The 68462-nt window shown below is 55.7% G+C and overlaps 3 protein-coding genes across 6 annotated transcripts; 1 reads left to right on the top strand and 2 right to left on the bottom strand.

Moving 5' to 3' along the window:
• Positions 1–30977: 30977 nt before the first annotated feature.
• On the bottom strand, positions 30978–39344 carry CUNH9orf50 (chromosome unknown C9orf50 homolog). Its single transcript, XM_055309202.1, has 8 exons — positions 38825–39344; positions 38278–38368; positions 38060–38173; positions 34970–35133; positions 33257–33425; positions 32898–33069; positions 32503–32606; positions 30978–31311 (listed from the first exon to the last, which is right to left on the bottom strand). Exons 1-8 carry the CDS (start codon positions 39342–39344, stop codon positions 30978–30980), a joined length of 1668 nt encoding a protein of 555 aa, XP_055165177.1.
• Positions 39345–42783: 3439 nt separating this feature from the next.
• On the top strand, positions 42784–51700 carry NTMT1 (N-terminal Xaa-Pro-Lys N-methyltransferase 1). 4 transcript variants are annotated; one of them, XM_055332508.1, is made up of 4 exons: positions 42784–42928; positions 48404–48615; positions 49407–49659; positions 50788–51700. In XM_055332508.1, the coding sequence occupies exons 2-4, from the start codon at positions 48454–48456 to the stop codon at positions 51042–51044; spliced, it is 672 nt and encodes a 223-aa protein (XP_055188483.1). In that variant the 5' UTR covers positions 42784–42928; positions 48404–48453; the 3' UTR covers positions 51045–51700. The 4 variants fall into 4 exon arrangements, with proteins under 4 accessions (XP_055188483.1, XP_055188500.1, XP_055188474.1 ...); XM_055332499.1 differs by lacking the exon at positions 42784–42928 and adding an exon at positions 46143–46806; XM_055332525.1 differs by lacking the exon at positions 48404–48615.
• A 160-nt stretch (positions 51701–51860) lies between these two features.
• On the bottom strand, positions 51861–57455 carry ASB6 (ankyrin repeat and SOCS box containing 6). The gene is made up of 6 exons (XM_055332488.1): positions 57187–57455; positions 55531–55712; positions 54437–54543; positions 54222–54330; positions 53518–53604; positions 51861–53393 (listed from the first exon to the last, which is right to left on the bottom strand). Exons 1-6 carry the CDS (start codon positions 57297–57299, stop codon positions 52726–52728), a joined length of 1266 nt encoding a protein of 421 aa, XP_055188463.1. The 5' UTR covers positions 57300–57455; the 3' UTR covers positions 51861–52725.
• Between the last annotated feature and the right edge of the window lie 11007 nt (positions 57456–68462).

Below are 68462 nucleotides of genomic sequence, written 5' to 3'. Positions count from 1 at the left end.
TGCAGGCCTCCCTCAGCGCCTCCTCATCCTGTAGGCCACCAGGACTGCCTGAGGGAGGGCCAGGAGTTGGGGTTGTGGGTGGCAGGGTGGCCAGCCCATTGGAGGAAATCCCCAACCTAATGTTTCTATGAAAAGATAGCAAGGGTAGAGGTGGGCTCGGCCAGTGCCATCCCTGACAGATGGGAATGTTAGGGGTTGAGCTTGTATGGATGGGCTTGGGGGGCCCCAAGAGGCTGACAGCCCCTCCACAGCACATCACACCTGCTACATGTGGTCCAGCCACAGGAGACCTTCAGGTCCATCTGAGGCGTCCTCTGTGGTCTTACCCTCTCCAGTCAGCTTTGCCCACTTCACCAGGCTGAGTTGGGGGTCTCTTCTGTGCTCCCCCAGACCCCTGTGCTGCCTCTGCCACACAACACTGACCACTCTGGGCTGTCCTTGTCTCCACTGCTCTGTCCTTGCATCAGCTGGGACTCCAGCATTCTGCTCATTGACAGACACAGAGAGAGGAGCCAAAGAGAGGAAGGAAGGAAGGAAGGAAGGAAGGAAGGAAGGAAGGAAGGAAGGAAGGAAGGAAGGAAGGGAAGGGAGGGAGGGAGGGAGGGAGGGAGGGAGGGAGGGAGGGAGGAAGGGAGGAAGGAAGGAAGGAAGGAAGGAAGGAAGGAAGGAAGGAAGGAAGGAAGGAAAGGTAGATGGTTGGATGGATGGATGGATGGATGGATGGATGGATGGATGGATGAAGAGACCCTCCACTAACTGCTCATTCCCCATCCTTATAGGTCACGCCCACCCTCAGGGAGGAATGTCTTCCTCCCCAACCTTGTGCTGGTCATTAACTCTGTGCCTGGACTTTCCTGGTTAATGAATAATTAAGCTGGACAGGGTCTGACCTCAGGCTGACCTTGAGCCTCCTCTAAGGTCTTCCTGCAGTCTGGTTATGTGACCGCTTCAGAGTGACCCTGCTCTTCTTCCCTACTGGTGCATTCTGAATCCTGGGGAAGTGCCAGGCACAGAGAAGTCCTGGCCCCCACCCTGGGGTGCCCTGTCCCACCCATGAGGCCACCCCCTTCCAGGACACAGGGAGCAGGGACTCCTTTCCCTCCTCACTCTTTGCCAAAGTGCAGAAGGGCAGAACTGAGAACAGATACATGGGCCTTGAGCTGGGCTTCATCACTGATGCACTGAGTCCCCTGGGGTCCAGCTGTCCCCCACCCCCTACCACTAGGCCTCAGTTTCCCTGCCAGTCAAACAAGGAGGACAGGTTCAGCATGACTACAACACATTCCACGACGCTGCAGACACAAGTGGGTGTCATGACCGATCAAGATGAGACCTCAGAGACCACTTCTTTGTGTCTAGTGATGGCCTGAAATCACACAGCAAGTTGAGGCAAGGCTGGGAGGAGGGTAAAAGTCTCTTGAGCCACAGTCCTGGCCTCCCTCCCTATTTGTCCTTGTCCTGTATTCTATCCTATTCATCTATCCATTCATTCACTTATGCCTTCATTCAGCAGGTATGTTGGGCATGGCTCAGGAGGAGGGGCCAGGGTCTCACCCCCAGGGAGGCCAACCTAGGGGACACAGCCATGATCCAGGCAGCAATGATCCAGAGCAATTCATGCTAAGGGGTAGGTTTACAGAGAAGTGCCTTCTCCTACCTGAGAGGTGAGAGGGCATGCTGGAGCAGGTGTCATGGATGCTGAGGCCTAGAGGAAAAGTAGAAGAGAAGAGGGAGGAGCCCCTGGCAGGAGGATCAGCATGAGCAAAGGGTCCACAGAAAGAAGGTGGCCCCTTGGGAAAATACAAGCAGTTCAGTTTGGTTGGCTGTATCAAGACCTGATGAACCAGGGCACCTGGGTAGCTCAATTGTTTGGGCACCTACCTTCAGCTCAGGTCATGATCTCGGGGTCCTGGGATCAAGCCCCACATCAGGCTCCCTGATCAGTGGGAAGCCTGCTTTTCCCTCTCCCTCTGGCCCTTCTCTCTCTTATTCTCTCTCTCTCAAATAATAAAATAATATCTTAAAAAAAAACAAAAAACCTGATGAGCCATAGGCAAGAGTTTGAAATTAACCCAAAGACAATGAGGAACAAACAGGTTTGAAGCTGGGGCGGGGCATGGTCAGAGTGCGATCTAGAAAGATCACTCTGGCTATGCTGCATGGAAAAGGATTTTAATGGAGCAGAGACATAGCCCTAGGTGACTATGAGTGTCACCCTAGGCAGGAAGTAATGGGGTCTGAAGCCATGACAGGGAGAGGGAGGGACTGGGAGAGAAGTCAATAGATTCAAGAATGATTAAGAAATAGAATCACCAAACTTGGTTACTGATTTCCACTTTGGGCCAAGATGGAGTAAAAGAGGCCAGATTTGGGATCCCTGGGTGGCGCAGTGGTTTGGCCTTTGGCCCGGGGCGCGATCCTGGAGACCGGGGATCGAATCCCACGTCGGGCTCCCGGTGCATGGAGCCTGCTTCTCCCTCTGCCTCTGTCTCTGCCTCTCTCTCTCTCTCTCTCTGTGACTATCATAAATAAATTAAAAAAAAGAAAAAGAAAAACAATTTGTCATAAAAAAAAAAAGAGGCCAGATTTACTATCCCACTTGAAACAACCAAAAGTTTCAGAAGAAAAATACATAAATTAGTGGCTTTTGAGAAGGAACTATCTAAGAGGATGGGAGAACAGTGCCTAGTACTCACACAAAGGTGGGAATAATGCCTGGAAAACTCATAATTCACAGGTTAGGGGGTGGAACAATCAGGAGGGTCTTGCCTCAGAGGTGGAGAATTAGCCCCAGACTGAGCATTGCTAAAACCCGCCTAACAAATCATAAGGCAAGACCCAAAAGGATCAATTAGTTCCTAAGTAATTTAACTGCTTCTGAGAATAAAGCTCAAGAAGATTTATCAGAATACAAAAGATCCAAAAATCAGGATGTCAGGTATCCAATAGGAAATTACCAGACATCTTCTTCTCCAAGAGAATACCAAATAGTAGATGATACTGGTGCTGCAGGAGAGCCTGGAGGACCCAGGTGCCCCAGAATGGGGGGCCAGTGGCTTCCATGGAGGCTTCAGCAATGGCATCTGGGGCCAGAGTCAGGGCCATAGTCAGGGAGGCCACAGAGCTCTCAGGAGCAAGGCTGAGGACAAGGAGTAGATCCCTGACACCAAGCTGGGCCACCCTGGTAAAGGTCATGAAGATTAATTCCCTGGAGGAGATCTATCTCTTCTCTCTGCCCATCAGGGAATCTGCGATCATTGAATTTTTCCTGGGAGCACCCTCAAGGATGAAGTTTTGAAAATTATGCCTGTGCAAAAGCAGATCTGTGCTGGCCAGTGGACCAGGATCAAGGTATTTGTTGCCATCAGGAATTACAATGAACACATCAGTCTGGATGTTAAGAGCTCCAGGAAGGTAGCCACCGCCATCGGTGGGGCCATCACCCTGGCCAAGCCTTCTCCCATCCTATGCAGCAAGGCTACTGGGGAAACAAGATTGGCAAGCCCCACATTATTTCATGCAAGGTGACCAGGCTCTGTGGCTCTGTGCTGATGCTCCTCATCCCCAACACCAGGGACACTGGCATTGTCTCAGCCCCTCTGCCCAAGAAACTATTGATGATGCCTGATATTGACGATGGCTACACCTCAGCCACGGACTGCACTGCCACCCAGGGCGATTATGCCAAGGCCACATTTGATGCCATTCCTAAGATCTACAGCTGTCTCTCCCCAATACTGGAAAGTGACTGTGTTCGTCAAGTCTCCCTATAAGTGATTCACCGATCACCTAGTAAAGACCCATATCAAAGTCCCCATGCAGAGGACCCAGGCTCCAGCTGTGGTCACCACATGTTTTATACAAGAAAAATAAAGGGAATTAAAAGCCTGTGGCAGGAAGGTAGGAAGGAAGGAAGGAAGGAAGGAAGGAAGGAAGGAAGGAAGGAAGGAAGGAAGGAAAGGAGGGAGGGAGGGAGAAAGAAAGACATACAAAGATTCAGGGAAACTTGACCAATAAAGAAAAGAAATCAATCAACTAAAACTGACCCAGAACTGACACAGATGTTAGAGTTAGCAGAGAAGGATTCTTTTTTTTTTTTTAATGGAAAGTATTTGAATTTTTTTTAAAGATTTTATTTATTTATTCATGAGAGACACACAGAGAGAGAGGCAGAGACACAGGCAAAGGGAGAAGCAGGCTCCATACAGGGACCCCAACATGGGACTCAATCCTGGGACTCCAGGATCACATCCTAGGCCAAAGGCAGGTGCTAAACCACTGAGCCACCCGGGCTGCCCGCAGAGAAGGATTCTAAAACAGTTTTTCTAACTGCATTCTATATTTTCAAAATGTTTAGTAGAAACATGAAGACATAAAAAAAAGATCCAAATTGAACCTTGAAGAGTTGAAACTTACAATGTCTGAGATGAAAAAATACACGGAATGGGATTCCTGGCGGATTAGACAAGACAGAAGAAAAGATTAGTGAACTTGAAGACATAGCAGTACAAAACCAAAATGAAACAGGAAAAGAAAATGTTTTTTAATGGAAGGAGCACCAGTGAGCTGTAGGACATTTCCAAACAGCCTGATATATGGGTAACTGGAATCCCAAAGGAAGGGAGGAAGAGAACAGAAAACATATTAGAAGAAATAATGGCTGAAATTTCTCCAAACTTAATAAAACAAGTGTCCAAGAAGCTCAATTAACCCCAAGACACTTGATTGAGCAGATTGGCCGGTGATGGCAGGTAAGGAGGAAGAATCGAGCAAGGGTGATGTCCCAGCTTCCTGCCTGGGAGACCTTAGCGAGAGTACCACTGCTGAGGGGGAGGCCTGGGGGAGAGGTATGTGGGGTGGGGTTTGGATGGGAGGCCCTGTGTGGGCTGTGGGGACACAATGGCAGCAGACACAATGGGTCTGACATTAGGAAGGCAAAGAAGTGGAGATAGACGTCCAGGAGGCCATGGATGAGGCGGGGCACTGCCAGGGAGGGCTGAGGGTCAGAGGCAAGACCCCAGGACACACCCTCAGGTAATCAAGAAGCAAAGCCAAGAGAATTGGCAGGGCAGATGGGACACACAGAGAGGGCACAGGGAAACCAAAGGGGTACAAGAGGATCCAGTGAAGCAGTCACGATGACAGATTGGTCTAAGGTGGAAATGCCATCACTGAAAGGTGAAGTCTGCTGAGGTTGGCTTGGCTTCCTCCAGGTCCTGGGCTGACCCTAGGGCAGGACTGTCCCACTATACTGCACAGAAAGTGACAGACATGAGGAGTCCCAGGGAGGGGTGGGATCTGCAGGACAGAGAGGTCTGAAAGAGGGTGGCAAGCGTAAGGTACTTCTAGGAGAGAGAGGGCTAGCTGGGCAGGAGGTGGGGAAGACGGAGTTTCCAACTTCAGAGGTGCAGCCATGCAAACAGTGACCAGGTTGGGGTAGACCACAGTGCAGGGGCAGGCAGTGGTCCCCTGGAAAGACAGGCCAGAGAAAAGGAAAGGCCAGCATGCTGGCCAGGGGTCCTCATGGTGCCCTGGAGGGATACTCTGAGAAGGGAGAGGAGACTGCCTTGGGCCCTGAGAGATCTAGTCTTCTGAGATTGAGGAGTTGTACTCAGAGTGAGTAGGGACCCCAGGGACAGGGGTGTAGGAACCACAACGAGGTGAGGGAGCTGGGGCAGGCTGGGGGTGGTGTGCACAGGGAGCCCAGCTGTGGTGGGTGGAGGGGCATCACAGACTTAGGTTAGGAATCATGATGAGGGAAGGAGGGGGGAGATAGAGAGAGGGCACGCGCTGGTTTTCTGCACACAGGCTCCATTACTGCCGCCCAATGTGAGGAAGGTGATTTGTGCATCTTGCTTTTGCAGGCAGCTATGGCTACCTAGGAGGAGAGCCCCGGCCCAACCCCAGCCTGGGCCTTGAAGCCAGAGCTGCAGGATGGAGAGGAAGTTGAGACGAGCCAGGCCCACAGCCTGGCCACAGGAGCTTCCTGCCCTGAGCAGAAGCTGGAGTGCAGTTGTAAGAGGCCCAAGCAGGCAGCAGCTGGCCTCCGTAAGCTCAGAGGCTTCTGAGAACCTCACCTGGCAAGGTGCCTGGTGGGGGGGGGGTAGCCCTCAGCCTGTTCATCAAGGCCACCTGCTGTCTCCTGCCCCCCACCAGCCCTGGAGGCCATCTCCCTGGACCCCAGATGGGTGCAGAGGGCAGCTGCAGTCCTGGCTGACTTCTGCCTCCCTCTCCAGCATCCTCCACCAGGCAAGCAGCAGCCAAGCTCTGCCTTGCTCTCTCTGTCCTCTAGTGCTCTGCTGAAACATCAAAAAGCACCCACCTCCCCATGGCAGTGTCCTGTGCTGCCTAGTGAGTGTGGGATTACCTGAGTGTATGCTCGGGATGTGCGTGGAGGCAAACACAGACCCGGGCAAGAACATAAGCAGCCTCAGGAACGTGCAAGTACTGGGGAGCAGCTACCAGGGCCGACGTGCATGCGTGCAGAGGAATTATACACGTTTGCATGCCAGCACGGAGGGAATGAAACCCCAAAGGCGGGTATGATCACATGCATGCTTGTACATCGAGTAAGCCCGTGTGCGTACACTGTGCACCCAGCATGCAGATGTATACCATGTGCAGGCGCACAACCATTTCATACACATTCATGTAACTCCATGCATTCACAGAGATCTCCATTCCGTGTGCTTATAAGCATCCACAGAGAGGTTCACCCCCCCACACACAGATGTGCACTGAAAACCAAGTACAAACAGATACACACAGGCACATGTAAGGTGCACATACAAACATGCTCAAAGATGCACACACACACAAAGATGCACACATAGGCGCATATGTGTATATGGGTCGGAATGCAGTTATTCATGCATATACAGAGCTACTCACTCTTACACATATGTACATGCAGACTTAGCAATCTATGCACACATGCACAGTCATGCCCATGTACACATACACAGATGCACTTGCAGATATACACGGGTCTCCATATGTTCCTGCACACTTATGAAAGCCTTACTGAGGGCACTCCCGCACATTCCTACGGATAGACACAGATGTACATTTGCACGCCACCCTGAAAGCTTCATGAGGGCAGAATGGTCCCCTGGTTCACAGCTGCATCCGTGATGCCCGGCATGGGGCCTGGTGCACAAGCAGTTTGCTGGGTAGAACACCGGGAACAGCCTTGGCCATGGCTCAGAGGCAGGAGGCCAACTGTCTGAGGAGTGGCCAGGAGTCCCATGAGACTATGTGAGGCTAGGATGAGCCCGGGTGGCCAAGATTTCCTGAGGCCTGCTGGGGAGAGGGTGTTCAGGGCCAGGTCACCCATTCATTCCACCTTCCCCTGCCCTCCTTCCCCACTCACACACACCTGCTCATCCCTGTGTGTGGACTGATGGCAGGTGTAGTCAGATATTGGCAGGGGGGCAAAACAGGGCAGGAGGGAGCAAGGTCATAGAAAATATGTGGCTTTGAGGCCTGGTAGGCCAGTCTTGTTTCAAATCTTGGCTCTATCTTGGAGGGATCTGGCCAGGTTACTGGTTTCTTCTTTGCCTCTTCTTTCCTTCCATCCTTCCTTCCTTCCTTCTTTCCTTCCTTCCTTTCTTTCTTCCAATATTTTTTTTAAAGATTTTATTTATTTAATCATGAGAGACAGAGACACAGACAGAGGTAGAAGCAGGCTCCTCGCAGGAAGCCCGATGTAGGACTCGATCCCAGAACCAGGATCACGCCCTGAGACAAAGGCAGACACTCAACCACTGAGCCACCCAGGCGTCCCGTTTTGTTTTGTTTTTTAAGATTTTATTTATTGATTTGAGAAAAAGAGAAAGAGCAGGAGCAAGGGGAGGGGCAGAGGGAAAGGGAGAACCAGGCTCCCTGTTAAGCAGGGAGCCCCATATGGGGTTTCATCCTAGGACCCCTGGATCATGACCTGAGCGGAAGGCAGACTCTCAATGGCTTGAGTGACCCAAGTGCCCCTGTGCCTCAGTTTTCTTACCTGGGTAGCAGGAAGGCGGTTTTGATGCTTAGGTGTCATTGTCTTCTCTCGGTGCTCCCTCTAGCATGAGCAAATCTGTGGTCCTGGGACCCTGAGAACCTGCAGGGTGGGATCTTCAGACCTGGGGAAGGTGGCACTAGGGCCCTCAGCAGTACTCACAAAGCTGTGCTCCCTCTGGACCCACAGGCAGGTCATATGGTGAGGATTTGCTTCTCTTGGGAACTCACCGAAGCACACCCTAGGTGATCAGCTGAATGTTTACAAAGTGAACCCACTTGTATAACCAACATCCAAATCAAGAAATAAGCTATATTTCTCCACTCCCCAGAAGCCAGGGAGAGTTGGTATTTACATAAAGCAATCCCAGTCCCCACAGGCCAGCATGTCCATCTGGAGCTTTGTCTTCCCTTGTAGACAGCAAAGGGATACTCAGCTCTGCAGACCCCTTTGCCCCAGGCTACCCCACCCTCATCTCCTCACATTAGCCAGGGTCTGAGCAACCCACAAGGCTAAGAGGCAGGAAGATCTAGCCAGGCCCCACCCTCTGGCCCTGCCCCTCCTCTTCATCAGATCAGGGCTCCTGTGGCCAGCCAAGGGGCCTCCACCTCCCCTATCAGAGGGGAGATCTTGTTTCAGATCTTGAGCATATCTCTGGAGCCCCACTTTGGGAGCCAGGGAAGAGCCCCACTCCATGAGGCGGAGTGGAGAAGCAGGAAGGAGAACAGAGCCTGTGAGTTCTTATACTGCCCAGCTCCTTCCACTGAGCCACTTGATACCACCCAAGGTCCCACTTTAAGGAAATACTCCAACACAGGGCCGACCTGCTCCAAACCCCATAGCTCCTTCAGCAGTGGAGATCATTACTGTTATTTTACAGATGAGGAAACTGAGACTCAGAGAGACCAAGAACAGAACCAGGACTCCCATGCAGGATTTTTGAATGTCAGGCTTCCAGGTGAGGGACTGAGCTTGACCTTGGCATTCCCCTGCTCAAAGCCCTCCACTGGGGACAAACCTCCTTCCTAGATCCCTAGCCCTCCATGGCCTGACCCTGCCAACCTCACCTCTCCTCCCCTGTCCACAAGCACACTGGTCTTTTCCTGATGGACCGCCAAGTGCCTCTTGGACTCCAGGTATCTATATGTGGCTGTGTCATGACTTACTGAATACCAGCTTACCCTGAGAGAGCCGGGATTGGGGCTGTCTTGCTTTCAGCTGGGCGTGCTATGCCCAGCACAGTTCCCGGCACACAGTGGGTCCTCAATGGAGATGTGCTGGAGGGGTGGATGAGGCTGCAGCAGACAGGCAGGAAAGGGATGGCAGAGGCAAGGTGCATTAGCACAAAGCAGCCTTGGGGGCACAAGGTCTAACTCCTCTTTGCAGGAGGCCTGGGGAGGGACAAGGACTTGTCCAAGGTCACTAACTGGTGTGTGGAGGGTCAGGATGAAAACTCAGATCCTCTGCATCCTCCAGACAGTTCTGGGTGGGGAGGCCCTTCCCTCCTCATTTCCCTTCCCCCCTCTTTCCCTCCTCCCTAGAGGCTGCAGGGCCATGCTGCCCTAAGACAAGGGGCTGGGGGCCCCTAACCTGACCTTCCTTCCTCCTTCCCAGGCTCTGGGATATGTCAGCAGCCTACTGAGAAGACCCCCCTGCAGTCTCCGCTCAGAGAGCTGGCTTTGTAGAGTCTAGGGCCACTAGCTCACTGTGTGGCCATAGATGAGACCTCTCCCCTCTCTGAGCTTAGTTTTCTCATCTATAAAATGGGGATATGACGCCCCTCCTAGAGGCGTTGGGGAGACTCTGGTATGAGGACGAAATAAATCCCCAACAGGCTCCTGAGAAGCGGCAAGCGCAGGCACTTCTCCTGAACCTGCTCGAAGCGTCCTCTCAATAAGCAAGATGTGGGAACTACCCTGGTTTATAGATGAGGCTCGGAGAGGTCACGCACCTCCGCAGACCGCAGGGTCCCAAAGCCCGTCTCCTCCGGCCAGGGCAGGTTCCCACACTTGGCGCCTGCTGCCCTCTCTCCGCGGGAGCCACCCTGCCCCGCCCCTGGCGTCCGTCCTTCCTCGGGGCGGGCTGGCCGGCTCCCCCGAAGCAGGGCCGGCGGGGGGGGCGGGCAGTGGAAGGGGGCGCCTGTCCGCGCCTGCCGGCGTGGGTCGATACTGCGGCGGGATGAATGGGAGAGGAGAGCAGGGCGGCGGGGGGAGGAGGAGGGGGGAGGGGGCGGGGGAAGGAGGAGGGGGGAGGGGGCGGGGGGAGGGGGAGGGCGGCCCCCCGCCCGGCGGGCCCGGCCCGGGTGTGCAGCCGTCAGCGCCGAGCGCGGCCCCGCGGCCCCGCCGAGGGATCGATAACTAATTTCACCGCAGCAGCCGCCCCAGTTTTTTCCCGATAATTGTGCGCGGGCAGCTGCGAGCGAGGCCCCCAGCCCGGCGCGCGGCCCCCGCCCGCGCCCGATCAATTGACACCGCCACCGGGCGGCAGGAAAACTCATTTTTCTCTCCCTCCCCGGCTCCCGGTGGGCGCGGGCTAAGCTCCGCCTCGGGCCGGGGGCTGGGAGGAGCGGGACGAAGGGGAGTCGGGGAGGGTCCCGGGAGGGGGGCGCGGACCGGCTCCCCCGCCGACTCGGGTTTGGGAAGGAGGCTTCCAGCGAATCGGAGCAAGCCCGGGGTGGACGTGGGGGTGCCTCAGTTTCCCCAGTCAACGCGTAGGGGGGTGGCCAAAGGCGGGGGCGCAGTGACTCCGCCCCATCTCGGTATTCCCCGGCCACCCCTGGCGGCTCCGAGGAAGTGCTGAGCGCGCAGGCGCCGGGGTCCGGGCGCGAGGGTTCGAGTCCTGTGTCCAGCGCTCACCGCGGTGACCTTGGATTCGTCCTTCCCCTTGAGCCCTTCCTCTGTGAGCCTGTTTGCGCCTCTTCCCAGAGGGGCCCGACTGAGTCCTGGGCACACAGCTGTTGATCAGAGGCAGTGAGGCAGCGCACAAGAAGGCGCCCCGTACACCATGGCCCCCATTGGCTCCCATTAGCGAGCGAGTGGGAAGGAAATCGTCTTCGCTTGCTCACTGAGCACCTACTGTGCGCCGAGCCTGTTCTAGGCGTTGCGGACGGACAGAAATCGCTGCCCCTGCGGAACTGACGTTCTCAGAAGAGGATGAGGGGATGGCTGATAAATATAATAGATAAGTAAACAGTGAGAAGATGGGAAATGCCATGGAGAAAAATAGAGCAGGGCAAGTGGGACAGGGCTTCATCGGGAGAGAGGCCCCCTTGCAAAGCTCTGAGCTGCCAGCTCTGCTCTCAACGGGCTGGCTGCTCAAGGTCGCGGGAAACCTGCAGACTTGGCATTCTCAGAAGAAGGTGGTCAGGAGGAGGGAGAGAAAGAGGAGGGAGAAGGCAAGATATGGAGCGGGGTGGGGGGGGAAGAGGGCACAGTGCAGGCCAGAGGGGCCAGAGAGAAAGGGGGTGCAGACAGAGGGAGGAGATAAGACAGAGTTCTGATGGCCAAGGCGTCCTGGAGGGTCGGTGTCAGAAGGGACCTGTCCCAGCTGTGCCACCGAGGTGGGCTCCTGGGTCCTGTCTCCAGACCCTGGAGAAGGATAAGACGCTCCAGAACGGAGAGAAGAGACTCATGGACGGGAGGGAGTGGTGTGGGCGGCGGCCCATGGGCTGGGTCAGGGGATGCTGGGGAGCCTTGCCGGCCTCTGAGGCAAGCCAGAGCTTCACGGACTGTGTTGGTACAACTCCTACAACTTCAGGAGGAGTTGGAATGACTGGTTGGGGTTCGAGGAACCCCATCTGCTGACCAGATCCTTCCTGTGCGCAGGGCCCAGGCCCCACCGCCCGGCCCCGCGCCCCGCCCCGCCCCCAGGCCTTGGCCCCGCCCACGATCCGGCCCCGCCCTACCCCGACAAAGGCTGACTAGTTCCCAAAATCTGACGGAGAAGTCCTAAGGCTTTTTCCCCACAGCGGTCGGTGAGCCAGGCAGGGCTGGGGGCCCACGGCTACTGGAGGGAGGAGGAGTGGGGGGACATTCTAGGGCCGAGCAAACCTCAGGACTCTCCCCTGCTTCCGTTTTCTCATCTTGAACAAGGTCGGGTGGTGCTGAGGCTCGGAGGTTCTGTCAATCTTTCTTCCCTCCAAATTCCTGGCACGCCAAGCCGGCAAGGGGTTGAGAGCAGTGACTCCGCAGAATTGAAAGGGAGATTGCTAGCAAGCAGATGAGGCTAGTTTAGGAGGGGAGGGCAGGGCTGGCTGGCTGGGACTTGGAACAATGGGGGGGGGGCGGAGGTCCCGCCCACCTGCTTGTCCAACTGTCCGTCCCTCCACCACCAGACTTTCATAGTCATCCAGCACGTATTTAGTAAGTACCAACTCTATGTGAGGCACCATGGAGGGGAGTAGGCATAAGGTCCCTAACTGTCCCAGCCTCTCCCTTTCCCCATGACCTCCACATTTTCTCTTGGAGTGTGGACGTAGGAGCACTGGATTGGGAGTCAAGGCTGGACTCAGGCCCACCTGGTGACCTAGGCAGTCTCTTTGGCCTCTTTGTACCTTGGTGTTCTGGCACCCTGTTAGCTGGACCCACAGTCCAGAACCAAGCAGCGGACACAGGATTGCCCACTCTGTCCCAATGCTTCCCCCTCCCTCATAGGATTTGTGCTTCTCCCTGCAGCTTTAGGTTTGTCAGTTCAGAGGTCCTGGTTACCTGGGCTAGGGGAGGGAGACAGAAATGGGGAAGCCAGGAAGCCCCAAACAGCATGGTTCTCACTGAGCTCAGAGCTGTGACTATCATCTTGACCACTTTGGGATCTGTGTGCCAGAGATCAGCAGGCAAAGAAGGGAGTGACTGTTCAGGCCCGGGTAATCTACCCCAGATGCAGCAAACTGTCTGCATAAAGTCTTGTAGGACCTGCAGATAGCCAGCAGGAAGGGGGCATTAAAGGCCTGGACCCCATGGAAGACAGGGACAGAGCTGAGTGCTGCAAGGGGCAGACTGTATGAACATCTCTGAACATCTCTTGCACACAACTTGAAACCCTTAATCCAGGCCAGCTGTGGTGACGGCCCCTGCCCGACTTTGGCCAGCTTGAGGCAGCCACAGCCCGATGATGATGCTTCAGGCTGAAAACTGCATCTCGCTTTCTGCCCTGGGGCTTTTTGGATGTCCCTTGTGGGTACCTGTCCCTGCCCCAGGAACCCACTCAGGACCCACACAGGGCCAGATACAGTACCCTATAGGCCAACCCTTGATCCAGGGTGGAGATGGAACCATGGAGTAAAAGCCTCCCCCTTTCTTCTTCAGGCAGATGGTCCTGAGACATACTTCATAAAGAATCTCAGACAATCCCAGGGGACTGGCCACCCAGACCTCCATAATAATGAGCTCAATAATGTATGTTTATATCTACTCTTTCCTGTTTCACTACCCATCTCCTCATCCCTCACTCTTGCTCCTGGGAATATGCTTGCAAACAAACTCCCAGGCCCTTCCTTTAGCCTGCTTTCAGGGAACCCAGACCAAAACAGGGATTATGGACTAAAGCATGTCCCCCCGGAATCCATATGGTGAAGTCTTAACCCCCAGACCTCGGAATGTGACTCTATTTGGACACAAAGTCTTTAAAGAGGTAATTAAGGTTCAGTGAGGTCATTAGGATGGGCCCCAATCCAATATGACTGGTGTCCTTAAAGAGGAGGAAATAGGACATAGACACACACAGAGGAAGGACCATGTGAAGACACTGGGCACAGGTGACTGTCTACAGGCCAAGGAGAGAGGCTTCAAAAGAAACCAAACTGGCCCACACCTTGATCTTGTACTTCCAGCCTCCAGACCCCCCAAAAATAAATTTCTGTTGTTTGAGCCCTACCTCCACCCACAGTGTGTGCTACCGTGTTACAGCTGCCCTGCCAGACATATGTTCTGTTATCACCCCAATTTTATAGCCAAAGAAACTAAGGCTTCAAAAGGCAAAGGACTCACCCAGGGTCACAGAGCTAGTAAGTAGAGAGCCCGAAGTCAAACTGGGATCTTTGGGCGACAGAGTGCCAGCCCTTGACACTAAGGAACCAAGTGAGACCATCTGGTTCAAAAATCCTCCTCACTTCTGGCAGGTTTGAGAAGCCCCTCCTTCCTTCCTGGCCCTCCTCCTGCACCCCCTAGACATGCCCGCTTGGATTGCACTGCTCTTGCAGAGGCTCCTGGAGCTCCCCGCCTCTGGGCCTCTGGTTTCACTGCTGCTGCAGAGCTGAGCTATTCCAGCTCATCCCTTTCCTCCCCTCCTCTGACGGCTCTTCCTCACCAGCCAGCTCGCTCACAGCACACACACACACACACACACACACACACACACACACACACTCAGTTCTCACCTCCCTTTGGCAGCCACTCTGAGGCTCTCTCTACCGCCTTCACTAATGCCTGCTGCAGACTAGCTGCAGAGCAGCTTTGGGGGTACCCCCCTGAAGACCACACTCTGCTCCTCCCCGTGCCCCTGTTGCCTGTGAGCCCCCTCCTGCCTGAGCAGCACGCCAGGAAAATGTGCACAGATGGTCTCATTGACTCTCACTCCCCTGTAGCAGGGACTGGTACCATCTTCATTTCATACACTAGGACTTGAGGCCCAGAGAAGGGCAGGGCTCTGCCTCAGGATACACAGCAGAGAGTGGTAGGGCTGGAATTTATCCTGGCCAAACTCAGAGAATGGAATTTATTCCAAAATGTCATGGCTTACATGGGACCTTCCCTGAGAGCAGATTGTAATTGGGGGCAGAGGGCAGGGACCCAGCAGAGCAGCCAGAGGTCACCCCCCCTACCTCCCGCGCCTGCCACTTGCCCCTTTGGAGCATTCTTATTCCTCGAAGGACAAGTATGAACCTCCACCCAGTCCACAATCATTCCTGTGTGGCCACCTGCCCCTCAGGCAAAAGGGTGCCCTACACAGACCCTCAAAGACTCCTGCTCTAGGCAGAGGGATTACTGGCCATGACCAACCTTCTGTGAGCACCTCCTCCGTGCCATGGTCTTTGTTGTGTTGTAGCAATAGAAAGGGGAACCAAGCCAGGCCTGACCCCCCCCAACCCAGAGCTTGGTCTAGTGGAGAAAACACACCCAATTATCCCACTAGCAACTATAACTTTCTGACTCGGGGCATCTGGGTGGCTCAGTCCATTAAGTGGCTGACTTCAGCTCAGGTCATGATCACCTGGGAGTGAGTCCCACATTGCTGCCTGCTTGGTGGGGAGTCTGCTTCTTCCTCCCCCTCTGCTCATACTTGCTCTTGCTCCCTCTCAAAATATATTATATATTTATATATATAAAAATTTCTGACTCAACAATGCTGGGAGGGACGAAGTCAGTCTGTGAAGGGAGTAGCAGATCTGGAGAATGAGTAACAGTTAGTCAGAAGAAGAGGGAAGGAACAGCATGTGCAAAGGGCCTGTACAGGGAGGGTCAGAGAAGAGGAGAAGGCCTGTGCCCTGGAGCTCTGGAGGCTTCTGGAAGGTGTTAAAAGGGCTCCCCAGGGCTGGGCCAGGCAAGGTCCAGTGAGCCATCTTAAAGGGTCTCATCTTTATTCAGCAGAGATTTGTGTTTTGGAGACCCTTGCCCCAGCTCTGTGTGATGGAGAAGAGGGTCAAAGCACAGAAGCAGGTAGAAAAGAGAGAGGTTGGCTTGTGTCCAGGTGAAAGAGGCCTTGGGAAAATGACAGCTGGCATGAATATTAAAAAAAAAAAGAAGAAGAAGAAGAAGAAAGAAAGAAAAAAAGACCAGGACTCAGCAACAGAGGTGACACAAACAGCCAGTCTTGATTTCAAAGTGGGAGTGATCTTGGAGATTGCCAGTTTATGAACACACAGTTTTAGACATGAGGAAATGGAGGCCCAGAGAGGAGCTGTCTTGCCTCCATGTGACTCTGCTGGTTCATTCATTTGACATTTACTGAGCACCTACTGGGTGCCAGGCACTGTGCTAGAGGCTGGGGACAGCACATAGGTGAGCAAGACAGATCTGTCCTGTTGTGCCAGTGCCACACCAGCCAATCCTGTGCGGTCCTGAGGGCTGGAGGGGGAGAGAGAGGGGGAGGGAGAGACAGAGAAATGATAATGATGATGACAAAATTTTACTTACCAAGCATTTTCCATTGCCAGACATTGTGTCAAGCCTTCTGTAAACATGATCTCATTAATTGCTACATTGCTACAAACAAGTGCTGTTGGGCCATTGTACAGATGACAGGATCAAGGGTCAGAGAGGTGGAGTGACCTACCTCACCAGTGAGGGCCAGGCCAGGCCCTCACCCCACCTTCCCACAGAGCCTGCCTTGTCAGGCCCTCTGGCCAGACCAGGTCCTCCTGGGGCCCCAGACCTGAGGCTGCTGGGGGCGGGGGAGGGTGTGGGGGATGGTGGTGCACAGAGGGGCATCCAGAAGTGCCTTCCCCTGGGGACACTGGAGGTTCCTGCCCCTTCCCCGTTCAGTGGAGGGGCCCAGGCTGGCTGGAGGTCAGAGGGAGGTCAGGAAGGAAGCAAGGAGAATGTGTCAGCGCTGAAGCTGCAGCCTGCAGGTCCCCCTTCCCGCTCACTCAGCTCTCCTCCCCCTCCAACAACAAGCAACCTCAGTAAGTCCACTCAGCCCAGGGGAGATGGGACCAGGGTAGGGAGCCGTACACTCTGGTCACCCCCTGCTCCAGCCCTCTCCAAGGCACAGTCTGGGCCAAATCACTGTCCCTCCTCCTCCATCAGTAACAGCAGGAACACTGGTGCTGCCTACCCCTCCCAGGTCGGGCAAGCATGCATGTGCACACATATGTGGTTGCAGCCTCCCTGCTCACTCATCCAGACATGCACACTCCTTCATTCACTCAATAAAGCTTTGAGTACCTGCTCTGGGCTGGACCCTGTGCTGGGTACTGGTGACAGGGGTGGACGCAGCATTCTGGGTTCCTGCTATCAGATGCCTGTGTGCTCAGAGGGAAGAAGGATGCTCATGAGCCATTATTGTACAAGGCCAGTACTGGGACCAGAAGAGGACACAGGAGGGAGGGACCAGGGAGGGAAACGGGAGAGACATTCACCCCAGGAGGGGTGACAGTCAGGGAAGGCTACTTGAAGGAGGTGATAACTTTCTAAGACCCAAAGACTGGAGAGGAGCTAGTCAATAAGATGGAGAAAGGAAATGTGAACCAGACAGAAGGAAGAGCGTGATAGAAGGCCTGGACTCCCTTGGGACCATGCCCACTTGAGGAATGGAGAGGAGGTGGTCAGGGTTGGTTCTTGGGGGAGCAAACTGGGAAGTTGGGGGTAAGGCTTAGGGGCTGCATGGGACACATGGGTGGCTCAGTGGTTGAGCGTCTGCCTTCGGCTCAGGTTGTGATCCTGGGGTCCTGGGATTGAGTCCCACATCAGGCTCCCTGCATGGAGCCTGCTTCTCCCTCTGCCTGTGTCTCTGCTTCTCTCTCTGTGTCTCTCATGAATAAATAAATAAAATCTTTTTTAAAAAAGGCTTAGGGGCTGCAGGAGTTCCAAAGCCAGGAACTAGACTGGGCTGGGTCTTATAGGCCATGTGAAGATTTGAACTTCTCCCTTGGGAAGTGAGGCCAGGGAGCAGGGGAGTGATAGGTCAAAGGTGAATTTCAGAATGCTCATCCAGGCTATGTATACACCTGCTCACTCTTGTACCAGTCTTCACATGTGTACCTGTTCACAAGTACCGGCACAGCCAGACACACACAGGGATCCACCTGTGTGCCCGACCCTGCGCAGAGCTCTTCACACACACAGCCCCCTGTCAGGGCCTACAGCTAGGTTGTGTCTAGTGTCTGCATTTTACGGAGGAGGACACCAAGGCTCGAGGGTTGGAGAGGTGGAGAGTTTGCCCAGAGAGACACATGATGGCTCAGCAAAGCAGAGACTCCATGCCTGGATAACTGGCTTCCAGCCTGTGCTTGTGACCACCGGGCAGAGAGCAACCCAGAGAGAAGCAGCAGTTCTGCTTTGGAAGGACAGGCTGGAGTTCCTCCTGCTTGCCTTGTAGGCTTTGCCCCAAGGTCCAGCCCGTCAAACAGCTGGGGTGTGTTTCCTGGGGAAACTAGAGATGGAAAGTCCCAGATAGGCACCCTGGGATGACTAGGCTGTTCATGAAGCTCCCATTCCTGCCCCTTGGCCCTATAATCGTTTATACAGCAGGGTTACTCATATTATTTCTTTTCTTTCTGGAACTCTGAGCTGGCTAAGACCTGGCTAAGCTGGAGAAGATGTGGTACAGCCACTCTGTATCAGTTTCCCATTACTGCTGTAACAAATGACCACAAATGTAGTGGCTTTTTCTTTTTTTTTTTTTTTTTAAGATTTTATTTATTTGTTCATGAGAGACACACAGAGAGAGGCGGAGGCATAGGTAGAGAGAAAAGCAGGTTCTCTGCAGGGAGCCCGATGTGGGACTTGATCCCAGGACCCCAGGATCATGACCTGAGCCGAAGGCAGATGGTCAACTGCTGAGCCACCCAGGTGCCCCTGTAGTGACTTAACACACAAATTTGTTCTCTTTCAGCCTGGAGGTCTTATGTCCCAAATTCAAGGTGTTTAAGGGCTGTGTTCCTTTTGTGGACTCTAGAAGAGAATCTGTTTCCTTGTCTTTTCTAGCTTCTTGAGGCTCCCCACAGTCCTCAGCTTGTGGCTCCTTCCTCCTTCTCCAAAGCCAGCAAGAAAGAATCTTCCAACTTCTCTCTCTCTGACTCCAACCTTCCTGTATCTCTTTTATCAGGACCCTTCCTCACTACTCCTTTTAAGACCTGCTGCTGGATCTTGTTAATGCTTAATAAAGAAGCACATTTATTACGACATCATGAATGTGATCTTAAAAAATCCTGATAGCTGTATTTCAAGTTAATTGGCTTCCTGTGTAATCAATCCTATGTATTTGTTATGCTTTTACAAACAAGGCAAGGTATGAAAGTGTCACCAAATGCTCCAGTCATCAGTGGCACGGAAAAAGTCACAGACATTCGCGCTGCCCAGGAAAGGCTTGGGATCTTGGATATGTGGCCAAGAAGCTGGGCTGGGAGACTTTGGGGGTATCTGTCTGGAGACTGGAGGATGGGTGACTTCAAAAGCTCCAGGAGGAGGTGGCCTCTCTGAGTCCCTTTGGATCAGGTCAGGCTCAGTCCTGGAGGCCACAGCCCAGGCCCTGAGGCAGGGACAGGAGGAGGAACTCAGATGAGGGGGGCACCCAGTCCATTGATGGGGCACACAGAGACGAGAGCAAATTCCGTCGGGTTAGTTATTCCTTCTACAGCAAATCCATGCAAGCAAGCACTGCAGAGATGCAGAGAAATATCAGTGCTAGAGCCAGACGGCCTTAGGTTCAAATCGCAGGTTTGCTACTTGTCAGCTGGGGGGCCAGGGCAGCTAATCTGGCCAATACTACCTTTCAGTTTCCCTACCATGAAGTGTGGTGAGGATTAAATGAATGACTTCAAAGAACAATACTAAATACACATCTGTCTGCTGTGACCCACTGCAATGATGATGGCGATGACCATTCTGACCTCTATTGTCACAAGCCAGGAGGTGGGCACTGGGCTGCCCTGGCTGCCAGAGCTCTTTACTCCTCTTCTATAAGAGGAGTGTATTCTGAAGAAAGGGTGTTCTAGGCCAGTGGGCAGAGTGGGGCCTCCTGGGCTGGATTCTGTGGATTCTCAGGTCCTGCAAAGTCCTGTTCCACCTACCCAGCCCCCAGGTGCTCCCCCACCCCCGCCTGTGTCCCTCTCCCTCCCACAGAGCCTTCCTCTCTGTCCCCCTGACACAATCCAGCCCTCTCAACGTGCCCCTGCCCCTCTCACCACTCACCCTCCCCACCCTAGCCTTGGCTTTAGAAAGCCTAGCCACTTTCTCCAGAAACCTTCCCTGCTGTCTGTGGCTGGGTTCGAGATTTTTCTCTGAGCTTCCTGTAGTTCTATCATCGTGGCCTGTATTTTTTTTTTTAATTTTTATTTATTTATGATAGTCACAAACAGAGAGAGAGAGAGAGAGGCTGAGACACAGGCAGAGGGAGAAGCAGGCTCCATGCACCGGGAGCCCGACGTGGGATTCGATCCTGGGTCTCCAGGACCGTGCCCTGGGCCAAAGTCAGGCGCCAAACCGCTGCGCCACCCAGGGATCCCACGTGGCCTGTATTTATGGGCCTGTTTATCCCATTCAATGATGAATCCATCCTTGCACAAGCTGGCACATAGTAGGTGTGCAGCAAACATTTGTTAAAGGTGGGAAGGAAGGAGGGGGTTAGTCCAGCCCTTCAGGAACCATGAGACAACAGGCTGAGGAGCTTGACGGGGGTGGGGAGTGGGGGTCAGCTCTCAGCCTGCGGCCCCCCAAGGGCAGCCAGCCCTCTGTTCCCTCTCTGTCTGCCTGCTGATCCCCGGGGACAACAGAATGGGGTGGAGTGGGGGCAGCGGGAGTGGTGGTAGGGGGTTGTAGACAGAATATCCAACACCCTGGGGAGGAGAAGGCTGAGCTCTGAGGTCTCTAGAAAAGCTGGAGCAGGTGGGGAGGGGAGGCTGAAGCTCATATCTGGCTTTGCCCACCCAGGCAGCAGCTCCTGCAGGCAGCACATTCATCCCTGCATCACTGCCACCCTCTACCCCCCTCCTCCTCCCGGGGAGGCACTAGAGGCCCCTTTCACGGCCGCCCTTGGGTCTGTGTGCACGTACAGCCAGTTATGCGGGCTGTGTGTAGAAAACCTAGTTCCTGAGCCATTGCAATTTACTTGAGATTCCTGCCAATTTGCTCCTGTGTCTCACTTAGGGAAGCCTCCCCACCACCCAAGGATGGTGCTTGGGCCGGCTCACGCTCCCAGGCACCTTGGTTGAACAGAGTCCTAGGGTGGAGTGTAGCCTAGGGGTAGGAAAGGAAAGGCTCTTTCCTGAGCCCTGGCACTGCACTGGGAGAGGTCGCCTGGATCACCAGACTGGGCACAGGGTTGAGCAAGCAGCTGCGGAGCATCATGGGATTCTGGGGCAGGGAATCCAGAGGCCGGGGCTTTCTGGGGGCTGTCAGTGGCTGATCTCAAGAGCGGAGACAGCAGCTGGAGCGCTGTGCAGAGAGGGCAGGGCTCTGGCTGGAGATAGGGGAAGGGCTCCCCAGCTTGGTATTCTGAGGCTCTGGGGAGCCAGGAGCCTGTGATGTCCTCGAGGAGCCTAAATTCTTGCTGCCGCCACCCTCACACTGGCTTGTCCCAAAGGCTTATTATTATCACGATTGGTATTGTCCTTCCCCCCCCCAACATCTACCCACCCAGGTCCAGGCAGGCTGCTGCAAGGGTGCCCTCCTGGAACTCTGGGGCTAGGAGTCTGCAGGTTGCGGATGACCAGAGTCTGTGCCCCTATGATCAATCCGGGGAGGGGGGGGGGGCAGCAGGCAGGAACAGTGGAGTGCAGAGGCCACAGAAACAAGTGCATCCTGGCCACGGAGCCTACCTCTGGCTCCAATTTCCTGGCTGTGTGACCCCGGGGCAAGTCAAGTCAAGCCCTTGAAGGGCTTCTCTGGTCGCTGAGGCCGTGGAGCCGGGGAGGGGATGGGGGGTGGTTTCTGGGAAAGCCCACAAGAAGAGTGAAAGCCCAGACCCTAAGGCATATGGCCAAAGACCGGAAGGGTGTTTCTGGCAGGAGGAACATTAAATGCCAGGGCCCGGGATGGGGCAATACCTGGGAACCAGTTATTCTGTCCGCGGCCCAGGGTTCTGGGTGTTAGCGAGGCACTGGGTGGCGGAGGCAGGGCACCCACGGGCAGGGCCTTGAACGCCGAGGACAGCGCGCCCTCTCGCTCCTTGGGCGGGGCCTGCCCCCACCGGCGCCCCCCACCTCTGTGCCCCCCCAGCCCGCCTCCTCTCCGTCTCCTTCGGGCGGGCCCGGGGAAGGCTATGGACGGCCGCGGCGCCCTTTCAAGTCCGCCTCCCCGAGGCTCCCGAGCCGGCCGGGCGCGGGGGCCGCTGCGCGGACATCAAAGCCCGGCGCCCCCAGCCAGATCCGGTTGCGGAAGGGGCGGGCGAGCCGGGAGGGAGGCAGGTTTCGGCGGATTCCCCTTTCATCCCCTGGCTCGGCGGGCGCGCACCTCCGGGGGCCCCGCACGTCCCTGCTGGGCAAGTCCGAGCAGGGCCGCGAGCCGCGCCGCGGGGCCGGGCGGGGCCGGGCGGGGCCGGGGGGGGGCGGGGGGCCTCGGGCGGGTCCCTGCCGGGCTCCGAGCCTCGGGCACCCTCCCGGGCCCGGGAAGCCTAGGAGCGGGTGGGGGCCGGGGCGGAGGGGCGGGGAGACGCCTTCTGGGGAGGGGCCCTCCGGGAGGCGCGGGAAGTCTGGACCGCTGACACCAGGCGGGGACCGGGGACTGGCGGGGGTGCACCTGCGCCTTGCTCCGCCCAGGCCGCGGGAGGGCGGCCGCAGAGCCCCCTGCAGGATCCCACCCTGCCCGCCTCTGCGCCTCTGGCCTCGGCTCCCTAGCGGGCCTCGCTTGTCCTTCCTCAGGCTTGAGACTCCTCTCTTCTTGCGAAATGGCTCTGCCTTCTGATGTCACAACAGTAAGAATGACAGGGGCCACCCATTGTCCCCGCTGTTCCCAGTGTGGTTGACTCAGGACTTCTTTTCTCAGCTGCACACCCTGGGGCTCAGGGAGGGGACTTGACTTGCCCCGGGGTCACACAGCCAGGAAATTGGAGCCAGAGGTAGGCTCCGTGGCCAGGATGCACTTGTTTCTGTGGCCTCTGCACTCCACTGTTCCTGCCTGCTGCCCCCCCCCCCCCAGATTGATCACAACACAGGCATGGAGTAGGTGTGAGGCCGGGCTGGGAACAATGACAGCAGACACTGATTTGGCAGCACCCCAAGAGGAAGGTGTATCTATCACCCCCATTTTACAGACGGGAAAGCTGAGACACCAGGAGGTCACACAGCCAGCTAAGGAGCAGGGCCAGGTGTTGACCTAGTTTTTGGCTCCAGGGACTTGAGGCTTGGCCACCGCTGAGGGAGGATGAGACAAGCAGAGCCCCCAGAGCACTTACTGTCTGTCAGCCCCAGGCCAGGAATCAGCTGAGTCAGGCCATGAACCTCAGCTGGGTGTGTGTGTGTGTGGGGGTGCTGCTCTATGCCGGCTATTCAGCAGAGGGACTCAGACACAGGGAAGTGAAGCATGGGCCACAGCGGCCAGGAAATGACAGTCAGGCTTTGTACATGGCCTGTCTGGCTCCTGCCTTGATAGTTGTGGTGGCGAGAGGGGCACTAGCACCGCCACCCTACTCCCACCCCCACCGGCCACGCCGTTCAGTTGTGGAGCCCTTGAAGGGCTTCTCTGGGCAGGGCCTTGTCTGCCAAGAGAGGGCAATTTTAATGGGCCTCCCCAGGATGCCAGGTGCACTCAGGCTGGTGGGATGGGACCGGTGCCCGGGTATCAGGCAGATGCCACCCCAACCCAGAGATTTAAAATTCCTCCCTGGAAAATCAGATAATCAAGGAAGTCAAATACCGTGAAATGAGTGTGATCCTTGCCAGAAACCCAGAGGGAGCATCAGAAAATCATCACATGGCAAGTGCAGGCGTGTGACCCACCTCCTTGTTTTACGGGCAGGGAAACTGAGGCACAAGACACAGCAGCATCTATCGAGGGCCTCCTTTGTGGCCAGCTGTGTGTTGGAACCTATTCAGTGCCTGCGCTCCCTGAGCTCGGAGATGTGCTGAGAATGGTTCCTTATGTGCTAGTAATGTTACCATTATTCAATTCTGATCCAGGAAGGCTTCCCTGAGGAGGACACATCCATGCTGAGACCTGATCTTAAGTAGGAGTCAGTGAAGCTAGTGAGAAACACAGTTCAGGCAGAGGGGAAGGCATGTGCAAAGGCCCTGGGGCGTGAAGGAGTTTGGCTCAGGAGAATAAAGAGGCTGGAAGCCTGTTGCAAGAGTGAGGGGGAGAGGCACAAGCATGGAGAAGCCAGGGAGGAGGCAGAGGGGGCAGGACCCTGGGGGCTTGGAGGAGCCTGCCTAGGCCAAGTCAGTGCTGGATGGAGGGAGAGGAGGCAAGCAGTGGGAGTCAAAGCTGACAACTAGGAATCCAGCCCACAGTGACCAACTTCAGGAGAACCCTGGCTGGGAGCAGGAGAGAGGAGGGAGCTGTCTCTAGTCCTGTTTTAAATCCTGCTCTGTTGAGCTCCTGAAAGAAAAAGGGAGATCAAAAGGTAAAATTTGCAAGTTAGATTTACCCTCAATTCTATTAAAGCACCGAAAGCTGTTGAAAAATAGTATTAGGGTCTTAATTCCACAAATGTTGGAAATCCCAGCCTGGAAGGCCCTGTCCTCCGCATGGGAGGAAGGAGGATGGGGCAACTGCCTGGCCTGTGGGCTTAGCTAATGTGGGCCAACAGGAAGCTGCCGAGGAGAATCCATGGCTACCCAGACTGGGTTTGGGCTTCTCAGAAGGGTGCTGTATACACAGTTGGGCTGTTTGGACCATAGGATGCCCAACTGCCGATGAGTGGGGTGGGGTGGGGGCAAGTCTTATCTTTGTCCCTGGGTGGGGAAGGGGGAAGGAGGGAGAGGGAGGAAGAGGGACAGAGAGGAAGGAGAGAGAAGGAAGGGAAGGAGAGGCCCATGCTGGGTAGCAGTCATTGCCATGATGCGTCTGCTCTTGGGACCCACACTGTCCCTTCCTTCCCTGGTGGAACAGCATCTCCACCGAGGGGGGGTGGCCTGTGCTGGCCCCAGGCCCTCATCTGATTCTCATAGAGGTCTGGACCCCAGTCACCCTGCTCAGCCAGACACCAAGCCTGGGCACCTAACCTGGGACTCTGCACCCCGGTCTCTCTCGGGGCCTCACCCACAGATGTCCGGCACCGTGTGTGTTTGTGTGTGTGTGTGTGTGTGTGTGTGTGTGTGTGTGTGAGCACGCATCTGCAGATGTTAGGTTAGGAGTCCAGACTGGACCAGACTGGCTGGGCCTAAATCCTGGCTCAGCCACTTGTGAGCTGTGTGACCTTGGGTGAGTGACCCAACCTCTCTCTGTGCCCCAATTATGTGGAGGTAATGAGTTAATCTGAGAAACCCCATAGCATAGCCCTTGAAATAGAGTACGTGCTCTACGTTAGCTACTAAAAGGCTGACAATAAGATTCCTTCGGGAAAAAGCTCTAAACTGAAGGGAGGGGGTCTCAGAAGGTTCTAGAAGTTCCTGAATTAACTACAAAGCTTTGTGTGCAGGTATATTTTTTCAGAATCGAGAAGGTCCTTAGCTGTCATCACAAAGTCTCATGACCCCCTCAAAAGCTGAGCACCCTTGAGGCAGCATTGACAGCCTCCCCCGTGCCAGGAGGGTCCATTTTCACGCAACATTTGAGGGGCTGCCTGTTGCCTGTCAGCCCGGGCAGGTGGGTCTTCAGCTGTCCTGCAGACCCCCATTGGCACCCACACATGGGGAGCCATGTGTACACAGGGACACTGAGCCCCTAACTCCAGGGGAATTATTTTTAAGGCTGAGAAAACACTGCACATTGTACCCAAACCAGCTCCTTTCTCCAGGATGGGGAGGCTCAAAAACAGACTTCAAAGGCAAGCTTTGAATAAACAAAACACAATAAAAATAACTCTTGGAACCCAAATGCTGAATCACAGCCCCAGGCACACTAAGCCAGTGATGCCAGTCCTCCCTGACGACAGGGACAGGCCCTCGTGCTGGGGCCTAGGAGGCCAGGCATCCTCATTTGCCTTACCTCCCAGCAGGCCATCCTGCCCAGCCTCACCCTCCAGGCCTTGCTGGAACTCCCACCAGCTCTATTCTGGTCGCTCTGTCGGGTTACAAGGGTCCTTTGCCCAATTCTTACCTGCTGAAGTGAGGGGCTTCCCTGTCTGGCATCAGGGAGGCTGTGAGTATATGGTACCTGGCAGTGCCGCCCTGGGGAGCAGGAACCTGCTCCTAGGAAGCAGTGTGGCTTTAAGGATTCTGATCTGGGTTGGGCTGTGTGACCCCAAGATGGTCTCAGAGCCTCCTAGAAATGGGAATGACACAGCACCCCCTTCATGGCAATCCTTGCAATGAGGACAGGAGAGTAGCTGTGGGGGAGGCCTGGGTGTATGGCCAAGGCCAGCTCCCAAGCATGGGTGACCAGAACACCCACACTTACTGTGTGACACTCGGTCCCACTCTCTCCATCTATAAAATTGAATGATCTTGAAAGACCCTTCTATGAGATCTCGGATTGTGAAGTGCGAGCATATTAGGTGTTAAATAGTAGATGCCTGGGTGGCTCAGTGGTTGAGTGTCTGCCTTTGGCTCAGGGCATGATCCCGGGGTCCCGGGATCGAGTCCCACATCAGGCTCACTGCATGGAGCCTGCTTCTCCCTCTGTCCGTGTCTCTGCCTCTCTCTCTCTGTCTCTCACGAATAAATTAATAAAATCTTTTTTAAAGTTTAAAAAATAAAATAAACTAGCATGTACCATACAGAATGAACATACAGTTGATTTTACAGAATAAATATATGAGCATGTTGGGGCGCCTGGGTGGCAGAGTCAGTTGGGTGTCAGACTCTTGGTTTTGGCTCAGGTTGTAATCTCTGGGGGATCAGGAGATCGAGCCCCCCATCAGGCTCCATCCTCAGCGTGAAGTCTGCTTGGGATTCCTTCTCTCGCCCTCTGCCCCTCTCTACCCTCGATTGTGCCCTCTCTCTCAACCAAATAAATAAATCTTTTAAAATATAGGCATGTCTGTACTTCCTTATATGTGCACAGAATACCTCTGGAAGGTGCCCAGGAAATGGGGTTACCAAGTGGGAGGGACCATGGCCGGGGGGGGGGGGGCTGGGAGGGGCTTGGGGCTTGTGTCTGCCAATGCCGTGCCACACATGGACATTATCTAGTACAGACATGCAGGTGGATTTTTTTTTAAGTCCTTTAGGAGGTTTGATGGTCCCGACTCCTGCCTGATGCTGACCCAACTCCCAGGAGCTGCTCTGGGGGATCCAGGGACCCATGACAGGGATTTGGGGTGATGGCAAAGCCCATTCTTTGGTGTCATCTCCTGGGATCTGCTCCCCTGTCCTCAGTCTGGTCTCTTGTCTCTTGGCCCAGCCAGCTGGAACTCCTCACAAGCCTTCAAACAAGCCAGGCAGGGCCTTGCCTTCAGGCCAGTCCACCTGCAAGTGTCTCCAACCCCCTTCTCCCAGGCGGTCTGTGGGCCCCCCGTACACCATTTGTGCAGATTAGTATCTGTGTCCAGGACCAGCCACACAATTTGCCAGGGCCCAGAGCAAAATGAAAACACAAGGCCCCTTGTTTAAAATTGATTGAGAATTGGGCACCTGGGTGTCTCAGTCCGTTGAGCATCTGTCTTCTGCTCAGGTCCCCAGATGGAGTCCTGCATTGCGCTCCCCACTTAGGGGGGGTGTCTGCTTCTCCCCCTGGCCCTCCCCCCTCTTGTATTCTCTCTCTCTCTAAAATAAATAAAGTCTTTTAAAAATTTGAGAATTTCAAGAGGACACTAGAAGACCGATAAACCTGGCGTATTCTCCTGCAGGGGCCATACCTCTGTGAAGCCAGCCCCATCTGTATCTCCCTCACCAAGACATGGGCTCCCTATTCAGAGAACTCAGGACAGAGTCTGGTACACAGTAGATGCTCAATTAATGTGTCCTGTGAAAGAAGGAAGGAAGGAGCAGTAGAGCAGTAGAGCAGAGGAATGGCAAAGTTTGCCAGCCACGGCCAGCCTGTGTACATTGGCTACAGCCCTGCCCTCTTGGCTGGAGGAAACCTGAGCCAGCTTCCAGGAGGAGGAAAGCTCAGCCTCAGAGGAGGCATCTGCCCCTGTGCTCCCGGCACACCTGCCTGTGCTTGCCCCCATCACAGCACTTACCACTGGTTTCTTCTCTGGGGCTTAGCTGTGTGACCCTGGGAAAGTGACTTACCCTCTGTGCCCTGGTTTCTTTATAGGGCATATTGGGCTAGGGGTGGTGCCTCCTTCATCACAGAGTTGTGCCCTCCTTCGTGGAGAAGTCAGTTCTAAAACTGGCAGTCTTTAGACCCCATCTGCACATGGCACCGGCTCAGTCATGTCCATTGTTACTCCTCGGTGATTCCTGGCTGCACTCTAAGCTCCTGTGGACTCCTGCTCGCCCTGGTTAATATTACAGAAAGCCTGTGGCTGGTGGAAGTCACCTGTGAGCCGACCTGGGGAGGCATCCTCCCCTGGGGGACACAGACTGGGTCCTCAGGGTGCCTACAAAGTACCTGAGCCAGCAGGTTCCTGTAGAAGATTCTTTGGGGGGTTTGCTGGCTCTGCAGCCAGGCGAACTGGAAGTCTGCCCAGAGCCCAGTGGGGGGCTCCCTGGGCACTTGGGAGTGTCACCGCAGTCCCCAGAGCTGCCAGGTGCAGACAATAAACCAAGGAAACCCTGGTGGGTGAGTCATTAGTGGTCCCCTGTGCCTCGTGATGGGAGATGGCAGGCAAGCTGCTCCTGGTTGCTGCTCTTGGGGTCCAAGTGCCACCGTTCAGGAGGGTTCCAGAGCCCAACCTGGTGGGATTTGACTGGTGGGTCAAATCCCTGCTTCTGGGTTGGACTCTGCCTGGCACCCAAAACTGGTTCCCATGGGTCCCAGTGGCACAATGACCACCAGCGGCTGACCACCAGTCGCCCCTGCTTCCTGAGGCAGTTTATAGGGGACGCTGAGGCTTACACGGGGCTGCCTGGAGGTGGCAGCGTGCACTGTCTCCGTGGAGGCCTCTGAAGGCCTTCAACAGGGTCCCCTGGAAGATGCACACCATCTGTCACTTAGGACATATTTAGAAGAGAATGACAAAGGGACCCAAAGAGGCAGAAATGTTGGGGAGGGGGATTTAGATAATGGCAGACAAAGGCAGAGCAGTGGGCAGCCCCTCTGGGCTGGGGGACGCCGGCCTTTCCCTCTGTCCAGGCAACAGCCCTCCTGAGCCCCTGGCCCCAGCCCCCTGCCCGTGTTGGGAACTGTGGCACCAGCCTGGCTGCAGAGACTGTGGCAGTCACCCCCCCCCATCCTGGCTTCTGTCCTCTGTCCAGGTCTCATCATGCCCCCACCTCATGGCCCTGGAGAGTCCCAGTGTCCACCCCCTGCCCTGCGCAGTGGCTCAGGTCCCCCACTCTGTGCCCCCAAATCCCCAGGCCTCCCACCCTTGCACTTGCCATTCCATCTTGGAATCACCCATTTGAGTCCACATCCTACACCAGACCCTAGACTGTGACCTCCTGAGAGCAGAGTCAGTCATGCGGGTGCCTGCTGTGTGCCCAGGGCCCAGCATGTGTGTGGCACACGGTAGGTGCTCAACAAACTGCACAATGAAAGTGGGAGTCCACGGGGCAGCTCGTGTCCCCAGAGCTCCACCTGCAGTTCCCATCTTCAGTGGCTCCCCATGGCTACAGAGCCCCTATCTGGGTGCCCCCAGCACTGCCTTTCCTGCTCCATTACCTTGGGAAATCTTGAGGTTCCCTGCCTCTGTTGGGGGGGGCTGGGGGGGCTGGGGAGGCTGGGAGGGGGCTTGGGCTCTTGCATTGCACTTAGGCTTATCTTGTCTTCACATCCTCCCCAAATTCCATCTGCTCTGAACAAATCTCTCTCTTCCCCTGACCTTGTTGGCCCTGGTGCTCCTTGTGCTCCAGTATAGATACCCAGGAAGGGACGGTCCTCCAGATCACCCCATTTTGGGGTTTGAGGAGAGGGAGCCCACATGGCAAGGCTTTCAGCGGTTGACACGGGGAGTTGCATGTTGGGGTCAGTCTCCTGGCCAACACTTAGTCTGTGTGACCTTGGCCAAGAGCTTAGCCTCTCTGGGCCTTGGTTCTCCTCCCCCACCCCCACAAGGAATGGTTGTACTAAGAGTAGCTCTAGAGAAGAGCTGGAGGCTGGGCGCTGGGGTAGGACAGCTGAGGGCCTCGCCTCAGCTCCAGCTCCCACGCCTGTGCCAGCCAGAGCAGGACCCCCTAACCTCTCTGGGCCTTGGAGTCCTTATCAGCAAATGGTGCTCAGGAGACGCTCTCACAGGGTGGAGGGCTCCAACCAGGGAGGGAGGGAGCATTCAGGGGAAAGGAGCAGTGATTTTCCTGCCTCTCCATCACTGCCTTCTGCCCTGGGCAGAGTCATTCCTCCCAGTCTGCCACCCACCAGCTAGACCCAGGCCCCACCCGGCCTGACACAGGTCTGCACACGGCCCAGGACAGGGTCACTGGTGCGGGGATGGCATGGGACCTGGGGGAGTGATTATTCCAGGTGAGATGGCAGACCGGAACTGGGAGGACTGGGATGAGTGGGGGCAGGGATACAATTCCCACGCTGCACCCTCCTACGGGTGGGTCCGGGGTGACAGAACAGAAGCCACCACGGCCGGCCGCTTTCTGGGTCCTTCCAGACACGAGGCTGCCTGGATCCCAGGTGGCCAGCCCTGAGTGGAAGTGTCCCAGTGAAGAGGACCCTACTGTGCCCCCAGGACCCTGGGTGCCGTGAGGGAGGGGCCAGAGAACCTGGGGGTCCCCATCCCCGTGCAGCCCCCCACGTGCTCCCTTCACGTTCAATGTCGCCCAGAGGCAGGTGGGACCCAAGCAAGGAGCAGCCGCGAACGTGGGGCCGGGTCGCTGGGAGGGAAGGCCTGTGTGTGCGCCTGCGGGGTCTCCGCGGGCTGTGCCTGGGGGGGGCCGGGGTCCCCGTCTGTGCGCGCTGTGAGGGGCGGGATGGGAGGCTCGAGGCCCTCTGGACACAGAGTCCCGTCGTCGGGGGGAGGAGGGCGAGGGGAGAGGGGAGGAGAGCAGGCCGGTCGGAGAGGAAAGCAGAAGCCCGAGCGCACCGCGGGGACGGGGTCAGGAAGGGCACCGGGGCCGCAGGGAGGCGGGGCGGGGCGGGGCGGGCCCGGGGTGCGGGGCGCGACAGGGCGCCCCTCCCCGCCCCGGACGCCGCGGGGGCAGGTCCCGGCGCCCCCGCCCCCGGGAGCTCTACGCGGGCCTCGACTTGCAGCCTCGTCGCCCGCAGCGCCGCTGCAAGCCTAGCACTTTTTGGCTCAATAGCAACAAAAAGCAGTGAGAGAAGGGGGGACCAGGCCAGCGGCGAACCCGGGGCAGGTGGAAGGCGGCGCGGCGCGGGCCCGCGGCGGGAGGGGGGCGCGGGCGGGAGACGCGAGCGCGGCGCGAGGGGAAAAGTTTCCGACCCGGAGCCGGAGGCTGCGAAGTTTCGGCCGCGCCGGGCGGCGCCAAAGCCAGGCCAACACTGCCCCCGCGTGGGCGCGGCGCGGCCCTGCAGCGGGCAGCCGGGCGAGGGCCCACCGCGGCCCTTGGGGAGAAACTGAGGCTCGGAGACGGGGGGCGGGGGGGGGGGAGGTGGGCGGCGCAAGGTCACGGGGGAGGGGGCGCGGCAGAATCAGGCCTCCTCTGAGACCCGCAAGCCCTCCGAGAAGTGGAAATCCTAGGGCGGGGTGGGGGTGTCGTGAAAGCCCAGGAAGGAGGGTGGAAGGGCGTCATCCCAGGCAGGGAAGCCTCATCCAGTGCCCAGGGAAGGGGAGTTGAAGCGTTGCCCCCATCCCATCCCCCGCAGGGTTTCTCCAAACTGCCTAGATCTGTGACCTTTCTTCTGCAGGCAGGGCACCCCTGCCTGTGAGTTGCATGCAAATCCTCCCCATCCACTACCCTCCTGGCCCTAAAATCCCCACCGCCGGCCCCAGCCCAGCACCCCGCTACCTATCCTTTCTGCGGGGCGCCTGGGTGTGGATTCCGTGGCCGTTTCCTCACTGGCCAGGAGGTGGCGATAAAGACCTGGATCTTGGGCTTGGCGAGAGGTTGCGCCCGGCTGCTTGGACAGAGGGGAGGACACGAGGCTTCAACTTTGCCTGGGAGGTCTGTGCAGCGGTCAGATCAACCCACCTGGTCCTTTGCCACCACTCGATGTGATTTTGAACACTGCCCATGCCTCCTCCCCCCACCACTAGGAAAGCAACATCTGGTCCCCACCCACCCAGGATGCTTGCCCTCCAGGGACCAGATGGTGTGAACCTGGCCTGGGGAATGCAATGCAGAAGACAAAGGTTTGTCCACTCCTTTGGAGTCTGGACACCCTCATCCCATGGTGGAGGTCAGCAAGTGGCCTTTGGTTCCAGTCAAAGATGGAAGCTGGCGGGGCCTCAGGGCAGGTGTCTGTTTCAGGTGTGGGTTGATCTGGGTTGACAGAGGCTTGGTCCCAGGTTTGAAGTGTGTGTAGAAGGCTTCTTGCCTTCCAGAAGAGGCGTTCACCTGGAACAAAACCTGGCCCCATGAGGATGCCTTGCCCCCACCCCTCAGCCTCATCTCAGCCATGACTTTGTCCTCTCCTTCTCCTAGGTCCAGGAGCCTTGGAGCCCAGCAACTTGAAGGGTGAGACATAGCAGGTCCCAGCCACTTGAAATGCATGTTTATTTGTGGGGCAAGAGAGGCCTCTCCTCACCCCCTGGCCCATGTCCACACATGGGCTGGAGCTCCAGTAGCCATTCACCCAGGAGCCTGCTGTGACTTCGTGGAGGGCAGGAGCAGCCGGTAGCCCTTAGGGCGGCCTTGCTTCAGGACTGTGTGCAGCACCAAGCTGGGCAGGAAGGATTCCTAGAGAGACAAGGAGGACTGACTGGACGCTCCAGGGGCCTCTGGGCAGGAGATCCCAGGGGGATTCTATACCCCCAGTCCAAAGGGGCAGGCACTGGAGTCAGCCCCACCGTACAGATGAGGAAACAAATGCAAAAAGCCCCCAGCACCTGCAAGTATGGAGCTGGGAATCTGAACCCAGCTCAGCTCGAGACCCCAGCCCTTAGCCACATGCAGGGAGGCTTCACTCGGTACCCCAGCCACCCCCTGGGCAGGAGTGCTCTGGGTGGTTGGCTGCCAGCAGGTGCTCACCAGCTTCTGGCTCCAGGAGCAGGGCGATTTGCCCACTGGCTCCAGAATGTGGTCGGTGTCCAGCAAGGTTTTGAGGTCACCTTGCTGGCTCTGTGTGCTGGCGCTGGGGATGAAGGGCAGGCTGTTCATGAAGGCATCCTCAGATAGGTGACTCTGTGGCTCCTGGGTGGGCCTGGGGAGGGTGGGGACAGGAGCCTGTGAGTTGCATGGACTCTGAGTTCCAGGTCCACCCATGGCTGGCAGGGCCCTCAAGGGCCCCGACCCTTAGCCTGCCCGCCACTGGGTGGGGTAGTCGACAGGGTGAGGAGAGGGCGCCCTGGCAATGCGTAGGAGTCCTGTCCCCTTCCCCAAAGCCTCACAGGCCGGGGCACTCCCAGCAGAACAACGAGATGCTGGCCATGGCCTCCTCCTGGGCCCTGGGGCTTAGGGCTTTGGGCAAACTCTCCAGCCATCTCCCGACACTCCCGGACACCCGTTCTGATGTCGATGATCGGGTGGCTATCCCATTCTCGATGTTGCTCTGCCGGACTGGAGGAGAGAGGGCTCCAGTGAGATCTCTACCTGGCGGGGCTCTGGCACCCCCACTCTCCCCTCCTCCCTCTCTGGCAGGCAAGGCTGGGCAGAACCCTGTCTCCATGGCAACCCGAGGCTCCCCAGTGCCTTCTGGCTGCCTCCAGAGAAGGCTCAGGTTTTAAAACTATCTTGCGTGACTGTTTCTGCCTTTATGACCCAAACTGTGCCCCCCCCACACCATACCCCCTCCTGCTGCAGCCCCAGATGGGCCTTCTTTCCCATAATGGGAAGGCCAGTCATGCCACCGTGGAAATCCAGAGACAATGCCTAGCCTCCTGCAGGGGTGGAAGGGCTGAAAGTCTTTCTTGCCCAATAGCTGCCCTTCTGGCTGGTCAGGGACCCCAAATTCCCCAATGGCTGCCTCGGGATGGAAAGGGCTGGGAAGCAGTCAGCTGGGCCCCGCTCTGGTGGCCACGGTGGACAAAGAAGCTTCTCCTGTGTCAGCCAACTGCCATTGGCCTGAAACTTTCTCCAGTGTTTGTCTGGGGGCACTCTGGCTTCTCTTCTCGGCCGCCGTGTCACCTGCTCTCTGGGCTTTGGCTTCCCCATTAAACAAGAAGTTAGACAAAACTGCAGCTTTTATTTCCAACTTCCTATGACCTTAAGGGGCCTGGGTAGGGTCCCTCCTGAGTCAGTGAAGGTCCTGGATTTTAGGGCTTTACCCACAGCTAGGCTTTGGAGCAGCCGTTTCCTGAAACTGCACACAGGAGGTGGTCAATAAATAGATGGAAGCTCTTGGAGGCCCTGGGGCTGCTATATCCTGAGAAGTGAAGAGGCCGGGCTGATGGAGAAAGGGGTGGGAGGAGGATTGGTAAAGGTTATACCAGAGCAAGGACATGGATTCTTCCCATCTGCCTCTTGACACCCATTTCAGAAAACACTGAAAACTGTGCCAAAGCAGACACCATCACATCCATCCCCAAAGAGCTGAGAGCAAACTTCTATTCCCAAACCCAGGTCTGGTGGTTCCTAGCTTCTTTGCTGGACGGGGTAGTACCAGCCTTCCCCAGAGAGAAGGTTGGATCTTCTAGACCTTTCTGGGCAACTCCTCAGCCAGCCATGCCTTCATGGATATGGGCAGAAGGTGCTTTAAGTGCCTTTGCCACCTTCTTCAGCCCCTGTAAGCCATGGAAGGGGCCAGACAGGGGTCGGGAGGCCATGGGTGCCACCTGTTCCAAGGTGGGCAGATATGGCACTTCCTGAGAACCCCTGGCAGCAAGAAGTCCTGCAGTGGTGGCCAAGTCTGGGTAGCCATTGTTCCCTGCACTGTGGCTGCTGCTCTCTGGTGCCACCCATATTCAGACACTTCTGCAGGACCTCGGACACTCTACTCGGTCTTCGAGGTCCTCCTGACACTCTCTGGAGAAGCCTTCTCCGCAGCATCAGTGGATTCCTGGCCTTTGCAGGCTGGCCCTTACTCCCAGGGCCACAGCATCTGCTCTCTGGGCTCCAAGCTGGAACTTTCTGGAGTCCTGGCGCTCCACATCCTGTCTGCCTACCTGCACAGTTGCGCTCCCAGTAGCGGAGTGCTGTGTCCTGCAGGGTTTCATCAGCAAATCGCACTCGGAAGGGGCAAAACCGCCTGCACCGCCCTGAGCCTTCCCCTGAGGAGCTGTGGGTGAGCACAGTCTTGAGCTTAGGAGCCTGTATATTGTGGGACCTGCTGGGAGAGGTGAGAAGGGCAAGGGAGGGCCAGGGTCGGAGCCCCCAGCCCCACATTCCACCCCAACAGCACACATCCACTCATCCAGAGCTCGCTGTGTATCCTGACAACCACAATACCTGGCCTTTTCAGGGAACGCTTTGCCTGCCAAGGAGGTGGATCAGGCCTGCCACATGCATCAGCCCACCAAACCCACACAACTCTGGGAAGTATGATTATTTTCCCCATTTTGCAGATGAGCAAACTGTGGCACAGAGATGTTTTACAACTTGCCCAAGGTCATGCAGCTCGTAAAAGGCAGAGCCAAGATTTTTTGTTATTTTTGAGCCAAGATCTGAATCTTAGTTCCAGAGCCGGCATGCTTATATATCAAGCAATTCAGCAGAGAGAAGAAAGAGAGGAAGTTGAGAGTCAAGTCATCCTGGGTTTCCAGCCCAACTCTTTGAAGCATCAGTTTCTTTATCTGTAAAATGGGGCTCATCATTGTGCCCACCACATGGGGTGGTGAGATGAAACGGATGGCAAAGCACTCCACCTGGATGTGTGGTGCCCAGAGTAATCATTTCTAACTTCCAATTGCTCTTTTTTTTTTTTTTAAGATTTTACTTTATTTATTCATGAGAGACACAGAGAAAGAGTCAGAGACATAGGCAGAGGGAGAAGCAGGATCCCTGCAGGGAACCCGATGCGGGACTCGATCCCAGGACCTCGGGATCGCGACCTGAGCCGAAGGCAGACGCTCAACCACTGAGCCACCCAGGTGCCCCTCAAACTGTTCTTATAATCATTAGTCTCAGTTATGCCCTTTCCCAGGCACATGAGCTTGGGCAGATCACAATCAGGTCTCCATTTTGCAGTTTTCCTCTTTAAATTATGTATTATATATTGTAGAGCAATATAATAATAGCCTCCTTCTAAGAGTTTAGAAAGTATCAAATAACTTATGGGAGGCGTCTAGTATAAGGCCTGGCATGGGGCCTGCACTCAATAAAGGGCATTCTGTTGTTGTTACATTTATTAATTTTAGCCTCAAGGGCAAGCCTGCAGGAGGGCCTGCTTGATCCATCTGTGGCTCTGTTATTCAGAAATGTCACGTTCCACCTTAAGGACACACATATTGATGTATCTGCATCCATTTATCTGACTACTTCTTTTTTTTTAATCTTTTTTTTATTTATTTATGATAGTCACACACAGAGAGAGAGAGAGAAAGAGAGAGAGGCAGAGACACAGGCAGAGGGAGAAGCAGGCTCCATGCACCGGGAGCCCGACATGGGATTCGATCCCGGGTCTCCAGGATCGTGCCCTGGGCCAAAGGCAGGTGCTAAACTGCTGCACCACCCAGGGATCCCCCTGACTACTTCTTTATGTCTGTGTGGACACGTAAAGGATGCTTTCATCAGCCCACTAAAGAGCCAGGCAGACAGGAGATGGCTACAGGCGTTGGGACCTACTTAGTGATCCGATAGTTGCCTGCTTATCAAGGCCCAGTCTGTGCTGGCCTCAGGGCCAGACCCAGGTGCATCCTGGCTTTGCCCAGAGGACTGAAGTCTCAGCTTCTCCTGTCAAAGGCTTCTGGAGCCCATTCCAGGGCACCCCGGTATACCAGAGAATCTCACACACCATGAAGTGCTCAAGTATTAGCTCTTAAATGTGAAACACTGTGATTGTGTCCATCCCTGCTGTTTGTCATATTTGAGATAATGAGTTCCATACGTGTACTTATTATGTCTTATGAGAAGTAGTGTGTTTCTTTGGGGTGATTGATTTAAAGTTCCTGGGTTGGCAAATGTGTTTCACTTCTGGCACCTATTCTGATCCACTGGTAGCATCTGCCTGGAACACTGTGTCAGGAAGGGTTTGAGGCCCAGTGGGGGAAAAATGCTGAGGTCAAATAATACTGTCAGCCATGGGTCCAGAAGGAGAAGGGATGGCATGTATGTAGTGCATTTACTTTCCTTGCTCTTTAAACTCATGGGCAATGCTCTTCACCTTTCACCTCTGTTTAAGCCTGTTTATGCTGGAGGAGTTTTTTTTTTTTTCTACATTCTTTTCCTCCATTAGAGCTATGGCATCGATATCCAGGTAAGCTATACTGCCCAGGCTCTTCTACCTCCATTCCTTATCTTATTTCCCCCAACATTTGACACGTAGCAAAACCTAATAAAAGCTAGAGGAAGAAATGGACGAATTGATGGTGGGATGGGTAAAAGGATGGAAGATTGGGTGGGTGGATGGATGGATGGACTCATGAATGAGTTAATGAAAAGGTCTGAATAGGACTGGATGTTAGAGGGATGGGTAGATGTATGGATAAGTGGATGAATGCTTCTGTATATGGGTATGTGGACTCGTAGATGGCTTCATGACAAGATTATAGATGGACAGTACCCTGGATTTACAAGTGCATGGAAGGATTTGTAGGTGACTAATCATTGGATTCAGGGATGGATAGAACCATAGAGTTTGTGGATAGAAAGATGACTGGCTAGATGGATGAATGGATGGATAGATGGATGGCTGGGTGCGTGGGTGGAGAGAGATTCATGGATGCATTGTATAACACCTGGTTCGCAGAGAAGCTTATGCAAAGATGGATAGGTGAATGGGAGCAGGAATATCTGAATGGATTCATGGATGGATTATGAATATGTTGGTAGAAGACCTGATGAATAAATGGGTGGATGGATTCATAGATGTTGATGGATAATCCTTGGATAGGTTGGGAGGAGACCGACTCTGGGATAGATCTCTGGGTGGATTCATGGACGGATTATGGATTTGGCAGAAGACCTGATTCGTGGATGGACACACAGATGGATGTATAGGTGGACAGATAGGTAAATTCATGGGCGAAAGACAATAGGAAAGAAAAGAAGGAATGCTCCTTTTCCCCACCCCCTACCGCCAGGCTCCTGTAACTCACTGGTTGCCTTTCTTGAGGGTGAATTGTGAATGATCTTTCCTCAGGGTCCCTGGGACAGGTATCTGATGGAGCAAAATCTTCTTAAGACTATCCTGGAAGTACGATGACTGGCCCCTTGAAGATAAACAAGCCACACCTGGCATGAGTGGTCAGGGTCTTCCCCACCTTCGGATCATTGTCAGCAACCCTGTCCCCATCAGCAGGTAATGGATACTTACCTCAGGTCTGGAAGGAAAGAACAGTGGGGACACTGGGGAGAATTGTGGCAGTGCTCTGACACACTCCTTTTGGGTCGTGATGCTGAGGATGCTAGCCAGGAGGAGGTGGAGATAGCCATGAGCCTTTGCTTGGGGACGGTCCTTACGAGGCTCTCCCTAGTTATATGGCCTTGGGCCTCGGTTTCCTCAACTGTACAAAAGGGGCAATGGGGGACACCTGGGTAGCTCAGCGGTTGAGTGTCTGCCTTTGGCTCAGGGCGTGATCCCGGGATCCGGGATCGAGTCCCACATCGGGCTCCTTGCATGGAGCCTGCTTCTCCCTCTGCCGGTGTCTCTGCCTCTCTCTCACTGTCTCTCATGAATAAATACATAAAATCTTAAAAAAAAAAAAGGGGGGGGAGCAATGGGAGACCCGCCCTCCAGGGGTGGTCGGCAGGACTTCGGCGGGCCGACTCCGCTAGCAGTAGTAGCTCCATTCGCTCCGTTAATGACTCCGCCCCGCCCCCGCCCCCGCCCCGCCCCGGGGCGGACCCGGGCGGGGCCTCACCCGGCGGCGGCCCTGCGCGCTCTGCCCGCCGCTGGTGCAGGAACTCGCCGAACCTGCCGGGGAGGAGCTCCCCTAGGAGACCGCGCAGCGAATCCCGGGCCTCCCGGGCCGCGCCCCGCCAGGGATCCTCGCTCTCCCCCGGCCTGGCGCGCGGGGGCGCGGGTTCCCGGGGCGCCCTGGCCAGGAGCAGGGGCGGCAGCAGGAGTGACCTCAGCGTTGTCCGGTTCTGCGCCGCCCGCTGGGCCACGGTGGGCAGGGCTGGCAGGCGCGGCGAGGGGCTCCTGACGCCCACGCCCATCTCTGGGTACGAGGACCCGCTCGGCCACCACCCGCCGCCGCCGCCGCCGCCGCCTACCCCCGAGGCCCTCCAGCTGTCGGGGCCCCCCGCGCCCGAGACCTCGCGGAGCTGCGGCAGGGGCAGGCTGGGCAGCCTCGGGCCTCCCCTTCCGCGAGCGCCGTCGCCGGGGAGCCCCGTGAACGCCATCTGCTGGGCCCCGGGGTTGGGGAGACGCCTGGGCATTGTCTGGCCCTGCGCTCAGCTCTGGGCATCCTCACGCCAGGGGGGGCGGGGGGTGCCGTGTGAAGTGCAGAGGAGGGCATAGGCCAGCCCCCAAGCCATAGTGCCCGGGGTGGGGAGGGACTTGTGGTTAGGGGGTAACGCCACTGTCTCTCTTCTGGCCGCGAGTGGCTTCAGGCCAGAGCTTGCCCAGCCTCTGTTTCCTCACCTGCAAAATGGTCACGTCAGAGTACATGCCTTTCTGAGTTGCTGTGACGTTTAGGTGAGTGAGCACGTGTAAATGGCATGGAATAGTGCCAGGCACTTTGTGCATGCTCAGCAAAAGCCAGCTGCTACAATTGTTGTTATAATTACTTTAAAACTGTTATTATTTAGGATTTCGTCTCAGTTCCACTACTTATTAGCTTTGCAACCTTGGACAAGCCAATTGATTCACTTCTCTCATGCCTTTATCTGTAGAATGGGGATAACAGAGCACCTGCCCCTCTGTGACTAAGCACACTGGAGTGTTCAAGGTCCACTTGCTATTATGTGGAATTAGCTATTATGCTAATTAGCACTCCACCGGGAATTAGGAAACCTGGAACCAGGTTTGAAAGGAGACACCTGCCTACCAGTTGCCCAGTCCTGCTGGAGCCTTAGGGCCCTTTGGGCGGAGAGCTTGTTGAGAGCACAGATGCCCCAGATTCTGATTCAATAGGTTTGGAGCCAAGATACATATTTTTTCTTTAAGATTTTATTTTTAAGTAATCTCTACCTCCAATGTGGGGCTCGAACTCACAACCCAGAGATCAAGAGTCACAAGCTCTACTGGCTGAGCCAGCCAGGCGCTCCAAGACATATATTTTTAACAAACTTGCCCTTTGGGAGACAGAGTCCTACACTTGCTCCCAGCTTTTGACACGGGGGTGGGGGAGGGGTGGGGGGTGGCGTCTTAGAGCCTGCTCCCTCCCTACCACACTCCTCCCAGATTGTTATCTCTGAGCTGGCTCCTGGTGTCACACTCACCTTAGTGGGGCTTCTAGTGGGTCCAGAGAAGGTCCTTTGAGTTTAGAGCCCCCTAATTGGTGGGCTGGTCCTTGGGAGATCCCATCTTCCCAGCCTGGTCTCTCTGCTGCACCCTCCCTGCTGCCTCAAGGGCCTGTTCAGGGTCATTGTGATCTGCCCCTCACCCAAGGCCATGTGAGGAAAGCTTTTGGGCCTGAAGACAGAAGGTGGGGCTTTGTGCTCAGGAAGCCAAGGCTATATTCACAAGGGGGTTGGTGGAACTCCTGACCAGGGCAGCCAGGCCCAAGCCAGGGGCAGAGGGCTCAGGGTTCCACTTCCCTCTCTGGATCTGGGAGGCCCAGGTGGGTCAAGTTTGAGCTGGGCAGCTCTGGAAGTACAACTTCCACCAGAAGCCTGGGCAGTAAGAATATAGTAGGCCTGGAAATGAAGAGAACCAATTTCAGATCCAGGCTCTGCTTCTGTTTGCTGTGTAATGCTGGAAAGTCTGTCTGTTCTCAGGGTAAAACAGACTGTTGGGCCCCATCTGTGACTCTTGACTAGGAAGGGCAGGGGAGAAGCTTATTCTGTGAAACATGAGTGGGGGAGAAGGATTGTTTGGACCAGCAATTTCACTGGCATGATATCATTTTACAATTTTGTAAGTCTGCCTGGAGGAGGCATCATAGTTGATGTATTTCCATTTTCTGCAAATACTCAATGGGATGGAAGGGCATACTTCCTCAGGAAATTGGAATATTGAGTGGGGAAGGTGAACATTTTTTATATTTATTCTAAGAGCACGTGAGTTTTTAGAAAATGGATGAGGAGCACCTCACTAACTAGATGATTTCTAAGGAGCCCTCTAGCTCTTGGCATGCTGCAAACATTTCTTGACCAACTACTGTGTGCAAGGCTTGGGAATTCAGGCTCCAATTCAGGTTGGAGCTGTCCAGATCTGGAAAGGCCTCAGAGACCAGGTGTAGGGAAGGGACTTTCTCATCCATTGACAGGGAAAAAAAAAAAGGTGGGGGTGGATTTTTAGGCACCCCTAAAAGAGCCGGGCTCAGAGCTGCCCCCAAAGGAAGATTATAGATGCACCTAGCATTTGAGATTGCTTAGGATTTATCCCCTTCCCTTTAACATATGGAAAATGAAGCTTAGGACAGGGGCCCAGGTCAGGGAAACCAAGTCTGACCTGGAGTACTCTGGAGAGGATGCCATATAATATATACATAAACGGATTTGGAGGACTCCACAGCAGTCAGCAGCTCCCCCTCCTGTAGCTTTCACTTCGTTAAACACTTTTTAAAAAAAGATTTTATTTATTTATTTGTGAGAGAGTGAATGTGTGTGAGAAAAAGCATGAACAGGGGGAAGGGGAAGAGGGAGAAGCAGACTCCCTACTAAGCAGGAAGCAGGAAGCCGGATGTGGGACTCAATCCTAGGACCCTGGTATTATGACCTGAGCAAAGGCAGACGGTTAACCGACTAAACCACCCAGGTGTGCGAGCAAACACACTTTTAAAGAACCTCCTGTGTGCAAAGCCCAGAGGAAGGCACTGTAAATCTAAGACCAGAGCATCAGTTTAGGAAAAATGAACTAATGATAAATACTATTTACTGAGAGCCCCCTGCAGGCACAGGGCTGAAGGTGGGACCTGGGCTATCCTACACATTGAACACTGTCAGAGAGGAGATTGAGGCTTGGAGAGGTTCACAAGGCCTACCCACCTGCAAACTCACATTCCATCAAGATTGTTTCAGGGACCCCTCCAAAATTTCTATATATGGGAGGAGCCTATGGGAGGTCAGGTTTTTTGGAATGGAAACTTCAAGATCTAGTTCTGTTTATTTGGGGTAACAGCCTCTTGGCACTGTCAAGGATATCTTCCTTTCTTTCTCTGTTCTTTCCTTTCTTCCTTTGATCTGTATGTTTTTATTTTTTTTTTTAAGATTTTATTTATTTATTCATGAGAGACAGGCAGAGACACAGGCAGAGGGAGAAGCAGGCTCCATGCACCGGGAGCCCGACGTGGGATTCGATCCCGGGTCTCCAGGATCGCGCCCTGGGCCAAAGGCAGGCGCCAAACCGCTGCGCCACCCAGGGATCCCCCCATGCATATTTTTTTTAATGCAAATTATTACGGGTGCAATTTGGGTAATAAGGCACCTCCTCCCCCCCACCCCTCCTCTTTTTACCCAGTGGAAAACCTGCAGAACGCTCGCTTTTCAAAGTCCTGCCGTCAGCCTCTAACCGCACTGGTTCGCGCGCTGGAGGCAAGAGAGGCGCGGCGCGGAGGCTCTAAGTCCGAGAGGTCCTGCCACGGACCCAAAAGTCAACTGAGATCAGCCGCCCGCGGGGCGGGGCGGGGCGGGGCGGGGCGAACCGGCCGCGGGGCGGGGCTAGCGGCGGCCCCGCCCCGGGCTCCCGGAAGTGACGTGTGGGGACAAAGGCAGCGCGCGCCGCGAGGTGTCGCGTCTGTCCGCGGTCTGTCGGAGCTGGTGGTGGGCTTGTGGGGTCTTCGCCGCCGCCGCCGCCGCCGTCTTCCCCATCCTCTTTCCCGTCCTCTTCTCCCGGGTCCCGGGAGCCCCCGCCCGGGGTGAGTAGCGCGCGGCGGAGCGGGGAGCGGTGGCCGCCGGGGGAAGGGAGGCCCCGGCCCCCAACTGCCTCGGCGCCCTGAGGCCCCGGCTCGTCACGTGACCCGGCGCGAGCTGCCCGAGCCCCACGTGCGGGCTCCGGGGTGGTCGGACCTGGGCCACCGGTGGCGGCGGGTGGGGGAGGAAGGTCGAGGCGGCCGGACCCTGGACGGGGCACTCCCCCGGGGGTGCGTCCGGGGACCGTAGCTAGGCCCTTTCCCATCTGAGCCTCAGTTTCCCCTGTGAGAAACGGGGATTAAGGAGAGCACGCACTCGGAGGGTAGGTGTCAGGATTCAGTAAAATGCTCAGGTCAGAGCCGGGCACAGTAGTGCCCGTTGCGTGGGAGTCGCTATCGTATTTCACCTTGGACCCGGCTCCCGTTCCAGCTCCCCACTGGTGCCACTCAGAAGGCAGCTCTCCGCGAGAGCCCTTGGAGCCAAGGTCAGCCTGTTGGCCCAGGGGCTGCCAGATCGAACCAGAGGCCCAGGCTCTGCTGCCCATCAACAGCGGGATCTCTCTGGGATAGAAACAGCTGGTGTCAGAGGCCCTGGCAGTGGGGCGGGTGGGTCTTGTACAAGGTCTGAATGTGTAGAATGATTGCCCAGAGAGAGAGATGATCCCCTGGGGGATGGGGGCCTTGACTGTGTTAAGGGGTCTGAATTCCCTCCTTCGCTGTTCTTGGTTTCCTGTGTGTGTTTGTGTTAAGGCACAACACTCCTTTAGTGGAATGGCTTTCTGTCGGTCAGCTGGGGCCTGGGGGAGGGTTGGAGGTACATGCAGAATGCTTTGGTGGGGACCAGAAGCCATAGGGTCACAGAGGTAGCATCTCCAGAATCTGCACTGTTTCTGTGCTGGAACAGATGGGAAGCTCACTCCCCTCCACTGCAGGTTTGCAGAGCTGTTTGTCTGCTGGACCGACCCCCCAGCATAACAGTAGTGATCCCTTAGGTGTTTCCAGCACTCTACAGTTCATAAGGCATATCACTGCATTATTCCCGTTTGATCTCTACAATTGGCAGAGAGAATTGATGAGAATTTCATTTGACAGAGATTTCTGAACTTGAGATAATATGTACCTGCCACTGTACAGATCACTTGATGCTTTCACACCGACCTGTGACGATTGTCACAGCGTTTCTGTAAAGTCAACATTGCTGTTTCCATTTTATAGATAAACTTAACTGAAGTTAGGTGTCTTATCTGAGATTAGACGGCCAGAGAAAAGCAAAGCCAGGATTCAGATGTGGTTCATTTGACTCTACCAGAGCCCCATCTCTCCTCCTCCATCTGGCCTTTTTTCGTCTTGTTTACTTCCTCCTTCCCTTTCTTTTTCATAGAGCACCTTGCCATTCCCATATGTCCAGCTGCTGTCACAGATCCAGGGAGAACAGGCCCTGTCCAGTAGGCTGCAAGAGGGAGGAAGTAATGTCAAGCAGGCTCTTGCCTCCTGTTGCTTCCAGGTTTTTTCTTATTGGCTGGTAAATGAGGAGGATGTGATGCCTCCCCAAAGCACTGATGGTGACAGTTCAAACACCATTTTTTTCCATGGACCCTGGGAGAAGTAGTAGCTGGGGCGGCTGCCTAACCACCTTGGAGGGAAAGAGGAGGTGGCTGCATGACCATGAATGATGGACAACACGTTCTACCTGCTGAAGAGCATAGTCCACTGTGAACAAAAGGCTTCTCTTCCCATCCAAGCTAGCTAAGGATGCACACAAAGCCAGATTGTGTCCAGGCCTTTTCCCACCCCTGCAGCCACATAGCTCCTCACCACAACCTGGGCAGAGTAAAGGAGGGCTTACTGCTATTTGACTGACAACCCCACTGTTCCCTTGGACTCCTAGGGTCCTCTTTCCCACTCTGATCTGGACACTGGGAGATAAAGTGTAGACAGGGCCCCAAGGAGTCACGTTTACTAATTAATCAGCTGTTGGAACAAATGTCAAAATCATACTTGCCTTTATTTCCCATCCTGGATGTTCCTCCCCTGGCTTGTTCCTAGAATCTGCCTGTAAGTGGAGTTCTTGTAAATTAGATTATTCAGAGGACCTTGACATTTAAAGAAATCATGTTGTAAGGCTTTTGGTAAAGCAAAAAATTACATTGTCAGTAATGGCTTTCAATGTTACCAGTTTTGAATGGTTGGATTTTTGTAAGACTTTTTCAGAAGTGGAGAATGTAACCACATAAAGCTCATTCTTTGAATCCTTCAACAATTAGCAAACCCCCACCTTGTATCAGGTGCTGGGCTAATGGGGTATGAGGTCCTGTCCCTGTCCCCAAGAAGCTTGCTTTCTTGGAAGGGAAGGCAGACAGGCAAAGAGAGTACAGCCAGGTGAGTGGCCCCACATTTATTCTGTTCATGTAGTGGGGATTGAATTTTTTGTTGAATGCCTGTATGCTACATGGGATGCAAGAGAAATAACAGTGATGCATCTCAGGATATTGCCACTGTTTTTCTAAGGAGCTCCCAGGCTGGTGGGGAGACAGATATGAAGACAAAACCAGCAGTTTGCCAAGACTGGCGGGCAGTGATGGGGACGGAGTTGGTGTTGCTGAGCTCCCGTCTGAGTGCTGAGTAGGAGCTCTGCTGGCATGCTGTGGAAGAGCTGGCTTTGATGCCATCTGTCCTGGGTAATGGTGGAGAGGCTGTGACATGGTGGCTGTGGGTCCTGTTGATGGGGGCTGGGCAGCCCCAGACTGAGCTTTGTGGTGACATTCAGGCTGGTGGCCCTCTTTCCTGTCAGCTGTCCGGGAAGTACAGTGATCTCCATTCTACCAGCTGGCACTTCTGGGTGTTGGCAGGTTTCTGTGTTCTCTGGCTTACCATGTGACTCAGGGCTGGAGCGGAAGTTCATTCCTGTTGAGCTGTGTGCCACTTTCTCTCTACTGTGTGGAGGAATAGCCTCAGGTGCTAGGACACTGGTGTGGGACATGGCGGTGAGCCAGGGTGAGGGGATGCTATATTTAGAACCAGGGCCCCCCAGCCTGTTACCCCAAAGGGCTCTTCGATTGACACAGTAGTTGGAACTTGCCTTCACTGCAGTCCCAGGCTCTTGTACCTGAACGGAGAAGCTAGAGTATCAGTCTGAGAGCTGATTCAAGAATCTGAAGGGGCGGAAAAAAAAAAAAAAAAAAAAAGAATCTGAAGGGGATTGAAGGACTCTCCACACAGCAGAAGGGCTCCAGAGGACGGAAACAGTGACAATCACAGATCTAAGAACTGGACCTGCTAGGGCATGTGGATGCTGTCGCTTTTCTTCTGATTCCTCAGAGGGCTAGTGTGTGGCCTTGTCCCTGAGGAACATACAAATCCAGGAAGAAGCCAGGGGTTGGGGAGGAGGACCCTCCCCTGATGCCCCTACTGGCTAGCTGGGTTCCCTAGAAAGGGCTGACCTGGTGGAAGCAAGATTGCACCAGTGAGGAGCATTCCTGAGTTGTTGGGTGGAATTGGGCCTGCCGCTTCTGGAAGGCTCCTTGTCTTCTAGGACAGGTTCAGAGTACAGTTGTGCGTTGGGGACTAGTAACAAACATGGCCAATGAAAATTCTGTCCTAGTCAGAATATATTGAGGGCTGTATGCTTGTCCTTAGGGCACTTTTCTGTTTCCCATCTGATTACTTCTCTTGAAACCCTTAAAGCATTCGTGCATCCTCGGGGTTTTTTTACTTGTTTTTGAACACTATTCTGGGGTTCCACATGAAGCTTTCTGTGTTATCCCATCTTCCAGGAGTCCTGTGACCCCTGCACTGAGGGACTCCTGTGGGCTCAGTGCTGGGGACACAGTGGTGAAAAGGCAAGGTCATGCCTCTGGAGCTTCCATCCCACTGGAGGCTAGACAGTAAGTAAACAGTGTAATATAGAAATATACATTCTGATGGCAGGAAAATGTGGGGATTGGATCGAGGTGTTGGAGGAAGCCACTCTCGCTGGGCTGCTCCTGGAGGGCCTCTGGGGATGTGACCCCTGAGCTGAGAGCCTATGATGGGAATGTGCCCCTGTTGTTATCTTCCTACAGCGCTGCTGCTCCTTATCCCAACTGCCAGGGTGGCTCCTGCTGTTCCCACTCTGCCAGTTGGTCCCACCCAAGCTTATATCCCGGCATACCTTGGGTCCTTCAGAAACTCTCAGCTCATTGGTTTTCCATTACCAACAGGCTAGACCCATGGCCCCCAGCCTGTTGCTGGAGCCTCCTGTACCCAGGACCAGTCTGCCCATCTAAGCTCATCTCCCCATAATAACCCTCTTCCTCTGCATTCCAGTCAGCCCAGGCCATCACAACAGTCTTCTGGGTGACACACGTGCCCTGCCCCCTCTGTGTCTCTTTGTGCTGCCCCCCTCCCAGCATTACTTGTCTTCCAGGGACTAGCTCAGGTTGCCTTCTCTCAGCTGCTCCCCTGTCTGCCATTTGGAAAGGAATCCTCCATTCTTTAAGTTTCCATAGTACTTTTGGCTCAGTGCAGACCCATTTTGATGCATGCAGATGCCTCAGTGTAGAGATCTGACCCTTCGGTCCCTCCCTGGCATGAGTGGCTGGGTGTGGAGCTGCCAAACCCTCCCCTCTCCCAGGCCCAGGCTCTTGCTTTGTCATTGCCTCTCCACCTGTTCTGACAAACACCCTCTTGTTGCATCTGCTCTCACTCTCGCCCTGGAGTCCACACAGCTTGTCAACCGAGTTCCAGAAACATACATCTATTGTCACTTCCCTGCTAGACTCTCGATTAGTTTAAGCTCCCTGCTCTTTAGCGAGGAGTCTAATCTACAGATGTGCTCCCCTGACTATGTATTTCCAGTTGCAGGGGCTCTCTATGTGCTTTTCACGCCTTTCTTCCTGGAGCAGGCTTGCCTGGTTGGCTTAGTGAACCCTTCCTCATCCTTAGTTTTAGCTGATGGTCATCACTCCTCAGGGAAGCGCTTCCTCTGGGGTGTGTTGTGCTTATGTCTTGTACTTGTCTGCAGCCCTGCACAGTTGCCATTGTGTGCATGGAGCTATAGAGAGTCCTGGCACCTTAACAAAGGACCAGACCCCACAGCGAGCTTCATTCTGTGCTCTAGAGTGAGAGGGAGGCATGCAGATTCCCCAGAACCCTCCCACAATCAGCTGGAACATCCACTGTGGAAGGTGGGGTTCCCTGCTTCACTTTCCTCAAGTGTAGATTGGGGGTTCTCGATACCCTAGAGTTAGAAGCCATCGGGTCAGGTGTCCTGTATAGTAAGGAAAGGACTAGAAGCCCAGGACTCTGGGTCTTCTCCTCTGATACAGAGGTAACTTTGCAAAATGTCTTGAATACGAGAGACAGCACTGTCATCCAAGGAATAGGAGCAGTTTTGGGGACACTGGACATCTCTCTGCATTGGATAGGGTTACATGACCAGTGAAGCGTTGGGTGAGACTGGGGCCCTTGACTTGGCTGATTTGCTTTTTTTTTGTTGTTCAGGAGGCACTGCTGCTGGGTTTGGTGCCCGAGCTGACTCGGTTGGTGACAGCATGACAAGTGAGGTGATAGAAGATGAGAAACAGTTCTATTCAAAGGCCAAGACGTACTGGAAGGAAGTCCCGCCCACAGTGGACGGCATGCTCGGGGGGTATGGCCACATCTCCAGCATCGACATCAGCAGCTCCCGGAAGTTCCTGCAGAGGTTTTTGAGGGTAGGCAGGTCTGGTGTGCTGTCCAGGAACAGAGGATGTGGCCCTGGTGGCCCTCCCTGTTCTGCATGGGGCGCCACTTTTCACACGGATCACCACAGGGTTTTTGGTTATCTGTTGGCGTCGACCACCCAGGCCTCGAAGGCTGGGGCGGGGGCAGCATGTAGACTGGGGCCTCTGTCTCAGGGTTGTCAGATGGGATCTGGTCACTGTGCGAGGGTTTCCGGCACCAGCACGGAGTCTCACTTTAACCGTTCCGTTTTGTCTGGATTGAATCCTTCACTCTCTTGCCATGTTTGCGGGCTGTTGGGCTGTAGGTGCTGGCTGTTCTGCTGAAGGCGGGCTCCTAGTTGTTCACCTGCCCTGCCCTCCTCTGTGCCAGGCTGGCGTGTGCCCAGCTGTGGCCTCCCCTGGTGAGCATCAGAGGCTGGTGCTTGCTCCTCATTCTACCTGATGTCTCTCTGCCCACTTTCAGTCTTCCATTCTTTCACTGCTTAAATTTTTTCCATCCTGTTGTTTTAATGGGGCTCTGGGAGTGAGAGGAGATAAATGCACCTATTCAAATTACCCATCTTTAAGTGGAAGTCGGCTTTCATTTTAGACAGGTGGCCCAGGACAGGCACAAGGTGTGCTCCTGCCCACTGGCGACCCCATGTGTGCTAGCCCACAGCCTACATGCCTGGTCCTTACTGGAGTGACCTTGGGAGCGTGGGAGGAACAGCCCTTCTTAGGGACAGGGTCCCTCGGGCTTTTTGAGCCTTCCTTACGGAGTCTGTGCCTTCTCTGCTTCTTAGGAAGGCCCAAACAAGACGGGCACCTCCTGTGCCCTGGACTGTGGAGCCGGCATAGGCAGGATCACCAAGAGGCTGCTGCTGCCGCTCTTTGGAGTGGTAGACATGGTGGACGTGACAGAAGATTTTCTGGTTAAAGCCAAGACGTATCTGGGGGAAGAGGGCAAGAGGGTGAGGAACTACTTCTGCTGCGGCCTCCAGGACTTCAGCCCCGAGCCGAACTCCTACGATGTCATCTGGATCCAGTGGGTGATAGGTGAGCTTTCCCCAGCCCTCTCCACCTTCCACACACCTCCTGCCACAGAGGTGGTCCCCCCGGAGTCCTGGAAGCCACTGCCCCCAGGGCACCTGCAGCAGGCAAGATGGCAGGGGTTTCTCTAGCCTTCCCTGGGCTCGCCATGACTGTGGAAGGCACTCCCTTAAAGTACACCTTCCATGTTTTATCAGTACCTTTTATGACCCGTTTGGGTGCAGTTTTTTTGTTGTTGTTAAAGATTTATTCATGAGAGACACAGAGGCAGAAACATAGGCAGAGGGAGAAACAGGCTCGCTGCAGGGAGCCCAATGTGGGACTGGTCCCAGAACTCTGGGATCATGCCCCAAGCTGGAGGCAGACACTCAACTGCTGAGCGACCCAGGTATCCCTGGGTGCAGTTTTTTGTTGAAAAAATGGAAATGACCAATAACTTACCGCATTCAAAGAACTTGGAAATGAGTTTTTATAAGTAAATGTTTTTTATTAGAGGAAATATTGAAGCCTTGGCTACTCCTGCTGTTCACAGTGAGTGAGCCATGCTTTACCGTCCATCCTGCACCTACTTAGCCTAGCAGCACACCCAAGGCACTCTTCCTGGGCTGCTGACTTGGCAGCAGGTGGGGGGGGGAGGGCACTGTACCAGCATTTGGCCACCCACTTCATACTCCATAACAGATACCACAGCCCTGCTGGGGACACACTGGGTCTGGCCCTATATTTTGTGGTCCCTAAAAGCCTATCTGGAGGTTTGTTTTGGTTTTTTTTTGCCTGTCTGGAGTTCTAATTAGGGAAGGAACCGTTTGGTACATTCCCCTAATCCAGGCCTCAAAGCAGGGGGATTGGCATGGAGCGTAGGTGTCAGGCAGGGCTCAGAAGTCGTCCACTCAGGGCGAAATCCCAGCTGTGTACTTTGTGACTGCTCTCTGGTGAGTGGCTTCTGAGCCAGCTTCCTCTTACATGGAATGGGATTTGGTAAGCTTCTCTGGACTGCTGAGAGCCAGGGAGGCCCTGTGTGTTTAGACAGCTCAGTAAGGCAGTGAGAGGAGGCTGAGAGCCATGCATGGCCAGTGACATATACGTGCTTGGCACCACTCCCTCCCTAGTGACCCCAGCCTCTGTTGTCCCCAGGCCACCTGACTGATCAGCACCTGGCTGAGTTCCTGCGGCGCTGCAAGCAGGGCCTGCGCCCCAATGGCATCATTGTCATCAAAGACAACATGGCCCAGGAGGGTGTGATCCTGGATGATGTGGACAGCAGTGTGTGCCGGGACCTTGACGTGGTCCACAGGATCGTCCGCAGTGCAGGCCTCAGCCTCCTAGCCCAGGAGCGCCAGGAGAACCTCCCTGATGAGATCTACCACGTCTACAGCTTAGCCCTGAGATGAGCGGGGGCTGGCAGGAAAAAGGGACCAGTGTGGGGTGGGGACTGGCAGCCGGGCAAGACCCAGAGGCTCCATGACGATGGTTTGGGAGTGTTGAGCAAGACCGCTAAATATACCTGTCTGCCGTCCATCACTAGACTCTTTTTCAAAAGACATAATGGGACCCAGTGAGGAAGGGTGCCCCTGAACGGAGCAGTGAGGCTGGAGCCTGGCTCTGCTGCTTCTCTGGGCAGTGCAGACTCGCGTGACTTCAGGGCCCCTGGTGCTCCCCACTGGGAATAGTGATCCCATCAGAAGTGGAGATTCCCTGGATCTCCCTTCTACCATCTGGCCTTCCAGCTGTAGGCCTGGCTGCCTTAAGAGGAAGAGAACTCTTGGTCATAGAGGACTTTTTTCCCTTGGGGGGAGGAGAGGAGTCGGGCCTGGAGCTGGCACTGTCACCCTGTTGCTACGGCGAGCCTGGGCAGGCCTGCTACCTCCTGCAGCTGCAGGGGATGTTTGCTTTCTGAGGCCTGTGTGATGGAGCCCTGGTGTCCCTAATGTGATCGTTACAAGTCTGCAGCCTCACTCCTGGCTGGGCCTGGCAGCTCCTCCTCGGTGAGCACTTTCAGTCAGAAAATAAATGGGTGAATCCTGTAATGGGAAGGCCCTAGCCAGTGTGGAGTGGTACTCTTTTTTAACTGGGACAGCAGTGCTGTGTTGTCCCCACCAGATGCTGCCATCCCCTAGTGCTTCTCACCTCTTAATGGCTGCAGTGGGAACCTTTATCTGAGGCTGGGGAAGGGTGAGGGGCCAAAATGTCACCTTGAAGGCCAAGAGAAATGTTTCACTTTATAATGTATCTTTAGTTGCCTCAGCTTGCTTCCCCAGCATTTACACAATTCATAAGGGCCCGTGTGCCTGGGACTCGGCTTTGTGAGGGCTCGGCCTGGGCAGTACAGTCAGCTTTCAGCAGTGTAGCTTTCTTCATCAGATGGACCCCTCACAAAATTGAGACATTTTGGAAAGGACTGTCTCTGGTCATGCAGAATTGCTTTTAGCAGAAGACACGGTCTCCCAAGGTCCCAGGTTTGGCACAGACAGCTGCCACCAGAGTCCAGTCCCATGCCTTGGTGGCTGGGCCGTGGGTGACCTGGTCCCAGAACGGCCAAAGGTGGCAGGGGTCAGCTCAGCTTTCTCCCTAGCCCACCAAAAGCACTTCTGTATGTGACATAATCTAGCATGAGGAGAGGCTGGGAGTGAAGGGCCTTGCAGGGTTGTCCCCCACAAGCCTACCATGCTTCCTTCTGGCTTTAGCTGGGCCCCGTGCAAGACAGACCAGCCTCCTGCAGCTCTCAGGAGGACAGAGACTCAAAGCTACCCTGCCTGATGCTCCCTGCAGACGAGGTGTACACTTGTCCCAAATCTACACCCTGTCCCTTTTCCCAATGTGGTTGAGACTTGGGGTTCTGGCAGACAGAAGCGGGGGCAGTCCCCCTGGAAGACAGAGTTTTTTTCCCACAGGAATGACCGCAGCTGCTGGGCTCCACCTGTGTTCTCGGTACACAGTAAGGATCAAGTCTCATCTCCCAACCTGTACCTTCCGGAAGACGGCCAGAAGGTTCTCCCCTAAGGCTGCCACAGGTACCAAAATCCACCAGCAGGCTGAGCTGCCCAGACCCTGCACCCTTCCATCCGGGAGTGGTCAGATGTCCTCTTCAACGGTACCACTATGCTCACTGAGGAGGTACCATTTCAGCCTGTCAGGCAGAGGTAGGGCTTTGACCTTCGCATCCACAGGCCAGGGCTGAAGATAGAGCCGGATGTAAACCCGACATAGGTGCTTGAGGGATGGAGGATAGCTCTCCAGCTGCCTCAAGGAGAAGTGAAGGGCCTGGATCTTCTCTGCTAGACTGCCCACAGGATGGATATCGAAGTTTTCAGGCAGCTGGAGTTTCTGGGAATTCGTCACCATGAGATCTAGGACGGTCTCAGCTTTGCGCAGGAGGTCCACGTGGCTCTCATCTTCAGCACAGCCTGGGTGGGAACAGAGCCTCTCAAAGATGATGTGGAAGCCAGACCAGCAGGATGCACCATGGAGGGAACAGTTATAGGCAGCTCCAGACTCCAGCAGGAAGCGCAGGAGAGGGAAATGCAGTTTGAAGCTCTTGAGGCAGATGTGTGTGAGGGACTCATGGGCTGGGCACTCGCTGGGGTCAGCCCCATGGGCCAGGAGCAGCTGTGTGACTTGGAAGCAGAAGCGGCTGATCATCTGGGCCTCTTCTTTGTCCCCTCCCACCGTCTCACCAAGCAGGAAGATGATGCAGGTGAACACAGTGTCCCCGTCTTTGGTGGTAGCCTTCACATCTGCCCCTACAAGAGCCAGTCAGGAAAAGAGAAAACAGGAGAAGGTCTTAAACCCCTGCAAAGTAATGCTTCATGTTTAATGGTGGGAAGAAAGAGAAGGGCCTGGGAACAGCTTGTGGACCAGCCTCACCTCCTTCCAGTAAGAGCCGGATGTTCTCAGTATTATAGATCTGCACCCCGTCACTGCTGGCCAAAGCATGGAGCAGAGCAGTCTTTCCTATGGAAGGAAGAGAATGAGGAGTGTGGACCAGGAAACCAAGGTCAGGACCACCCCTCAGGTGCAGGGGACACCACACAGGATGAGAAAGTGGACTTTGTTTTGTTCTCAAGGATTTTAAGTAATCTTTACACCCAACATGGGGCTTGAACTCACAACTCTTGAGATCAAGAGTCACATACTCTACCAACTGAGCCAGCTGGGCACCCCCAGAAAGCAAACTTTAAAAAGGATCAACTTCTCAGCCAAGGTGGAGGGTGATGGGTTTCTAGTCATTCCCTTTCCACCCACACAGAACCAAGAGCAGAGTGGCCAGAAGACGTGGGATATTTCTGGACACGCAGATGCTGCTACCTGAGACCTGGGCTGAGTCTCTGCCAAGAAGTGCTAACTCTGCCTCAGAATCTGACCACATGCATGCCCTACTTCCTCCTACAGACAGACCTCAAGGGGCTGGCATGGGGCCAATGGCTGCACCACTTCCTGAAAGCTTCTGCAGGTCAGCAAAATGCAGCAAAATCTAGCCTGCACGCCTAGCCACTGTCCTGGGGTGCTCTGGCTTTCCCTCGCAAAGCACCCAGTGCCAGGTGCCCTGCTTTCCTGTGGGAGGCACCCACCATGCTTGTCAGCCGCGTTGACGTCTGCTCCAAGATCCAGGAGGCGCTGCAGGCAGGGCAGGCGCTCGGGCTCCTCACTGGCCAGGTCCAAGGGGCTGCTCTCATGGATCTGAGCCAAGAAAGCATAGCTGAATGGGCCTGGGGGCCTGTGAGGCTGCCCATAGCCCCCCACTCACCACATCCCTGCTTCAGAGCAGGCTGGACCCGGCCCTTACCCGGTCCCTCCGGTTAATGTCGGCCCCGTGGCGCACCAGCAGCTCCACCATGTCCGGCTGGTTTCGCAGGACGGCGATGTGCAGGGCCGTGTAGTAAGTGACAGGGTCTGCAGGCACAGACACAGCTCGTCTAAGTCCTATCGGCCCCAGCCCTCTTCCCTGAGGAGACCCAGGCTTCTGTCACCATGAGGGGTCAGGACAGAGCCATCCTCATCAGGTGCCAGAGCGCAGGCTCTGGAGTCAGACCTAGGTCAGGATCCTGGGGGCATCCTAGTGGGCGCAGCACCTCACCTGTCTGGGCTTTAGTCTCTTCTGTAAAATGGAACCGTAAGGGGGCCTCTTCTCAGGCTGCTAGGAGAAGCACCCGGAGTGACAGCTTCTGAAGCCTGGTAGTAACAGCCACATCCTCGAAGCCAGTCTCCAAATGACTGACTTCCTAACAGGCCCCGTGCCCCTCAGCTCCTCAGCCCTCCAGGAGCCTAGCACCCTCTGAGCCTGTCCTCAGAGGGGAGGGGAGGCGTGCCTGGCCATGTGCTGTGTTGGCTCAAAGACCAACTCAGTCACAGGTCAGCCCTGTATGTCTCCTGGCTGACCCTGCCCACCCTGGTAAGAAGGCCAGAGAAGTAAACTGGCTCCATCCCCATCCCCTGGCTCTCTGGGCTAGAAGCTAACCCAGCCCTGTTGTGATTTACACCCAGTGTCACTTCTGTGTTTTTCCCTCTCCTGTGGCATGAGCAAAAATGCGAGATGGCTCTGAATAAGTGGCAGAAAATTGCTCTCCCTGAGCTCTGGGCATAGTGCCAGCAACCACATTTTCATGTTAATGGAACCCAGGATTTAGCTGGGCAAGTGTGCTGATCAATCACATGGTGGAAGCAGCAACCAACTCACCCTTGAAGCAGAGGTGGTAAGAGCCATCTGAAAGCCCACAGGGGGATGGGGTTCCTTAGTCACCACCCATGGAAGAAATAAGGAAAGTGGCTCCCAGGAGAACAGGAGAAGCAGTGCCTGAAGGCTTGGCTCCCCACCCAAGGCAGAGCCCCACTTAAGCCACCTATCCACCCCACCCCCAGCCCCTCTGGGCTCCAGCTGACCTTCAAAGTTGAGGTTGGCCCCATTGCGCAGGAGAACATCGGCTGCCCGGGTCAGTCCCAGTTCGGCCATCTTCAGCAGGGCATTGCTCACACCTTCCTGGTAAAATGGAGAGTGGGCCTTTCTCTCCAGCAGCTCGGTGAGAACAAGGATTCGGCTCTCCTCGCTGGCAACATAACTGGGCCTGGGGCAGGAGAGAGGTGGACCAGTTGGGGTGGGGGTGGGGGATGGCTGTAGGACTAGCTAGCCTGCACACCCTGTGGGTGGGTGGTCTGCTGTCATCACCCCCAGGGAGGATCCTGGTTCTGCGAGGGCAGGAAGTCTCTTTGGAAAAAGGCCAGTGGTATAGCAAGCTGGATCTTTTAACTTCAGATGACTCCTTGCGTTTGCTAAGAACTGGGGCTGTCTCCAGCCTCCTCTCCAGTTGCCCAGACAGTCTGGTCCCTGGATTGAGTACAAAGATTCACAGCTATGGTGCTGGGCCTGAAGGGGAGCCTCTGCAGCCAGGTGCAAGAAGCAGACATTGGCACCCTTTCCCCTGACACTGACTGTCCCTGAGCTGCAGAGGAGGCCAGACCAGGCAACCGCCACAGCCAGGGCAGCCCAGGCCCTCCTGTGCTCACACTCAGATGTCTAACCCCCCAGGCCCCAGAAGGCTGAGTGCACACTTGGCCCTTCACACCCCAGCACCAACCCTACCTGTCTTCCAGCACTGACCTCCAAGAGCTGCTGTGGCTTTCTCCAGAAGCTCAGGCCTGCAGGCAGCTCCTTCACAGGCCACCACCTCTGGGTGAGGCCTCGCTTCCTCACCAATGCTCCCTACTCCCCTTAGCCTCACCCCTCTGGGACCCTTCAGTTGTCAGAATCAAAGTCCGACCCCCTGCCTGGACAGGATTCCGACTGTTTCCCCAGCCTGGGAGGGTGCCCGGTGCTCCACGGATACACAGCAAAAAATTCTGGTACTAGGAAAGGCCACACAGCACACCCTTTGCTGCCCCGCCCTCACCCTCACAGCAGCCTTAAAGTTAAGGAGACATCTCACACTGTTTTCAAAACAAGCCTCAAAGCCAACAGCAGCGAAGACGCATGAAACCCACTGGGTTTGAAATCCCAAGGGATTTCCCAGAAACACGCCTGCTTCGGCTCTCTCTGCTCTTCTCTCCATTACACCGAATGGACACACACCCGACTAGTGACCGTCAGTCTCTCCCCTCTGAAGTATGAGCATCACCGAGGCTGGGGGTTTCCTTTAGCTCACTGACGCATCCCCGAATACCTTTCCCACCTGCTCGTCTATGTAAGATGCAAACTCAGCTACAGAATTCAGTTTCGCACTGCTCTCGGGTAAAAACTGAGGCCCGCAGACTCCTCCCTGCTCCCTTGCAACTGGCAGGCAGGGCCGAGGGTGGGGCATCGAGGCGCAGGCCCCGCCGGCACCCCACCCTCCCGGCCTCCCGGCGCGGGCCTGGAGCACTCTCCACCCTGCAAGGGGCAAGACCTGGGCCAGGTGCAGGAGCTCAAAGCAACGCAACTCCGGCCTCCGCCCGCCTCTGCATCGGTACAGCGGGGACACAGCCACCCCGACCCCCGCCACGCCTGTGGAGATCATTAAGGGGGGCAGCGCCGGGTCGGCCGCCGGCGGCAGCGAAGCTACTTACCCGTCCAGGGGCTCCTGCCGCTCGGGGTCCTGGATCCCCAGGGAGCCCAGGATCGCATCCACCAGCGGCTGGTACTCGAAGATGATCCTCCGGAAGCCGTGCAGGAACGGCATCGCGGCGGCCTCGGCGGCGGCAGGGCGGCCGCACCTTCCACGGAGGCCGAGGTGCCGACCAGGCGCGTCCCGGCGGCGACGGGCTCGACCTGGCTCCTGCGGGACCAGCCCCCGCGCCCCGCCGGCCCGCCGCCCACCCGGCTGCTCCGCGGCGGAAGTGCGAGGGTCACTTCCGGCCGCTCCGGCTAGGGAAGCGGCGGGCGGCCACAGCGCCCCCTGCGGGCTGGGAGGGCCGCGGCGCGCCCCGGAGCGCGAGCCGGAGCGCGAGCCGGAGCATCCGGGGGGCCAGCCCCGGCCGAGTGGGGGTCGCGGGTTTGCCGGCACACGGGATCCCCGCCCGGCGCTGCGATCCCGCCCGCCGCCGCTGGGCGCCGTCCGAGCTCCGCCCATTGCGCTCCCCGGCCGGTCGCTGCCCAAATTCCCGGGCGGTAGAGGTGCCTGGAGCCCCGGGCGGCGCCCCCGGGTCAGACCTCCCTGCGGCCGGGCCTGGCTCTCGCCTCCCGTCACGCAGGTGGACGCGCACCCACCACAGTTCCGTACTCTCCCCCGCAGCTCCTGGCCCTGCAGGCCGCCAGCTCCTTCCACTCTCCGCCTCGATGGACCCCGTGAACCTGAATTACTCCCCCGTAGGACGGGTAATCGTACCCACCGAGGGCTGCTGGGTCGGGAGCTCGGCCGGTGTCAGGGCGTGGCGGCCGCAGGAAGGAGCCCGAGGCTGGGGCCTCTTGCCCTAGGTCATCCGCTGCGACCTCCACCCCCTGGGGTCCCACATCGGAGCCCGGCCGCCCTCCCGGACTCCAAAGCCCTTCCTCGAGAGCTGTGCGGTCGCGGTCCCGGCCTCGCACCCCCGCCACGCGCCCTTGGGCTCTCTCCCATCCGGCACCTGCCTCGGGCGAAAGTTGCTGAGTGAAGGAGAAGAGGTCTAGAGAGCCGTTCGAAGACAGTCTTCCTCCCCCACCACGGGCAGAACAGACGTACCCGGGAAACCCAATCCTAAGCGTCTGGCTACAGGGGCCCAGCAGGGGCCAGTCTGCAGCAGGGGCTGCATAATTAATTCTTGCTGTTATTGTTAAGTTTGCAAGGTTGCTGCACAGATCAAATGACAAGCTATCAAAACCTCCATTGACACCCAAAACACCTGTTTGCCTCTGCCTCTGTTGCCTGGAAGGGCCAGAAGGAGGGGTGGGAGGGGTGGGCAGCTTGGACTTGGCCGGAGGGGCTCCAGACCACCGGGTCCATGCCTCCCAGCACACGCTTGCCTTGATTCTCACTCCAGGAAAGTGTGTCTGTGTGAAGATTTTATCTATTTGAGAGAGAGAGGGAGAAGCAGGCTCTCCGCTGAGCAGGGAGCCCAATGCAGGGCTTGATGCCAGGACCTCAGGATCAGGACCTGAGCTGAAAGGCAGACGCTTCACCAACTGAGCCCAGGCACCCCAAGAAGTGTCTTTGTGAGCGACATTGAGAAATTTTGCTCACACTGATCTGGAGCTTTCCATCTTATCCCATAAAATCAGAAGATTGGGTACCTGGGCCCAAATTCCCATCTGGCAACAGCAAGCATCTGAGTGGGGCACTTGCTCCAGTGTGCCTCAATCTCCCCAGGTGTTAGTCCCCCCCCCCAGGGGAGGGGGCTGGGAATGTCTATCCCTCTTTGAAGTATCCACACCCTGCCTCTCCATCCTGAGGTCCTCAGTGGTGTGGCAGCTGATAGGCAACCAGAGGCTTCTCAGCCCTTCCCATTTGATTCAGGGTCACTGGCTCCATGGCACAGGTCAGGGGGCCTGACTTGCTCCTGAGAATGTGGTGAGGAAGCCTTTTCGGATGGGGCCCAGCACAGACCTGGGGGGACCACATGGGCTGAGGCCCACTGCTACCTGGCTCCGCTGGTTTCCTAAGGCTGTCATAGGAAAGCATCGCAGGCTGGGCAGCTGGAAACAGCAGTGTATTTTCTCCCAGTTCCTGGAGCGAGAAGTCTGAAAGCAAAGCGTCAGCAGGCAGAGACTTAGCTCCATCCAAAGACTCTAGAGAAAGTTCCTTCCTAGCCTCTGCTGGCTCCTGGAGGCCCCCGGCTTTCCCCGGGCTTGTGGCAGCTCTGTTCCCATTTCTACTCCTGTGTTCACGTGGCCTTCCTCCCCATGTCTCCCAGATCTTGTTCTTTCTGACACCAGTCATTGGATTTAGGACCCACCCTAATCTCGTACAAATTCATTTTAACTCAATTACATTTTTGGGATGCCTGGGTTGCTCAGCAGTTGACTGTCTGCCTTCAGCTCAGGGCGAGATCCCGGGATCCAGGATCGAGTCCCACATCTGGCTCCCCTCAGCGAGCCTGCTTCTCCCTCTCTGCCTGTGTCTCTGCCTCTCTCTGTGTGTCTCTCATGAATAGATAAAATCTTTAAAAAGAAAAAAAAAACTTGATTATATTTGCAAAAATACCCTATTCCCCAATAAGTTCACCAGCAAAAGTACCAGAGGCTCTGATGCATGGACCCCCACCCTCCATGGCCCTCTGGTCTCGGGTCTCAGTTTCCTCACTGAAGGCCCTTCAGCTGACAATCTTGCAGCCCATGGTGTTGCTGGTGGGCTTTGCCAACAAGAAAGCTAATTATCTTGTGACCAATAAAGTAATGGTAATGAGTTAGCGGTTACTTACTGACCCTTTCTGATGTGCCAAGCTCTGTGCTAATCTCAGTCAACTCCATTAAGTAAATGATGGTGTTATACTATTTTTCAAACAAGGAAACAGGGCTCAGAGAGGTTTGGAGGCTCGCCTGACGTTGCACAGCTGGGTTGAGGGACGTGGGTGCCCCTCCCTCCATCTGGTGTTTAGGAGTGGAGTGACCCCGCAGCTCCTCTGGGTGTGGACCTGAGCGGGTCTGCAGAAACAGGGGTAAGGAGCTGATCCCTGCTCTGTCACGGCCCCTGGGCACCACACTGTGGAGCCAGGCCCCGCCGCCTGCCTGTCGCCCAGGCTCCTGTCTTTAGAAAACTCCTTGACCCCTGACCTCCCTCCTGTCAGCAAGGGCAACCTTGTTTCCTCCATCTGTCTCCCATTAAGGCTCTGTCACTCAGAGCCTCTGATTTAAGTTCCGAACCTTCTCTCTTCTTTCCTTGCCACTGCCTCTCACTGCTCTGCCAGCCTAGCCACTTCCTCCGCCTAATTCCAGGATTCCTGAGCAGCCTGGGGGTTCTGGAGCCAAGCCCCTGGTGCTCAGACTCTGGCTGGGTCTGCCCCCTGCCCCAGGGAATTTGGGAGTCCCTCTGACTATCTGGTGTACAGAGAGGGCTAACCTTAATATATAAAGAACTATTAAAAATCAATAAGAAGAAGGCAGAAACACTAACAGAAAAACATGCACAGGTGAGTCCCAAAGGTTGAAAAACTGTTAACCTCGAGGAGAGAAGTTTAGCCTCTCTGGCTGTCTGGCATCAGCAGGGGTAACAGCTGATGTGGGACTTAGCTCACGTGAGACTCTGCTCTATAGCAGTTGAACAAAGCCAGTCAGAGAAAGGAGGTACTATGTGATTTCCACTTAGGAAGAATTGGCGTGTGCGTGTGTGCACCCGTGTACCCGCGGGTACGTAAGCAGGGCTTTGTTGATGGCCCTATGCTAGGATGTTGGTGGCTCTTTCTGGTGCTGGGATCTGAGGAACTTTTATCTTTTTTTGTGTTTCTGTGTATTTTCTTCCTTTATATCAACGAGTGTCTTGCCGGTGATTCAAGACATTGAATCAGCCACAGGCGGGAAATCAGGCCCTGCATACTCCTCCTGTACCTAGGGTCGAAGAGAAGGCTGTGCACCCCAGAGCCAGGCCCCGCTCTGTCCACAAAATCCTTCTCCCAACACCGTCAAGTGACATCCTTCCCAGCATGCAGGTCACCTGCCCTGGTGGCCCCCCAGCCAATGGCAGCCATGGTGGAGTGTCCCGTGTCCCGTGAATTAGATTAGAGGCTCGATGTGCACGATCTCACTGACTAGTCATAAAACCCCAGGCAGGAAGGAGCAGCAGGATTCCCACATTGCGGTCCGAGGCTCAGAGGCCAGCGAGTTCCTGAGGGGCCCCATCAGGATTCACACCTGGAGCCTGGCTCTTAACCTCTCCCCGGAGCCACCCGTCCAGCCCCTGCCCTGCTCACACACTCTGGCTCACACACTCCTAGACCCTCACATGCTCAGGCACGCATACTCTCTCACACTCACGCATGTACTTGGGCCATGGACTCTCACACATGGTCCTGAAGGCTCACACGTGTGCGCAAACCGATGGCTACACTCATGAGCCATCCTCACACCCTGTACACTCTTGCCAACATATTCTCACACAGGCACATGCTTCCTCAGCCACCCTATTTAACCTCGCTCACACGGTCTCTCTCTCTCTCTATCACACACGTGCACACACGTGCACACACTCACACACACAGGGTGGGCAGCTCCGGGGAGGGTCTGGGCCTGCTCCATTCCCAGGACCCTCACCTCCCCAGACCCCTGTGCCCACAGCAGGGAGGGGTGTCAGCAGCCAGGTCTGTCCCTTTTAAGGCCCTCGATGGGGACATTGGGTGAAAGGCCCCCCCTTTCATTTCTTTTGATTTGGCCAAGGTTCCGTAAAGTGAGATGTTTGGACACGTGGCCACCCATCTGCAGGAATACTGCCTCCTCTGGTTTTTGGGCTGCCACCAGCCTCAGCCCCTGGCATGTCCTAGGGGCACCGAGGCACAGAGATGGAGGGTGAGGAGGATTGGTGATGGGAGCGGGGCCACAGTCATGGGACAGGTCACCCCCGGGGCTTCCTCCTGTCTGCCCTCCTTCAGCCCCCTCTTCCTCCCCCTCTCCCTTCCCCTTCCCCTCCCCCACATCCTGACCCCACCCTGACCCCTGACTCTCATGGCCAGAGCCTGCTGGGGGCAGGGGTGCTGCTTGGAAGGACAAGGCCTCAAGTCTCTGCTCCCAGAAGCTCAACCCTCTGTGGGCTCAGGGGGTAAACTGAGGGACAAGGAGGCCGGGAGGAGGAGGGGACAGTAGGATCTCGAGGCCAGGGAAGACTTCCCTGCCCCTCCCGCCTTCCATCTGTTCTCCTAAGAAGCCCCTGACACCCAAGACCCCCGGGTCGGCTGGCCAGAGCCCGCTCCAAGGGCAGCCTCCCCCGGACACGGTCCCTGCTCCACACAGATGCAGCAGGTGCTCCCTCAACCAGGCAAGTCCCAGGGGTGCTCTGTGAGTGCTGACCCCAGGTGGACAGGCTGCGAAGGTGCTTGGAGCCTGCCTTAGCTACTCCGGTTGCCACAACAAAATACCATGGGCTGGGGGGGTGGGGGTAGGGGGCTTACACAAGGGCCATTTATTCTTCAGGGTTCTGGAGGCTGGGGGTGGGGGGGCGTCCAGGATCAGGGTGCTGGCAAGGGACACTTCACCCTGAGGCCTCACTGCTTGGTTAACAGGTAGCCACCATCTTCCCGTGTGCTCACCTCTTCCTTGCAGCCACATGCAGAAAAGGTATCCTGGGGGATGGTCCTCTTCTTAGAAGTGCAAGAGGGGCACAAAAGGGGATCCCCTTCTGGGGGGGGTCTCCATGCTCATGACCTCATCTAACCTAATTACCTTCCAATGGCTCCACCTTCTACTCCTATCACCTTGGAGGTTAGACCTTCGATATATGAACTTGGCAAAGGAGGGCAGTGGGGCCCACAAACATTCAGTCCACTACACAGCCCTTCAGCCCCTTGCCCCAAGACAGGAGGGCTTCTGGGGCTCAGGCTCTGGCCTGGCCCTTTCTCAACCTTACCGCCCCATCTATATAAGAGGATGGTGGTTTGGGGGCTTGCCCACATGCTCTCCTGCTCCAGAAATCAGGGGGCCTCCTGAGACTGACCTTTAGTCGCACATGGGGGAACCATCCCAAGATATAGCGCCCAGGCCTCTCCCTGGCATCATCTCACCTCCCAAATCCTGGTCAGCCTGCCTCTGTCTCTCTGGTCCCTGGCAAGCAGGGCCATGTGGTCTTAGCCCAGGCCTCACCCTCTCTGAGCCAAATGGGTGTGGGGAGGGTCCCTGGGAGGTCTGAGCCTGCCTCATCTCTGGCTGGTCCATGAACCCAGAGTCCTGATTCCAGAGACTCTCCCTCCTGAAGCCGCTGGTACCCCGTTGGCACCAGTTCCTGGCAGGCCAGCCCAGAGGCAAAGCTCAAAGGAAGGGACCACTGGGCCCCCTCCAGCCACTGTAGCCAGGCCTGGTCAGGCTGTGCCAAGGGAGGGCTCAGATCCCTCGGGGAAGGAGAGAGGGCTGAGGCGGGCAGAGTGTCCTTTGTGCTCCCCAGAAAGCCCTCCTCTCCACCCCCCACTGGCCCTGCTTGGCAGAGCGGACACAGGAGGAATCTGGTCCGCCATCCGTCAGGGAGACAGAGTGGGCCCGTTCGAGGAGGGGAGCCGGGAAATTTGATCATTAAGAAACCCTCCTGGCTGTCTGGGGGAATTTAATTAAATTGCTGGAGAAAGCTATGAGAAGACCACATCTGGAACCAATATGTGGGCTTTGATTTTTTTTCCTCCTCTCTCTCTCTCTTTCCCTCTCTCTCTCCCTCTTCCCATCTCACTGCATAAAGGGAACACAGTAGAGCCCCGGAGCATTGGTTCCTCTGGGATAGGATTCCTGGCAGAGGCAGAGAGAAGCCCCAGGCAGGGACCCAGGCACAGAATGGGGAGAACAGAGGTGAAGTCTGAGACAGAGACGAGGAGAGAGAGCCGGGGAGGGAGGGCTGTGTGGCCTGGCTGCGCCTGGGGTTCTGGCTGTGAAGTTGTCAGCAGTGACAAAAGGTAAAGGCCTACTTTGTAGACCAAGAGAGTCATTCTAGAGGATTCCAGAAATCAACGCACCTGGCCAAGAGTCGGTCAGGCAGCCAGCATTTATCAAGCCCTTGAACTGCTTGAAACACCCATGGTGGGGTGACTCATCCCCATACCCTGAGGCATAGATCCCCCATTTACAGATGAGAGGGAAGTTACTTGCCTAAGGTCACGAGTCACAATGGCAGTGCGGGAGTGGTGGTGGTGGTGGTGGTGATCTCAGGCCTATCTGGATGCTGTCTAGACAGCCATGTGGGTCACTCTGATTGTTATTACTTCACTCGGTGGCTATTTGTTTCATGCTTGCCACTGCCAGGCACTGGGCTGGGCTCTGGGGAGGCAGGAAGCTCAGCAGGTCTGGGAGGGGCTGGGTACTGGCAGGGGCCAGGACAAGGGGACCTCACCCAGGCAGTCAGTGGCGGTTAATGTGGGTCCTGTGCCTGGATGGGAGTCGGCAAAGGGAGGAGGTGGCAATGGAGGCATTGGGGTCTCTCTGTTGCCCTCATGGAGCAGGACTCTCCGGGCCCCAGGCCCCTGCCCTGCGCTGGGCCAGAGTGGGTACCCATAGGGGTGGAGATGAGTGGACAGCTTCCCAGCCTCGTTCCCCTGGCTGAGCCATTGACAAGGGCCTAGTCCACTCTTGCAGCCATGTTAGCTCGTTAGCAATCCTGTCCCTGGTCTCCAAGCCTACCCTGTCCCCCAAGGTCCTAGACTCCTTGGGCCCAAACAAGGTTCCCAAGGGCCAGGGCTGTAGGGGGAGGACATGGTCCCCGCTCCAGGCAGGCAAACTTCTCCTAAAGCCCAGCTCCTACTCTGCAGCCCGCATAGCCAGGAAGGGGGGTGGATGAGGGGGTGAGGCCTCTTTGACCCTACCCCACCCCAGGATGCTGAAGTCCTACTCACATGCGGTATCCACTTATCCACTTCCCCCTCCCTCTGCAGGCTGTGAGGGCTGGGGGGTCTGAGGGTGAGAGCCAGCTCCAAGCAGCGCCCAGCAAAGGCTCAGGCCCAGCCCCAAGAGCAGGCACAGGAAGGAGTAAGGCACACATTTGTGGAATGGGTGTCTCACAACCTTGGTGCACACAGAGCAGATAATCATGTAATTGAAGCTCAGGATCTTGGCAGGGAGTGGAAAATGAGTCACAGTGAGGCCAGAGAGGATGCTACTGCAGGCCCCTTGGATCCAGTCAGGTAGGAGGCTCTGTGGGTCCTCTGCACATGCTGGGCCCCCTGCCCGGTCACCCTAGACCCCAGCCCCTCTCACCTGCTGAATCCTGCTTCCGCCACAGGAGTCAGCTCAATGCCACTTCCTCAGGGAAGCCCTCCTGGCACCCTTCCCCCATGAGCCCCAGATCTTCTCGCTGCTTCGCTACTCTCTCTGGGCTGTCTGGGTCACCACTCCATCCCTGAGCCCCAGCCCAGCCCCAGAACTGGAAGGCAGTCGATGACAATGTGTGGATAGAGGTAATGAGCCAGGCATTTGGGTGCCCCTGGCTTGTGAGCTGGGGGAGGCAGGGAAACAGGTCAGGTCCTGCCTGCAGGCTCTGCTCTATGTCTGGGGAGGCCAGGAACAGCGGTGGTGACAGTGGCTGCGGCCGTAAGTGGACATGTACCATGTGCTGTGGACCAGGCAGGTGCTAGGGATGCCCAGACAGAACCTTCTTACAGCCTCATGGCAACCCCAGGAAGGGAGAGTGGGTCACTCTTATTAGCCCCATTTGGCAGATAAAGAAGTGAAAGTTTGGGGAAACTGGGCTGCTGGCCCAAAGCCCAGGGCTTGAAAAGCTGAGCCTGGGGCAGAGCCATCATCCCCCTGGTGCAGGGAGGAAGGCCTCCAGGAATCCGAGGGACCCGAGGGACCCGCTCTGAGCAGCAAGAGGTAGGTAGGCTCTGGGGAAGGAAGAGGGCGTGAGGCCGAAGGGCTGTGCTAAGACCTGGGTGATCGGGTGGGGGGTGGGGGGTGCAGGGTGGCAGGACAGGGGCACAAAATGCAATGATCAAGGCTACAGGAAATGGGCAAGCAGGAGACCAGGGGCCACCAGACTGCGGGCCATCTGCGGCCCTGCTAACCCGAAACAAACAGAGGGAGACGCAGGGTCCCCCTCGTAGGCCCTGACAGGGTGATGATATACAGAGTTTTAAATAAATGTATCTCATTAGGGACATATTGTCTGGCAGGAGAAAAATGATGCCCTTTCCCACCCTGGCCTCCCCTCCCCCTCCCCCCCCCAAAAAAGGTGGGGGGAGGAGGAAAAATCCAATGCTGCAGCTAAAAAGGAAATTGCATTAATACAGATTGTTTTATTTAAAAAACCTTGACCTCCACTTCAAAAAAAGTCATTAGACATTCTCCTTCTCAAAGGCTGCTGGAGCGGTTATGGGGAGGCCTGTTCATTCTTCAATGACTTACTGTTCCCGCGCTCGGGGAAATGTGTGAGGGATCGGGGAGTAATTTAAGGCTCCCTGCAGAAAGGTGTGTAAATCTTTGCATGTCTAAAGAAACTTTACCAGACCACTAAGTCAGAGGAAAAGAAAACTGGGGGAGCCCCCCCCCCAACGGCCGCCACCACCCTTTTTTCCGTTTCTTGCCTTTGGAACTCTGATCCCTTTGATGGTAAAAATGGTCATATTTCACCCCCAAAATATCAGCAATCAGCGAACTAAGGAAGTAGAAGCCCATGGGGAGTTTCACTGCCGATTAGGCCCTTGGTTTAATTATTTAACGCCTGCCTGGATTGTGCAGGCTGTGAACACACTCGCCTGGCGTGGGTTCAAGAACAAGTTATAAATAATAATAACCATTATATCCTCAATTAAGCTGGTGAGCTGAAAGCCTCTTCTCCCCCTCCCCCGCTTCCATCCCCGCCTTGTCGTCAGCCACTGCCCCCACCTCATGGCACAGCCCCCCCCCATGCTGTGTGCAATGAGAAGCCCCACAAGCCCCACCCCACTCACCACAACGTAATCACAGCAAGATGTTGCAGGGTCCAGGAGGGAGCTGGGGCAGGCCCGGAGGGCTCTGGAAGCCTTTGTGAAGGTTCAGGGCTCCCCAGGCTTCAGCCTGGGCCCCTGGCCCCTGGCATCCTTCCCCAGACTCCCAGAGAAGGCAAGGCTGCAGTGGGTAGGAGCAGTCTTCCAGAAGACGGCCCTGGAGACCTGCAGTGTGAGGCGGGTCCCCAGTTTGGGATTGGTCCTTTCCCCTTTGGGCCTCGGTTTCTTTACCTGTGACAAGAGGGAATTCTCCAGCAGGGGTCGTCCTGGTTATTACATGGGTCCCAGCAGCCCAAAGCCCACAGCTTGGAAGGCAGGTTTGCTATAACAGGGTGGCCAGCCCAGTGAAGTCTAGTCTGGGATGCTCAGGCTCTGAAGGCAGACAACACCTACTCAGAGTCCCGCCAGTGTGTACGGCCTGGTGCTCTCACAAGATCACAGTAGGTGCTCAATATATCATTGTGGAATGAGTTGTTCAGGACTGTTTCCTGTTGCCCTATCTCCCCCAGGAAGTGGGGGGACCCCACAGGGTAGCAAGAGGGTTGCTGCAGGCCTGGAGCCTGCCCTCTGGGAACCCTGCATACACTAGGTATTCAACAGGAGGCTGTCAGGCCCTAGGCCTGGAGACTGACCTATTCTGGCCCCACCGGGTCCTCAGGACTCCAGACCTGCCTTAGTGTCCCCCTGGCACCAGCCCATGCGCAGTCTACCATGCTGGCTGGGCGTCTCCTGGGCAGTGGGGCTTCAGGCCCCCCGCTCCGCTCCCATGCAACCAGCCATTCACGCTCAGGAAAACCATGTACGAGTCCTACTGTGTGCAGGCAGGGCCTGCATCGGCTTCTCCTTTTTTCCCTTCTATGCGAGGTTCTGGGGACACAATGATGAGACAGTGGAGGAGAGTAGGCAGTTTGCCAATAGGACAGGAAGCCGAGGCACAGAGTGGGAAGCCCGTGCTCACAGTGACAGCAGGTGCACAGCAGGGCGGGGCCGGCCGCAAGTCCTGTGCAGTCCTCCTCCCGTCTAGGTCAGGTTCCGTGTGCTCTCCTGGCTTTATCAGAGACTTTTCTTCGTACCTTCATACCTTTTCTTCATACCTTCGTCCACCATTTCCCACGTGCCAGGCTCACTCCATCTGTGAGGCCATGGGCCCTGTCGTTACCTCCATCTGACAGGTGAGGAAACAAATCTGGAGAGGGACCTGAAGGGACCCATTCCCACCACTGGAAAGTGTCAAACACAAGGCCGCTGCATCCATAAAATCCAAAACCAAAATGGAAAAGAAAGGGCCATGTGCAGGCTGGTCTGAAGGTAGTGGGTTATCTCAATTTCAG

The sequence above is a fragment of the Nyctereutes procyonoides genome, unplaced genomic scaffold (genome assembly GCF_905146905.1).
Source record: "Nyctereutes procyonoides isolate TBG_1078 unplaced genomic scaffold, NYPRO_anot_genome, whole genome shotgun sequence".
NCBI classification, from domain to species: domain Eukaryota; kingdom Metazoa; phylum Chordata; class Mammalia; order Carnivora; family Canidae; genus Nyctereutes; species Nyctereutes procyonoides.
Note: the sequence above shows the minus strand (reverse complement) of the source record. Positions and strands in the feature narration are given on the sequence as shown.

Coding starts and splice junctions, on each gene's coding strand:
- NTMT1 (XM_055332499.1), top strand. CDS start 46,770: ATGCCTCTGGAGCTTCCATCCCACTGGAGGCTAGACA. Junction 46,807..48,403: donor ATCCCACTGGAGGCTAGACA/GTAAGTAAACAG, acceptor TTTGTTGTTCAG/GAGGCACTGCTGCTGGGTTT. Junction 49,660..50,787: donor CTGGATCCAGTGGGTGATAG/GTGAGCTTTCCC, acceptor TGTTGTCCCCAG/GCCACCTGACTGATCAGCAC.
- ASB6 (XM_055332488.1), bottom strand. CDS start 57,299: ATGCCGTTCCTGCACGGCTTCCGGAGGATCATCTTCGAGTACCAGCCG. Junction 54,331..54,436: donor ACATTAACCGGAGGGACCGG/GTAAGGGCCGGG, acceptor TTCTTGGCTCAG/ATCCATGAGAGCAGCCCCTT. Junction 53,605..54,221: donor CAACGCGGCTGACAAGCATG/GTGGGTGCCTCC, acceptor TTCCTTCCATAG/GAAAGACTGCTCTGCTCCAT.
- CUNH9orf50 (XM_055309202.1), bottom strand. CDS start 39,344: ATGCCCAGGCGTCTCCCCAACCCCGGGGCCCAGCAGATGGCGTTCACG. Junction 32,607..32,897: donor GCTCCTGGAGCCAGAAGCTG/GTGAGCACCTGC, acceptor TTGTCTCTCTAG/GAATCCTTCCTGCCCAGCTT. Junction 31,312..32,502: donor AAGTCACAGCAGGCTCCTGG/GTGAATGGCTAC, acceptor TTTCTCCCCAAG/GGCCGCGGTGGGCCCTCGCC.